The sequence below is a fragment of the Rutidosis leptorrhynchoides genome, chromosome 8, assembly GCF_046630445.1.
Source record: "Rutidosis leptorrhynchoides isolate AG116_Rl617_1_P2 chromosome 8, CSIRO_AGI_Rlap_v1, whole genome shotgun sequence".
Taxonomy (NCBI): Eukaryota; Viridiplantae; Streptophyta; class Magnoliopsida; order Asterales; family Asteraceae; genus Rutidosis; species Rutidosis leptorrhynchoides.
Genome location: NC_092340.1, coordinates 136,446,398 through 136,518,486, shown reverse-complemented (window position 1 = coordinate 136,518,486; position 72,089 = coordinate 136,446,398). Strand labels below are relative to the sequence as shown.

Here is a 72,089-nt window from a genome sequence, read left to right as displayed (position 1 = left end):
TGAGCATTTTGTTCATTCATTTGTTTCTGAGATGTGAAAAACTGTGTTTGAGATTCAACTAGCTTCGTCATCATATCTTCTAAATTTGGCTTTTTATCATCGGGTTGTGGTGGTTTGTTTTGAAAATTAGGTCTTTGCTGATTGTAAGTATTGTTGGATACTTGTTGATTACTAGGACCTTGTTGGTTGTTGTATGGAACATTTCGGTTATAATTCTGGTTTTGATTGTAAATTGGTCTTGACGGTTGATAATTATTCTGATAATTATTTCCAGGCCTTTGGTTTATGTATGAAATATTCTCTCTTTGTTCCATTGTTAGCTCAATACTGAGACAATCTTTTGTCAAATGTGGTCCTCCACACTGCTCACAACTAATTCGTATTGAGTGTATATCCTTAGTCATCTTTTCTATTCGTCTCTCGACAGCATCTATCTTTGCAGAAGTGGAATCTAAGTCATGGCTAGAATCGGCTCTAGCTGCTTTAGATGATCTAACGATATCTTTTTCTTGGTGCCACTCATGTGAGTGGGAAGCAGTGTTATCAATAATTTTATAAGCATCAGTTTCGGTTTTCTTCATAATAGAACCACCAGCTGCTATATCGATGTCTTTCCTTGTAGTGATGTCGCATCCTTGGTAGAATATTTGTACTATTTGACAAGTGTCTAAACCATGTTGCGGACATCCTCTCAATAACTTTCCAAATCTTGTCCATGCCTCATATAGAGTTTCATTTGGTTTCTGTGTGAATGTAACAATTTCTCCTTGAAGTCTTACGGCTTTAGATGCCGGAAAGAATTGTTTAAGAAATTTTTCAACTAAAACGTCCCATGTATCGATCGCCCCTTCAGGTAACGATTCCAACCAATCTTTGGCTTCTCCCTTTAAAGTCCAGGGAAATAACATGAGATATATCTGTTCATCCTCCACTTTTCTTATTTTAAATAGTGTGCAGATCCTATTAAAGGTACGAAGATGTTCATTTGGATCTTCCTTCGGCGCACCACTAAATTGGCATTGATTAGTCACCATGTGTAGAATTTGTCCTTTGATTTCATAATCTGGCGCATTAATGTCTGGATGAGTAATTGCGTGACCTTGGCCAGTACATTTAGCTCTCATTCGGTCTTCTATACTTAAAGGTTCTAGATTCTCCATAATTGAATTTGTTGAATCGGAAACACTAGAGGATTCTGATTTAATGGTTCGTTCCTCAACAATCTCTTTTTGAATGATTGGTGGTTCCGGAGGAAAAATTAATGGTTCAGGATCTATGAATCGTCCCTGAATATTCTCCGGATTCTCAATTGTTAGGTCGGGTTCAAAAAATGGATTATCGGAAATTTGAATTGGAGTACTTGGTCGACTGGATGACGATTCTAAAGGAAAATCAATGGCGACAATATTTGTTAGATGTCTTGATCGAGTTACAGGTGGTGAACGTACAAAAGGTGGTGAACGTCTTGCTCGGTGCATTCACTGAATATCCTATTAGTTTTTAAAAGGAAAGAAAAATTATATAAGTTATCCAATTAATAGACTTTTTTGATTTTGTCCACGTTTCGAATAGCCAAAAGATGCAGCAGAGGGGCAGGATTCGTTTGGTCTCAATATAATTGAGTACTGTTTGGCTCCAATAACCCGGTCCACGTACAAATCCAACTATTACTACGAACCAGAAAATTTTGATGTCTATCAATTTAACCACTTAAAATAAATTTTCGTAATTTAAAGAAATTTAGAGAAGAAGTAGAAAAATTCTAAGTCCTAAAAACTAGAATGGCGAGAAATAAGAAAGAAAAAGAGCGCGTAGGAAAAGGTCGAAAAAGAAAAGGGTTGAAAAATAAAAGGGGTCGAAAAATAAGAAAGAAAAAGAGTGACTTATAAAACTTTAAAACACTCGACTAACCCAACCATATTACTAACACTAACTTAAAATTAAAATTGCAAATTGAGATTACTAATTGGAGTGATAATTGATACATAGGTAAAAGGCGTCGAAAAATTCTAAAGCACCTAAATCTTAGTCTAAAGAAAAAGCACTTAAGGGATTTTACGGCAAAACCTAAAAATCTAGAAATAAAAATAACTATGGCAAAAACTATATTTAAAACTAAATATGAGCGAAAAATACAAAAAATTACGCTAAAACAATTAAAAAGGGATAAAATATAAAAATATACTAAAAGTTGTAAAAATTACAATTTTATAAAAATATTATTTTTATATTATTTATTTTATAAAACTATTAATTTTAAAATTTAATTAAACTAATTAAACTAAATATATAAAATCATTAAAACTAAACTAAATTAACTAATTAAAATTTAAAAACCTAATTAGGGTTTTAATTTAATTATAATAAATTATACCCCGTAATTAATGCTGATTATGGTTGTTGGACACGAGTGTCAGGGTGGCTCAGCGAGTCGTGGTGCCACGTACCAGAAAACTCCGCAAGTCGCGGTGATTGAATTTTCAAATGAGGTGCAGGCCAAAATCGTTCGGTTTTAATATTTTTTTTAATATTTTTTATTTTTCTGTTTTAATATTTATAAAAAATATTTATATTAATTAAATAAAAACTTATGTTTTAAAAACTAAAATAAAAATAGAAATACTTTATAATTTTATAAAAATCTTAAAAATAGATTTATATATATTTTTTTTTTGGTTTTTTTTATATTTTTGATATTTAAAAAAATGTATTTTTACAAAAACTAAATAAAACTTAATAAAAATCTTTTTTTTTGTGTGGCGTTTCGCTTCGGCGTTCCCCGGCAGCAGCGCCAAAAATATTTGATGTTATGCGAGGTGTATATGAAATAGCTTTATTTTTACAACTAAATACTATTAAATATGCTACAATTTTACACAAGATATTTATTTATTTATAGAATGGATATACTTAAACCTTGCTACAACACTTATAGGCAGTGTACCTAATCGTACAGTAGTGTAGTTTTTAGTATGTTCGATTCGTCCACAGGGAATCTTTTAAACAAAGCTTAACGCTATATTAGTTTTAATTTATAAAAATACAAATATATAAATAAGTAATATTATTATTATAAAGGGGGTTTTTACCGTTTAATGACCGGTTTGTCGATTTTTAAAACTTTAGTCACAGTTAAAACCTAATGTAAAATATTAAATAAATATAACTTAATTTAAAGCGTAAAGTAAATAACGATAATGAAATTGCGATAAATAAAAGTGCGATAAAATAAACTTGCGATAATTAAAAAGTAGGATAATTAAAAGTGCAATTAAATACAATGACAATAAATAAAAGTACGATAATTAGAAGTGCAATTAAATATAAAATAAAGGAAATTAAATATGAAATAAAAGAATTATGCTTATTTAAACTTCCGTAATCATGATGTTTGACGTGTTGATTTTAGTTTTATGCCCATGGGTTAATTGTCTTTTGTCCTGGATTATTTAATATGTCCGTCTGATTTTTGTCCATAACAGTCCATCAGTCATAAATATAAAGTGCGAGTATCCTCTTCAAATTATCCTTATACCCGAAGTCAAATATTCTAACTAATTGGGGACTTAAACTGTAACAAGATTTTAATACTTTGTTTAATAATTACACCAGGTTATCGACTGCGTGTAACCCAAGGTTTTAATACTTTGTTATCAATTATGCCAAGTGTCCTTGTACATAATTTCACCCCTGTTTTAATAATTCCATAGACTATTAATCCATTCCCTTGTCCGGTTAAATGAACGATTATTCGTACATATAAATACCCCGCCCATCGTGTCCGATCGAGTGTATATGGTTATTTATAGGGATGTCCAATTGTAAATCTTTATATTAAAATTAACAAACTATCATTTAGTTAAACAAATATAAAGCCTATTAATAGCCCATAGTCTAATTTCCACAAGTGTCGTTCTTTTGTCCAAACCCCAATTATGGTACAAAGCCCAATTACCCAATTTTAATATTTTTAGCCCAACATCATGATTACTTCGGATTAAATAAGCATAATAATAACTTAGCTACGAGACATTAAATTAAAAAGGTTGAACATAACTTACAATGATTAAAAATAGCGTAGCGTTATACGGACAGAATTTCGACTTACACCCTTACAACATTCGCTAACATACCCTTATTATTAGGATTTAAAATTAAAATTAAAATTAAAATATAAATATATATATACGTTGATGATAGAGAGATTGATATATGATCTTTAAAACGATCAAAATGCGTTGCCTTTTATAGGCATTTTCGAATTTGGCTGCTCCGCGAGTCGCGCCCTTTTTGCACTACAAACTCCGCGAGTCGCGGAGTTCGTAAATCCAGCTCACACAAGTTTGGATCCTAGTCTGCCGACGGTTTTAATATATAAATATAATTTATATATATAATTTATATAATTAATTATATATTATATTATATTTATATACATAGTTAACTTGTAATTTTTAGTCCGTTGCGTCGAGCGTTGAGAGTTGACTCTGGTCCCGGTTCCGGATTTTCGAACGTCCTTGCGTACAATTTAATATCTTGTACTTTGCGTTTTAAATCTTCTACTCTTGTAATTTCGAGACGTTTCTTATCAATAATTGGAACCTCTTTGATTGTATTTTGTACTTTTGAGCTTTTTGGTCATTTGCGTCTTCAATTCGTCGAATCTGTCTTTTGTCTTCACCTTTTATTATTTAAACGAATATCACTTGTAAATAGAACAATTGCAACTAAAAGCTTGTCTTTCTTGAGGGATAATGCTATGAAATATATATTCGTTTTTAGCATTATCAATATACCAATAGTACATACATCTAAAAGCTGTGTATTGTACGAGTACGAATACGGGTGCATACGAGTACAATTGTTGATGAAACTGAACGAGGATGTAATTGTAAGCATTTTTTTTAAGTAGAAGTATTTTGATAAGTGTCTTGAAGTCTTTCAAAAGTGTATGAATACATATTAAAACACTATATGTATATACATTTTAACTGAATCGTTAAGTCATCGTTAGTCGTTACATGTAAGTGTTGTTTTGAAACCTTTAGGTTAACGATCTTGTTAAATGTTGTTAACCCAATGTTTATAATATCAAATGAGATTTTAAATTATTATAGTATCATGATATTATGATGTACGAATATCTCTTAATATGATATGTATACATTAAATGTCGTTACAACGATAATCGTTACATATATGTCTCGTTTCAAAATCATTAAGTTAGTAGTCTTGTTTTTACATATGTAGTTCATTGTTAATATACTTAATGATATGTTTACTTATCATAATATCATGTTAACTATATATATAACCATATATATGTCATCATATAGTTTTTACAATTTTTAACGTTCGTGAATCACCGGTCAACTTGGGTGGTCAATTGTCTATATGAAACCTATTTCAATTAATCAAGTCTTAACAAGTTTGATTGCTTAACATGTTGGAAACACTTAATCATGTAAATAACAATTTCATTTAATATATATATATATATATATAAACATGGAAAATTTCGGGTCACTACACATGATGACGGTATATTTTGTGAATCATCATGTTCCATTAGAAACTCAGCATGAATTACTGTAATATAATCACGTTGATCAAGTGTCATTATATTATACTAACACATGCTTCAGTTCCCAACACTACTTCAAAACATTCATATTTGAATTTTTTTTTCTTCAGAATTTAGAAACTAACACAGTTTCTTTTATGGTGCAGATATTACGGAGAGATAAATGATCTCGGATAAGAATAGTTGTGAAAATATCTCCAGAAATATGAAGAATATGTATAATGAGAGATACGAAGATATCTTATAATATTTAAGATAAGATGATGATGAAGAATAAAGTCCGCAAAGGTTTAGAGTCAGGAGCAAGGTATTCGTTAATGACTTCGCCAGAAACAGAATCATCAAGATTCTTTAAATACAGACTTTGGTCCTTGTATTTGTCCTTGGTCTCCTTCACGGTCTGCTCAATCCATTGTTCAGTACCAACTCTTCTCTTTTTCTGGGCTTTACCAACACATTATTCTTTGTCATCAAACTTTTTACTGTTAAAGTCGTTTACAGTTTCTGCTGCTTCATTAGCATTTCGAGAACTAATTCACAGTTTGAGATGTTTTTCAGAAACTTCACATTCGAAGTGTGTAAGTTTAGGAGATAGACGTTATATGTATATATAACTGTTGAAGTAGAAACGCTGCGAGATTTTAAAATACTGATTGCTGATTTTCATTAATTGGTATGGCAATTCTTGTTGCAAGATGCGGATGAGTAAAAGATGGAGTTTCAATTAATAAGTATAGTGACTTTTCGGAGAGGTTTAAATCGAAGGTTAATGAAGTTGTTAATAAGTTTACTGCTAATGTGGTGAGATATGAAAGGTTCCCCAGTAACGATGGTGAAAGGGCAGCGTATCTATCAAAGTTATAATAAAATTAGTTTTACTGAAAAGTCGAAGTTAACTTGTTGGAGCTGTGACAAAACTGGCTACTTTGAAAAGAATCGTAAGGTTGTTTTTGCTAATAAATGCTAAAGAATTCAACGCGGGTACGTGTTAAACTATGACTTTGGGTTCGAGAGTTTTTCAGGTACAAGACTTCGGGTAATGTGTGATTGGATCATCATCTCGATTGTTCCTTATTTGAAGTGTATTCCTAAATTTCGAAGCGTTTTAAATGCAACTTGTCATTGTCAATATCCAAAGGATAAATTCGTCATGAATCTCGATTGATTCTCGTATCCTTTTGAGTGTTACAATTAAAAGTGATGTTCTATCACAGTTTTGAAGTCAAAGTATAGCTTTGAAAAAATGTAAGGATCTAAGAGTGATGGTTTTGCTTATATCTCGAGTTGCATTCTGAGATTTCAAAAATCAGAATAGGTGATTGAATTTGAATGAGTATGGTTGTTTTGATTTCTTATAAAAGAAGGCATACTGTTGTGAAAATAGGGAGTATAGTTGATGATTTACTGAATTAGAATCGAAGACTGTAATATATTAATTGTGCATTTATATATCTCTCGGGTATTACCTACCCGTTAAAAAAATGTCACAAATAATATTTTGAACAAGAATTTTTCATTACAGTCTTTATGAAAATATATGTATGTATATTTTCTTCAGATGTGATACAGATTTAATGAGTTAATATCATATTAAGCTCATTTGATTTTCGGCTTGGATTAGTAAAGAATAATCTCTAAAACATTAGAGATTACATAATCTTCGCGGAGTATTTCGCTAATGTAATCAATACTTCAATATTTATTCTTATAGATATTTTCTTAGTGAATTATGCTGATGCTCATAGAACTCTTGCTAACTTCACAAGATATGAATGTTATTTTCCAGTAAGTTTAGAGTACATTGAAGATGAAAGTGTAAAATCAAACACGTTATTGAATGATACACTTGGTTTATTATGAAACTGAATTCATTTAATTGAATCAAAGATTGTAGTTACGATGGTTATGTTGTTAACGAAGGATGTACATCATAGCATATTAGTAATATGAATTTAACTGAGTAGTATCTACCCTTTTTCAATTCATATTCAATAGCTTAGTACGAAAGATTTTTATAGTTTCAGCATTCATATATATAAAATATATATATATAATTTCTTCAGAAGAATGAGTTAATACTTCATAACTCGTTGATACAAAATACTCGTTGTTGATCAATGATGACATCCACGGTGATTCTTGAACTGACGAAACTTGTGATGTTATAGGTGCTGCTAGTGCTGATGATGCTGACAGTACTGACGGTGATGGTGGTGCTGACGATATTGTTGATGCTGATGATACTGCAGATAACTGCTGGTGATGCTTGTATAGCAAGTCTAGCTTGTAAATCGCTCACCATTCTTGTCAGGGTTTCGATTATTCTCCCTATCATCTCTATCTATTCTACTCATCTGATTCATGGATAAGGCTGAAATAGATAATCCCTAAGACTTTATAGATTACATTATCACCGCAGGATGTTTCTCCGATGAAGTTATGAATCAATACCTCATCGTTTGTTGTTGTTGGTATTCTTTGGTATCTACAGAGCGTATGACATTGGTGCTCGTGGGATAGATTGTAAAGTTGAGGTTTATGACGCGGTTGTGGTTGGGGGTGGTAATGGTACTATTGGCGTTGATGATGGTGGTACTGGTTATGCTGCGGGTGCAGCTGATGGTGTTTGTAATCCTTGCACCATGTGTTCCAAAGCCACTACTCGGGCGCGAAGTTCGTTAATTTCTGCTAGTACACCGGGATGATTGGCGGTTGGAACGAGCGGATGAATAAGATTCGCAATATGGGATAGTATATAATCATGACGAGATACTCTAGCAATGAGTGAGAAAATGGTGTCTCGAACAGGTTCGCCGGTAAGTGCTTCAAGTTCATCGCCAAGAGGGCAATGTGGTGGATGGAAGGGATCACCTTCTTCTTGTCTCCAATGGTTGAGTAGACTATGGACCCATCCCTAATTCATCCAAAATAGATGATGGGAAATTGGTTGATCCATTCCGGTGACGCTACTTTTGGAGCTCAGGTAGATATCCATATCGGAATAGCTGTCGGAATCTGAGGAATTCGAACTGGTTGAGGGATCCATCTCGTAGGATCAGGGAAAGAATTTTTGGTATGAAATAGATTGTAGAATTTAGATTTGGTATTCTTCAATTACATAATTTGCATATGTATATATAATACCAAAATCCCATAAATTACGGAGAATCTTTGAAAAGATGTCAGTCAAAGTTCACGGTAATAGATGTGCTAAGATAAGAATTCGTCTATACACTATTATGTAATAAATGCAGAAAAATGCGTCTAGACTTAAGATGATAAGCAGGTAATTTCCTAAGGATGATAAGTAGATGATTACAGACTAGAATTGATAAGCAAACTTTTTGACATGCAGACACGGTCGAAGTCCAGACTCACTAATGTATCTTAACAACTATCAGTTAGACACACTAATGTAAGACCTGGTTCGCTAAGACCACCGCTCTGATACCAACTGAAAGGACCCGTTCATATACATTATAAACGATTCACAATAGTTGATTACATCGCGAGGTATTTGACCTCTATATGATACATTTTACAAACATTGCATTCGTTTTTAAAAGACAAACTTTCTTTACATCAAAAACTGACGGCGTCCATACCATTTCATATTACATCCAACTATTATTAACTTAATATTAATCTTGATGAACTCAACGACTCGAATGCAACATCTTTGAAAGTATGTCATGAATGACTCCAAGTAATATCTTTAAAATGAGCTAATGCACAGCGGAAGATTTCTTTAATACCTGAGAATAAACATGCTTTAAAGTGTCAACCAAAAGGTTGGTAAGTTCATTAGTTTATCATAATCAATCATTTTCGTAATAGTAATAGACCACAAGATTTCATATACATAAACGTTTTAATAAAAATATTCTAAGTGGTTGAGCACTTGGTAACCATACTTAACATTTAATCAACGTCGCATTTATGAAATCTCACTACACTGTACCAAGTGTAGTCACTGAAACGAAGTACTGTGCAACCGTTGAATACTGGTCGTCCAGTCCGGTTGGGGTTGTCAGGCCCGATAGATCTATCAACAGGATTTGCATTTACAATACCGCATGTAAATGGTAGTTACCAAGCTATTAGGGAAAAATATGTAAAGTGGTACAACTCAACGTAGAATATGTTTTTAGTACTTGTGTCCATTTCGTAAAACAGTTATAAAACATTGCATGTATTCTCAGCCCAAAAATATATATAAAAAGGGAGTAATGAAACTCACAATACTGTATTTCGTAGCAATTATGTATATGACGGCACTGAACAAGTGCCATGACGGCACTGAACAAGTGCAGGGTTTGTCTCGGATTCACGAACCTATATTAAGTATATATATTTATATGTTGGTCAATATCTGTCTAACAATTTAGGTCAAGTCGTAGTGTATCACAATCCTAATGCTCGAGACCGACATGCAAAAGTCAACAAAAGTCAACTTGACCCAAAATGACTTCCAAAATCTATACATGTTTATTATATAACTTATATATAGTCGTTTTATATATTTAAATATATTTATCAGATCTTATTATACTAAATAATACAAGTCATTTATTAATAAATAAAAATTTATATTAAAATCCATATATGATAAAAATATACTTTTATATATCTCAAGTAATAAAATTTATAAAATTCACTTAATATCATAAAAATATAGTGGTATGTATTATTAATGTAATTATATTACGTGTGGTAAAAATATCTTTGTACGCATATTTATTTGATAAAATAATATTGATAACAATAATAATGATAAAAATAATAAAATGATAGTTTCAATAAAAATATTAATTTTTAGTAATAAAGATAATTTTAGTAATAACATCAACTGATAACAATTAAAATAATCATTTTAATAATAATATTAAAATTAATGATAATTCAGTTGACCATATCTTTTAATCCTTTCATCGAAACCACACGATTTCTAAATGAAAAGTTATTCATTTTTCTTTAGCTTTTCAACGACATGCATATCATATACCTTATCTCAGTAGCATATGTATCAAATTCGTGATTTATCATAAACTATTTAACGACGAAACTAAGCATACAAACATGCATAATCATATATACTCGAGCACTAGTCAGGGATACACTATTAATATATAAAAGATAAGATATGAATGCTCACGTATCAATATTGTGATTCAATATTGCAGGAAAGTACGTAGACGCAACGAAAATGATAAACGTTAGGTTGACCTCACGAGTAATACCCTCGAACAATACCCATAACCTCTATAGCTATAACCCATAATTTCCTTAGCTCTATCCCGTTTGAAAACTTATTTTGAAATCGTCTGAATATAACTCCATTGTAGTATTTTATGTATACTAATAATATCTTGAAATAATACTAAGTAAATATATATATATAATTCGATTGAGAGAGTTTAGAGAAATATATTTTCAAGTTTCTATGAAATAATGAAACCTATTGAATTCTATTTATAATAGATTTTTGAATTATTAAAGTGAATTATTAAAGTATGAATTATTAAAGTGAATTATTAAAGTATGAATTATTAAAGTAAATTATTAAAGTATGAATTATTAAAGTGAATTATTAAAGTGAATTATTAAAGTATGAATTATTAAAGTTAAAGTAAAGTAAAAGTAAAGTAAAGGTAAAGTTAAAGTATAGTAAAAGTATAAAACTATGTACGTATAATACGCGTATAAATATATTTAATTTAAATCGTTATATCATAAAATATTTTAGAAAAGTAGAATTATATATATTCATAATAGGTTTCAAGTTTTTAAATTACAGTCTATTGGTGAAGCATGGGATAAAGTCCAAAGGTTAAATAAATGTATGAAATCATCTTAATGAAAAATGTCGAGTTACTTAACTTGTCGATATCCAACATCTAAGTTATTTACACTCCACGTTCTTACTTTCATATTAAATAAAATGAAAGTTAACATAGTTATCTTATCAAGGTCATGAGGAAAATATTATAAAACATGCCTTGAAAATTAAACAGGAATTTTCACTAATCCTTGTCTAGTTCCCGTTAAGTGACACATTTGTTCTTACTTATAAATCACTTTACCATTTTCCGAATATTGTCAAAAAGAATAGATTTCTTAAATCACAGTGGACCTCATAACATAGGCCCGTAATCATATCATAATGTATCTGATAATTCAATCATTTGATATTATCTCTTAATTTTGTCGATAAATATATCGAAACAAATACATTCATGTAAAGTATCATATATCTAATACTTTGTTAATGTTTGCAGTTAATATTATATATTATATATACATATCTATATACACATAATTGTTCGTGAATCGTCGAACACGGTCAAAGGGTAATTGATTACATGAATGTAGTTCCAAACTTTTTGAGATTCAACATTACAAATTCTGCTTATCGCGTCGGAAATATATAAAGGTTAAGTTTAAGTTTGATCGGAAATTTCCGGGTTGTCACATTCTTTAACCTCAATTGAACTTGAATCTTCAAAATAAATTCAAATTTTTACGAAGAACAAACTGTTTAACTTTTGAAATAAAAGTTTGACTTCGAAATTTGAATTCAATTCAAGGAATTGAATTCTGAAACTTTACCAGTAGTTGAAGTAAATAATTTCTAATAGGACTGCGTTTATAGATTTTGAATTTTCATTCGATATTGGGCTATTGCTGGAAACGTTCAAGAACAGAGATATTATTTGGGTGTTCTTTCTTTTCTGTATATTTCAATCGATGAAAACAGTTTTTAGCTGGTAATTGGTAGTAGTGGTGAAATGAATTCAATAATATTTTTTTTGTCTAATAGCATGAATTATGTAATTGTTTTATAGCAATTAATCTCGACAGCATAAATCATCAGGTACAGCATAAAATATAAAAAAATAAAAAGTTGAAAGCAATTGTTAACAGATCTTGGATTCTTTCAGATGTTTGAACCCTTGATTGGTACGATTTTGATATCATAAAATCAATTCACAATAGTTTGATAATGCCATGAAACTGAATACACTTTTCTGTGTTTGTTATACGTTGTATATATATATATATATATATATATATATATATATATATATATATATATATATATATATATATATATATATATATATATATATATATATATATATATATATATATATATTTGTTAGTGTTTACGTATATATATATATATATGTATCTGTATAAATATTCGTATAATAATATATATAACTGTACTATGTACATATATTTATATCTAACTGTATATATTTTAGTTTTCATATATCTTTTTTTTGTATTTGTATTTCTCTTATATTTCTTTATCTTTTATTTATAGAATTAATCTTTTAATAAATATAATTATATTAATAATACTTTTAATATTATAACCAATAGTAATACTAGTATATTAATATTGATAATCATATTATTACTAATGATAATGATAGTAGTTACTATAAGATGCATAACAATAATATTATTAATAATAATGTTACAAGTTATAATAATACTATATCAATTTGTATATCAATTTTCATATCTATATACTATCTATTGACAAAAGAAATATTTCTAACACTGATTTTAATAAAGATCATAAAAAATATTAATATTATTAATAGTACTACTAATATTATTAGTTATAAATTTATTAATAGTATTAACAATATTGATAATATAACAACTTATGCTTATCGAATTTCATATATTCATGCTTTATATAATAATATTAATGATACAGTTATTATAATAAAATAATGTTAATAATATTAATATAGAAATTTTAATTTTTAACTTGTAATTACATATAATATATTAACTTTACACTATATTATATAATAACGTTTATGGTATTTTAATATTACAACATGTTAATAATTATAAATATAAATTCATAATAATATATGTGTGGTTATATCTCTATATATATATATTCATTTTCATATTAGCTTATTTATTCTAATTATTATTTTACATTATGAATCCAATTAACTATATTATATTTTTATTATTTCAAAATGTATATTTATATTTATAATTATATATATATATATATATATATATATATATATATATATATATATATATATATATATATATATATATATATATATATATATATATATATAAGTTATCTATACAAAAATGTTCGTGAATCGTTGTGAATAGTCAAAGGGTTAAATGTTTCTATATAAACAGTTCAAAAATCTTTAGACATAGTTTAATAGGCTTTGCTAATCATGTCGAAATCGTTTAAAGATCAAGTTTAAATTTGGTCAAAAATTTCCGGGTCATCACAGTTTAGGAGTTAAATCAGAAAGAAAGAAATAGAGAAACGGTTAAGGTGTGTTGTGGGTGAGCGGGAGGTCTTGGTTTCGAGCCCGGTCCAGGGCAATTCTTTTTAAACAAAGCTTTTAAGGGTATACACAATTTCTTTTATTTTTATTATTATTATTATGATTATTATTATGATTGTTATGATTATTATTATTAGTTATTAGGGTTATAGTTATGATTATAAATTGTTATTGTTACTAGTGTTATTATTATTAAAAGTATTACTAATAATACTAGTATTATTATTATAGTTATTAGTATCACCATTATAATTATTATTATAAGTATTATCATTATTATTATGATTATGATTATTATTATCATTATTAGGAAAACAATGCAACCTAATATTATTATTATTAATATTTGTATTATTACCATACTTATAATTATTACTATCATAAGAATTATTATTAAGGTTATCATTATTATTATTACTAGCATGATTATCATTATTAATATTGTTATTATTAAAAACTATTATCATTATAATCAATATTACTTTGTTAACATGAAAACTAATACTGATATTATTATTAATATTATCAATATCATTATTATTTTTTAATTTAGTAGGATTATGAAAAGAAAAGATTTTAAAAATAAAAATACTGTTTTTCAAGAAAATTATAAATGAAATATCATTATTATTATTATCACTGATCATTATCAATATTATTACAAATAGATATTCGTATATAAAATTTCATTATCATAATATTAGTAATACTGATAATGCTAAAAACGAACATATATTTCATAGCATTATCCTTCATGAAAGACAAGCTTTTAGTTGCAATTGTTCTATTTACAAGTGATATTCGTTTAAATAATAAAAGGTGAAGACAAAAGACAGATTCGACGATTTGAAGACGTAAAGGATCAAAACGCTAAAAAGTACAAGATACAATTCAAGTGGTTCAATTTATTGATGAAGAACGTCTAAAAATTACAAGAGTACAAGCCGCTAAACGCAAAGTACAAGATATCTCAGCGTACAAAAGGACGTTCGAAAATCCGGAACCGAGACATGAACCAACTATCAACGCGCGACGCAACTGACCTAAAATTACAAGTCAACTATGCACATAAATATAATATAATATATAATTAATTATGTAAATATTATATATATTATATTTATATATTATAAAAATAAACGTCGGCAGCCTAGGATCCAATTTGTGTGAGCTGGAATTCGAACCTCCGCACTCGCGGAGCTGTGAAGCACAAAAGCTCCGCACTCACGGAGCTGTACAGTTCAAAGTGGGCCTATAAAAGTTCGCGCATTCTGATCGATTTCCTTACACTTTTTTCTTTCTTTCAATCTATCGATATATATATATATATATATATATATATATATATATATATATATATATATATATATATATATATATATATATATATATATATATATATATATATATATATATATTTATAATTTTAAGTTTAATTTAATAATAATAATAATAATAATAAGGTTATTGTAAGGAATGTTTTACGGGTTTTAAAGTCGGAACTCTGTCCGTGTAACGCTACGCGATTAAATACCACTGTAAGCTATGTTCTTCCTTTTTAAATTAATGTCTCGTAACTAAGTTATTATTATGCTTATTTGAGCCGAAGTAATTGTGATGTTGGGCTAAATATTAAGATGTGGTTATTGGATTTTATACCATAATTCGGGTTTGGACAAAAGACCGACACTTGTGAACATTGGATTATTGACTATTAATAGGTAAGGGGTATTGTCTAATTGAATGACAACTCATTAGAACCTGTCGAACCTATCTTCAAATTAGTTAATCTAATAATTATTAAATTGATTACGAATGTCCTATTTAGTGACATTTACACGACATCGTTTACAATCATTTAATTAATCAACTGGATTGGGTAATTGATTATTCATTATGGCCAAAGTGAATAAATTAATGTATCATGGACTAATTAAAATATGGGTGGATTACATACAAGGATAATTGGTGTAATTGTTAACAAAGTATTAAAACCTTGGATTACACGCAGTCGATAATCTGGTGTAATTATTAAACAAAGTATTAAAACCTTGTTACAGTTCGAATCCCTAATTGGTTGGAATATTTGACTTCGGGAATAAGGTTAATTTGACGAGCATTTTATAATTATGACCGATGGACTATTATGGACAAAAACCAGATAGGTATCAAATAAACCAGGACAAAGGACAATTAACCCGGGTAACAATTAATTAAAATCAAAAAGTCAAACATTATGATTACGGAAGTTTAAATAAGCATAATACTTTTATTTCATATTTCATCGTACCTTTATTTACTGTCATTTTAATTACTGCAATTTACTTTATCGCAATTTAAATTCTGTCATTTATATTATCGTCATTTATCTTTACGCTTAAAATATAAAATCGACAAACCGGTCATTAAACGGTAAAAACCCCCTTTTATAATAATATTACTATATATAATTATATATATTTTATATAAATATAGTTGTAAAAAATATAGCGTTAAACTCAGCTAGCTCCCTGTGGAACAAACCGGACTTACTAAAAACTACACTACTCTACGATTAGGTACACTGCCTATAAGTGTTGTAGCAAGGTTTAAGTATATCCCATCTATATAAATATATAAAACTTGTGTAAATTGTAACGTATTTCGTAATAAAAATAATAATATTTCATACTACACCTCGCACACATCAAGTTTTTGGCGCCGCTGCCGGGGACTCGGTGAGAAACGCTATATTTTTATCTCTAATTTTGTAAAAATATTTTATATTATTAATAAGTGTTAAAAAAATAATAATAATAATATTAATATTTAATATATTTTTAAGATTTGTCTATAAAAAGTATTTTTAGTTTTAGTTTTTCTAAAAAAAATATAAGTTTATTTTTATATTATTATATTATTAAAAAAACGAACCTGCGTAATTTGAGCCTGCTACTCATTTGAACCTGCATACTCCGCAATCGCGGAGCTTTTTGGCCAGCTAGGATCCACACTCGCGGAGCCGTCTGACAGGCTGAACCTCAGACTGCATTAATTACAGATTAGGGTTAATTATTTAATTATTATTATTAATTAGGGTTTAATTAAATTAGTAATTAGTTTTAAGTTTTAATTAAATTAGTTTTATTAAGTTTTTATAATTATATAAATTAATACTTTTATAAAAATAATAATATAAAAATAATATTTTTATAAGAAAAAGTAATTTTATCAATTTTTTTTCCTTTTTATAAATCGTATCTTTTTAATCGTTTATTCGTAATATTTGTATATTTTTCGTTCGTAATTAGTTTTAAGACTAGTTTGTGCTGTAGTTATTTTTATATTTCTAGTTTTTTGGCTTTGCCGTAAAATCTCTTAAGTGCTTTTTCTTTAGATTAAGATTTAGGCGCTTTAGAATTTTACGACGTCTCTTATCGCTTTAATATTTAATAGATTTTAGTGCCTTTTAAGTAATTGCCGTTTTCCGTTTAGAATTCCTTTAAGCTTTAATACCTTTAGACGCAAGTTTTAATATTTAGTTTTTAGACTTTTAAGTTTCGACGCTCTACTTTCTTATTTTTATTTTTCGACGTTTTTCGACGCACTCTTTTTCTTTCTTATTTCTACGCTCTAGTTTTTAGGACATAGATTTTTATTTCAAAATTTCGACGAAAAATTATTTTAAGCGGTTAAATTGATAGACATCCAAATTTTCTGGTTCATAGTAATAGTTCGATTTGTTAGTGGCGAGTTGTGGGCTTCCGATTTAAAGGGTCCTGGCTACCTGCTGCATCTATTGACTATTCGAAACGTGGACAAAATCAGAAAAGTCTATTAATTTGATAACTTATATAATTTTTATTTTTATAACTAATAGGATATTCAGTGAATGCACCGAGCAAAACGTTCACCACCTGTAACTCGATCAAGACATCTAGCCAATATTGTCACCGTTGATTTTTCTTTAGAATCATCATCTAGTCGAACAATAACTCCAATTCAAATTTCCGATAATCCATTTTTTGAACCTAACTTCACAATTGAGAACCCGGAGGTTATACAAGGACAATTCCAAGATCTTGAACCACTAATCATTCCTCCTGAACTATAAACCGTTAAATCAGAATCCTCTAGTGATTTGTATTCAACAAATTCAATTATGGAAGTAACGGAACCTCTAAGTATGGAAGATCGAATGAGAGCCACGCGCACGGGCCAAGGACACGCCATTATTAAGCCAGACATTAATGCGCCAGATTATGAAATCAAAGGACAAATCCTACACATTGTAACTAATCAATGCCAATATAGTGGTACGCCAAAAGAAGATCCAAACGAACATCTTCGAACCTTTAATAGGATATGTACTCTATTCAAAATCAAAGAAGTTGAGGATGAACAAATCTATCTCATGTTGTTTCCCTGGACTTTAAAGGGAGAAGCCAAAGATTGGTTAGAATCGTTACCTGAAGGGGCGATTGACACATGGGATGTCTTAGTTGAAAAATTTCTTAATAGATTCTTTCCGGCATCTAAAGCCGTAAGACTTCAAGGAGAAATTGTTACGTTCGTGCAAAAGCCAAATGAAACATTATATGAGGCGTGGACAAGATTCGGAAAGTTGTTGAGAGCATGTCCTCAACACGGTTTAGACACTTATCAAATAGTACAAATATTCTACCAAGGTGTCGACGTTCCTACACGAAAAGACATCGACACAGTAGCTGGTGGTTCCATTATGATGAAAACTACAACCGAAGCTCACAAAATTATTGATAACACAGCATCCCACTCACATGAGTGGCATCAGGAAAAAGATATTTTTCGTTCATCTAAAGCGGCTAGAGCTGATTCTAGCCATGACTTTGATTCTGTTTCCGAAAAAATAGATGCTTTCGAAAGACGAATGGAAAAGATGACTAAAGATATTCACACAATACGAATCAGTTGTGAGCAAGGCGGTAGACCACACTTAACAAAATATTGTCACATTGAGCAAACGATGGAACAACGTGAGAATGTTTCCTACATGAACCAAAGGCCGGGAAATAATTATCAAAATAATTATCAACCGCCAAGGCCAAACTTTAATCGAAATCAAAACATTCTTTACAATCCAAATGGACCCAACAATAACTCGTATAACCAACAAGGTCCGAATAACCAACCAACTCAAAACAACACTTTCAATCAACAAAGACCTAGCTTTTATAAACCACCACAACAAACGAAAGAGAAAAAGTCAAATCTGGAAGAAATGATGGCAAAGCTAATTGAATCGCAAACACAATTTATTACATATCAAACCCAAACGAATGAGAGATTTGATCAGTCATTTAGAACTCAACAAGCTTCCATTTTGAATCTAGAAAAACACGTAGGTACTATTGCTAGCATGATTAGTGAGAGGGAATAAGGAAAGCTACCGAGTAATACTGAAGTAAATCCTCGAAATGAGAATGTTAATATGGTTTCAACAAATTCTGAAAAACCAGCACCAGAAGATGAGAAGGTTTTAGATGTGAGTAACAATGAAGAAGTTATAACACCACCACCACCCGAGTATGTAAAGCCAGTGGTGGCACCATACAGACCACCCATCCTGTTTCCAAGAAAAGGAGTTGAGTATGAGCAAGTAATAGGTAATAAATTTTGTGATACCTCTGGAAAGAAGAAGAAGAATAAGAAAGTGCAAGAAACAAAAACCGTAAAAGTAAACCCGGTGAAGACAGTTCCACCAAAACCTCCACCTAGGTTGGGTGATCCGGGTGAATTTATTGTTCCTTGTCTACTTAGTGATTGTGTCATGTATGATGCACTAGCAGATTTAGGTGCGAGTGTGAGTGTTATGCATCTTTCATTATATAAGAGATTAGGAGTAGGTGAGTTAAGTCCAACAGAGATGAGTGTTCGACTCTTTGATCAAATAATTAGGCACCCAGTTGGAATTTCTGACAACCTACCCGTTCAAGTGGGTAATTTAATCTTTTTAGTCGAATTTATTGTCATTGACATAGAAGAGGACTCAAACTTTCCTCTAATTTTAGGTCGACCATTTTTAGCATCCACCGAGGCGTTCATTAATGTAAGAGAGGGTAGAATGACACTTAGTGATGGTGACAAATCGATCACCTTTATGAGTCGAAAGTCTAAATCTCCACCAACCAAAATCGTTGAACCAATAAAAACGATCGATGAGAAGCATATTGTTTTACCAACTCCAACGGTAGTGCTTAACAATAATAAAAAGCCTAAGTGTGGGGAAGATGAAGTAACACCTAATGATGACTTGATAACAAAGAACCCCGTTGTTGATACGAAATTAAATGACCCCGTTATTAACAGTTCAATGAAGAAACTTATTAAACGGATTCGCGATGCTAGAACCAAGGGGAACTTTAAGTTATGTAACTGGTTAGTATCCAATCTATCGCCTAAAGAAAAGGCAAAACTAGTTGAATTTGTGGATATTACACGGGAATCCGACCAATGGCTTAAAGCAAAAGTCACAAATATGCAAGTTGATTATGGTCCAAGAGAAATTGACAATGAAGTTAATCACAATTTCGACACCACAGCTACCTAAGAGTGGGGAGATTCAAATGTTCTAAAAAGAAAATGATGTCTAGAGTTAGTTGTTCTGTTCTCGTGTAGTTCTGAGAATGGAATCCGGTTGGTCTTTTCCGCTAGCAGACACTAAAGAACTAGTTTTCTCCTCTCATTTTGAAATTTATTTTGTTTTGTAGGTTTTGTATGAAATTAATACGCTTTACAAATTTAAGTTTTGTGTGAATTTAAAAACAAAATTTACTTTATTTCATTAAGTTTAAAAAAATGATTTCTAAAATTCATCGTAAGTTAAAGACTAGGTCATGGAACCGAAATTGCTTTACCCAAGGACGGGGCGAAAATTTTTGTTATCATTATTTTTAATATTATTGATCTAAAGTATGCCAAAAAAAATTAAAAAAAAACCCAAAAATCTTTGATTTTAAAACAATCGCTTTAAAACGACAAATTTTAAATTTCATCGAGGGACGGACTAGGTAAACGTACCGAAACTACCTAAAGTAAAAGGAAACAAAATTTTAAAAAATTATTCATTTAAATTATTTTAATAAATAAAGGTTTTATAAAAAAAATAATAATAAAAATATTATGTATGTTTGTAATTTATCTTATGTACAAAACAGGGTAAAACATCGCACTTTCAAAGACTGACATTAAGTTCAGCAAAAGCTACTAATTTTAACGACAAGACGTAAAATATAAAATGTGATATAAAACAATATGTTTGCAAACTCGGTATTTTTAATCACTTTTCTACACTAATCACCCTCATGAATTTATAATTATAGTCTGATTTCATGCAAATGAGGGTATTGCATGATCTCAAGTGTGGGGAAGGGTTATAAATTCTCTCGGGTTTACACTTGGTTTATTTGTCAAATTTTGTGAAAATTTGAAAAATTTTGTGAAAATTTGAAAAATTTTCAACTAAATGAATTCAAAATCATGTTTATACATATTTATGAACGATGAAAACTAGGTGTTAATACCGAAATTATCGTTACCTCGAAAAGGACATAAATTGAGAAACAACCCAAAACGCTTGAATTCATTTAAAATGGAATAGAAGAGAATAAAAAGGCAAAGAAAGAAACAAAATAAAAGCTAAGTATGAGAAGAATGCACCAAGTTTTTTAAAACACATATCACATTTTTGGTACAGATTATTACAGGTACTTTTGCTTTGGACTAAACTAATCAGTTTTACCCAGTTTACTGTAATATATTTAAAAAAAAAGATGGATCTACATGAGGAATTAATTTCATCATTAAAAGGAAGTAAAGTCTTCCGAAAAAGACACTCGCTTCTTGATTTAGGTCAGGAAGTTGTCGTCCAGACCAGCTGTAGGTTGACGAAAAATCTAGAAAAGTCATCTCTAAAATCAGCAGGAAATCCACGGACCTCAGCTGTAGGTTCAAGTGATCAGACTTATCATATCCATGAGAGAATCTATCTCGTAAAATGGGGAGGGTGCCGTGCAAATTAGCTTGATAAGACTAATGAATCAGACCCCCCAGAAAGGATAATCTCCTTAAAAGATTAAAAATCAGCATTTAAGCCTGATATTACTCAATCCTTGAGATTGACCTAAAAGATTGAGAATTACAAACTCGTGGAATTAAATGATATCTAAACTCGAGCTTGAACGAGAAAATATTTTGATCAAATTACAAACCGATTTGTTTTCTGAAAACCCATTTTCAATGCGTTCATTACCATTGAACGTAAAATCCTAGGAATTCACCTGGAATTCATTAGGTCACCTGAACCAAATCGGGTGTCAACTGTAAGAACGGTGGTTGCATAGCATGGTCGAAGACAGGACCTTGTGCCAGACCGAAAAACTATAGGGTGATCTTTACTATTTCTCCTACAAAGGATAGTAATTGCATCCGACACGTTGTGGACCATGAACATCTGCATGTCATTAGACATTGCCTTAACAGTTGCTTGTTCATTGCTTTCCTTTACAACCAGATGGTCGTTTATCGAAAGATAATATACGGGACAAGTAAACTGGACGTGTGCTTTCCTAATACAAGGTTAGCAAGTGGGTGACACAAAACCGCAAGTTTTGAGCTAAAATTTTAAAATATGAAACCCACGCAACCCACAAAAATATTTTGTAAACACCGATGGTGGGTCAAATCAGAAAACTTATCTAGGGTAAAAGCTAGATTGAATTATTAAAAGATCAAATGTTTTCATAAAGATCCAATTTCCTTAAAGGATCTAAATTTTCATAGTCATGTGGGACTGTAAACCACATCGTTACTATCATTGTTTATACCGCTGTATCAAAATCACTGATGTATAAAGTGTGAGAATAAAAAAGTGATTCGAGTGAAGTGTGATTTATTTTCAAGTTCTATATTGCTTGAGGACAAGCAACGCTCAAGTGTGGGAATATTTGATAATTCTAAAAACGAACATATATTTCATAGCATTATCCTTCAAGAAAGACAAGCTTTTAGTTGCAATTGTTCTATTTACAAGTGATATTCGTTTAAATAATAAAAGGAGAAGACAAAAGACAGATTCGACGATTTGAAGATGCAAAGGATCAAAACGCTAAAAAGTACAAGATACAATTCAAGTGGTTCAATTTATTGATAAAGAACGTCTAAAAATTACAAGAGTACAAGCCGCTAAACGCAAAGTACAAGATATCTCAGCGTACAAAAGGACGTTTGAAAATCCGGAACCGAGACATGAACCAACTATCAACGCGCGACGCAACGGACCTAAAATTACAAATCAACTATGCACATAAATATAATATAATATATAATTAATTATGTGAATTATTTATATATTATATTTATATATTATAAAAATAAACGTCGGCAGCCTAGGATCCAATTTGTGTGAGCTGGAATTTGAACCTCCGCACTCGCGGAGCTGTGAAGCACAAAAGTTCCGCACTCACGGAGCTGTACAGTTCAAAGTGGGCCTATAAAAGTTCGCGCATTCTGATCGATTTCCTTACACCTTTTTCTTTCTTTCAATCTATCGATATATATATATATATATATATATATATATATATATATATATATATATATATATATATATATATATATATATATATATATATATTTATAATTTTAAGTTTAATTTAATAATAATAATAAAAAGGTTATTGTAAGAAATGTTTTACGGGTTTTAAAGTCGGAACTCTGTCCGTGTAACACTACGCGATTAAATACCACTGTAAGTTATGTTCTTCTTTTTTAATTAATGTCTCGTAACTAAGTTATTATTATGCTTATTTGAGCTGAAGTAATTGTGATGTTGGGCGAAATATTAAGATGTGGTTATTAGATTTTGTACCATAATTCGGGTTTGGACAAAAGACCGACACTTGTGAACATTGGACTATTGACTATTAATAGGTAGGGGGTATTGTCTAATTGAATGACAACTCATTAGAACCTGTCGAACCTATCTTCAAATTAGTTAATCTAATAATTATTAAATTGATTACGAATGTCCTATTTAGTGACATTTACACGACATCGTTTACAATCATTTAATTAATCAATTGGATTGGGTAATTGATTATTCATTATAGCCAAAGTGAATAAATTAATGTATCATGGACTAATTAAAATAGGGGTGGATTACATGCAAGGATAATTGGTGTAATTGTTAACAAAGTATTAAAACCTTAGATTACACGCAGTCGATAACCTGGTGTAATTATTAAACAAAGTATTAAAACCTTGTTACAGTTCGAATCCCTAATTGGTTGGAATATTTGACTTCGGAAATAAGGTTAATTTGACGAGCATTTTATAATTATGACCGATGGACTATTATGGACAAAAACCAGATAGGTATCAAATAAACCAGGACAAAGGACAATTAACCCGGGTAACAATTAACTAAAATCAAAACGTCAAACATCATGATTACGGAAGCTTAAATAAGCATAATACTTTTATTTCATATTTCATCGTACCTTTATTTACTGTCATTTTAATTACTGCAATTTACTTTATCGTAATTTAAATTCTGTCATTTATATTATTGTCATTTATCTTTACGCTTAAAATATAAAATCGACAAACCAGTCATTAAAAGGTAAAAACCCCCTTTAATAATAATATTACTATATATAATTATATATATTTTATATAAATATAGTTGTAAAAAATATAGCGTTAAACTCAGCTAGCTCCCTGTGGAACGAACCGGACTTACTAAAAACTACACTACTCTACGATTAGGTACACTGCCTATAAGTGTTGTAGCAAGGTTTAAGTATATCATATCTATATAAATAAATAAAACTTGTGTAAATTGTAACGTATTTCGTAATAAAAATAATAATATTTCGTACTACACCTCGCACACATCAAATACATATCACTATATTTTAAAAAAAAATGATACTAATTAAGTATAAAAGATATCAATTGATATATAAGTATATTTTCATCATATAAAAACCCTAGTATAAATTTTTATTAATAACCTGTTATAAAGAAAGATAAATATTAGTTATATAATACATATAAATTAAATATATTAAAGTTAACTAAATAACATATAACATAACAAGCATATTATTAATAATAATATATATATACTTGCTCGATTACAATTATATGTGTTAATCGATATACAATTGATATAGGTTCGTGAATTCGAGGCCAACCTTGCATTGTTCAGTTCCGTCGTATGCATATTTTTACTACAAAATATCGTATCGTGAGTTTCATTTGCTCCCTTTTTAAATGCTTTTGCAATATATATTTTTGGGACTGAGAATACATGCACTGCTTTTATAAATGTTTTACGGAATAGACACAAGTAATCGAAACTACATTCTATGTTTGGATTATCGAAATCGAATATCACCCTTTTAGCTTGGTAACCTAAGAATTAGGGAACAGACACCCTAATTGACGCGAATCCTAAAGGTAGATCTACGGGCACTAACTCCCCCCATACTGGAAAATGGTATGCTTTAGTACTTCGAGTTTATATTATACAGATGGATTTATGTTTTGGGGATATTCTATATGCATGATGTTAATGTCGGTTACCAGGTGTTCAATCCATATGAATGATTTTTAAACACTTGCGAATGTATGATTATTGATTAAAGGAAATCTTGTGGTCTATTATATTATTGGAAATGATTGTTTATGAAAAACTAATGAACTCATCTACCTTTTGGTTGACACTTTAAAGCATGTTTATTCTCAGGTACGAAAGAAATCTTCCGATGCGCATTTGCTCATATTAGAAATATTACTTGGAGTCATTCATGACATATTTCAAAAGACGTTGCATTCAAGTCGTCGAGTTCATCAAGATTATTACTAAGTCAATTATAGTTAGATATATTATGAAATGGTATGCATGCCGTCAACTTTTGATGTAATGAAAGTTTGTCTTTTAAAAATGAATGCAATGTTTGTAAAATGTATCATATAGAGGTCAAGTACCTCGCGATGTAACCAAATGTAATGTATTCGTCCAGATAGATTAGGACGGGTCATTTATAGGTGGTATCAGAGCGGTAGTCTTAGCAAACCAGGTCTGCATTAGTGTGTCTAACTAATAGTTGTTTAGATGCATTAGTGAGTTTGGACTTCGACCGTGTCTGCATGTCAAAAGTCTTGCTTATCATTTCGTGTCGAAAATTACCTGCTTATCATTCTTAGGGAATCACTTGCTTATTATTCTTAGTCTAGACACATCTTACTACATTGATTGCATGAATAGTGTATAGACAAAATTCATATCTTAGCGTATCTGCTAATTCATATCTTAGCGTATCTGTTACTGTAAAACTTTGCCTGACATATTCTGTAAATCCCTCTGTAATCTACGAAACCTTTTGTTCTATATATAGGGATATTCTATATGATTAGAATATCATCCGATAGCTGAAAATCTTTCTATATCGAAAAATCCTTTATTCAATCGTACGAAATGAAACTCGCCACCAGTTCAAGTCCCTCAGATTCCGACATGGATGTTCATCTAAGCTCCGAAAGCAGTATAACCGGAATGGATCAACAAATCAGTCATCACCAATTCTGGATGAATTGGGGATGGGTTCGTAGTCGACTTAATCGATGGAGACGCGAAGAAAGCGATCCTTTTCGCCAACCGAATTCGCCTCTTGGTGAAGAACCTGAAGCACTTACCGGAAAACCTGTCCGAACCACCATATTCACCCTCATTTCCAAGATATCAAGCAATGATTATATGATATCCAAAATTCTAAACCTTATTCATTCACTCATTCCTACTGATAATCATTCCGGAGTAATAAGTCAACGAGCTTCGCGCCCGAGTTGTAGCCTTGGAAAATAAGGTACAAAATGTACCAGCTTCAACAACATCACCGACACCAAAAGTACCACCAACATCAATACCAGTACCACCAACAACCCAAGTTTCAACATCACACGCCTCAACATCTCATATTGTACCTCGAGCATAATCATCGTTCTACATGACGTTGTACATCATTTATCTTCGTTCGACATGGCGATTATGTAATCTCTAATGATTTAGAGATTATATATTCTTATTCTAACGATAAATCAAATGAGTTTAATATCATATTGACTCATTAAATCCATGGTTACATCTGAAAAAAATATATATGTATATATGTTTTCATAAAGATTGTAATTAAAAATTCTTTTGTACAAACTGTTAATGGCGAAAATATTTTAATGGGTAGGTAATACCCGAGGAATATTTAGATTTCACAATAATAAGTTACAATGTACATTCTTCGAATCTGATTCAACAGTCATTTACTATCCTATTTACAACCACCGATATACGTATCCGTTCACCGCAGAATAACCATTTTCATTCAATTTCATATTTGGATTTTGACCTATCAGAATCCAACAAGTGGCATAATGAAGAAAACATTTGACAAAATAAAATTTGTTAGAAACAGACAAATTAACTATGAGAAATTTTGTTAAGAATCCACGCTAACAAAATCCTAGCTAACTGTTCCTAGCTAACTGCTAATTCCTTATTACATTTTAATTATCGCAATTTATTTTATTGCAATTTTATTTATTGTCATTTAATTTCTGTTATTTATTTTACGCACTTTATTTATCATCATTTAAATACTGTTATTTACTCATTTTAAATATCGGGACACGTATACAATGTTTTGACATATCATATCGACGCATCTATATATATTATTTGGAATAACCATAGATACTCTTATGCAGTAATGCTCGAGTTAGCTATACAGGGTTGAGGTTGATTCTCAAATAATATATATACTTTGAGTTGTGATCGAGTCTGAGACATGTATACAATGGGTCACGACACGTATTAATTAATTCGAATATTATATATTAAACTATATATGAATTGTTGAACTACTAATTGTGGACTGCTAACTGTGAACTAATAGCATTGGACAAATGAAATGAATTAAAATATTGATTATAACATATGAAACTAAACATTTCTTCAAGTTTGCCACTTGATTTCATCTTAAACCTTGTTTGTATCTTGACGATTACAATCCACGTTCAAACCTTTCATGATTCTTGAAAACACCTCAATCGAGAGGATGAACCAACCGCACTTCATCTACGAAAGAAAAGATTGATACATATAGTTATGCACCTGAAAACATTCAGAACCTGAGTAAACGTTTAAAACGTATATGTGCTAGCTCCTTTGGCGTTGTTATTACCGAAAATCACTTTGCAATCCCTTTCCAAAGTAGCCAATTTTGTCACAGCTTCAGCAAATCAATTTCGACTTTTCATTCGAATAAGCCTTATTATAACTTTGATATATAAGTTTACCTTTCGTTATAGTTACCAGAAAACCGTTTATATCCCACCACAATAGCAGTAAACTTACCAGCAACTTCATTACGCATTGACTTAAGTCTCTCCGAGGAACCATTATATTTGTTCATTAAAACCTTATCATATAATCATCCACATCTTGCAAAGAGAATTGGCATACCAATTTCCAAAAATCAGCAATCAGTATTTGAAATCTCGCAACGTTTCTACATCAACAGTTATATGTATACATATAACATTTATCTCTTAAAATTATGATCTTCCATTCTGAAATTCTGAAAAGCACCCAGTCTACGAATCAATACTTTGAATTTTGAAAATTTCTGATGAAGCAACAAAAACTGTAAACGACCTTAACAGTCGAAAGTTTGATAATAAAGAAGGATACGTTGGAAAAGCTCAAAAGAAAATTTGGTACTGAAAAATGAATTGAGCAAACCATGAAGGATGCTATGAACAAATCACAAAGACTAAATCTGCCTTCAAAGAATCCTGATAATTCCGTTTCTGATGAAATCTTTAGCGAATACCTTACTTCTTAATTGCTTTAAATCATTGTGAATGAATTTCTTCATCACACTATGATGCTAAAATTCTAAGATATCATCATATCTTTCATTATAAATATCCACGATATTTCTGAAGATATTTTCATAACTATTCCTATATGAAATTATTCATTTATTCACCATATCTGTGTTATATCATAGAAGAAACTGTTTTAATTTCTAAATTCTGAAAAATTCGAATTTAAAATATGAATGTTTTTGAAGTAATGGTGGGAGCTGAAGCACGGGTTAGTATAATATAATGACATTTGATCAACGTGATTATATTATAGTAAGTCATGCTGAGTTTCTAATGGGACGTGATGATTCACAGATCATAACGTCATCACGTGCCATGTTACATAACTCTTTCATTCTGCTTAACTTCTGAACATACCAAGAAAATATATTCTTGATAGTTCTATTCTCAGTGATTCTGGTAATTTGACAAATCAAATCGTGCTATTATGTTCTTTCTTGTTTAGAACATGAAGTTCATTCGAAACTCCATTCTTACGAATTCTGGACCATTACTCGCCTTACTAGAGGTCGAGAAGAGAATAAAAAGACAAAGAGCTCCAAAATATAAGAGAAAATATAAAGCTCAATAACAACACGGAGGTTACAAATCGTGGATATTAATACGAATAGCAATATAAAGATACGGTAGAATTAAGAATAGTATCACCACAAGGTAATAGTAGAAGTAAAAAGATTTTTCTGGTGGAGGATTGAAAAGAAGGATGACAGAAATGATAATTAGGAAAATATCAAGGATTAGAACTGGATTAAGCATTTTCACAATCTTTTGGACGTATGAACTAAGAAGGAAAGTATAGGAATGGTGAGAATAATGGAACGGAAGAGTTTAATTTATAATGAAAATATCAGACAGAGTAATCGAGGCAGATCACCGTATTTAATTATAGAGATCTTAATTTCCTTATTCGCCGAAGAATCAAATCTTTTAGATATTCGAAGATTTTCTTTGAATCTCTTGAATTCCGGAATTCAACCAAGACAACATCAAAAGTTAAGACGGAACTTTATTTATTCAATTCACTCTTTTGTGATAACTTCACTCATACGCTTCGAATAATCGATTTGTTTTATCTATATTACTCAATGATGATAACACTCTAATTTACAACTAGTATGCATCATGAAAACATACTTATTGTCATCCATGACCATTCCACTCAAATTTCGGAACGAAATTTCTTTAACGGGTAGGTACTGTGACAACCAGGAAATTTTTGATCAAATTTAAACATTTATCTTTATATGTTTCCGACACGATAAGCAAAGTCTGTAATGTTGAGTCTCAAAATTTTGAACTGTGTTCATGTATTCATTTAACCACGACCAAATTTAGACGATTCATGAACGATTATATATATGGATATGAATATAGATATATATACATATGTGTATAAATCTTATAACTTGAAAATGTTACCAAATTATTAAATGTATAATACTTTACATGGAACGTATTTATTACAATATATGTTTAATATATTTATCGACAGAATTAAAAGGTAATATCAAACGATTTAATTAATGGATATATTATTATAAAGGTAATATATTTAGTTAACTACATAGTACTTGATATATCCATATCCCTATCCCTATCCCTATCCCTATCCCTATCCCTACTATACATTATAATAAAGTCAAAAAAGAGATACATTTAAATTTTTCCCCTACTCTCAACCATTAGATTAAGGAAATTACCATCACCTACCCAGTCTCTACACATTTGGATATAATTATAACTCAATAAGTACACTTTCAAAACTTTCCTTTCGATATTGCCCCTACATTAAAAAAATAAACACGGGCAATTAAAAACATACAGAATACAATACAGATCCCTACCATCGCATTCACAAGATAAATTACACAATTCAATTGCAGAAATCAGCTGGCATTAATCGCGGGTGAGTGTTTATGATATATGTGTAAATCGAGACATCATGAAGATCAGGTCTGTTGTTGAATCATCGTTCAGCAAATCGAGAGCATTAGGGTTTGCATTTTATACTTTTTGATCTTCGATTTTTCCGATTATGATTTGTAGCTATCATGAATTCGATTTCTTCATCATAAGGATCAGGTTTGGCAACTATCGATTAATTGTTTTAATCTGAAATTACGGTTAATATTATCATTTCTCGGAGTTGACTACAGTTATGATTCAGGTTACAATCTTGATTTACAATATCTCTTTTTACGGTATTTGATGTTAGCCATAATTTAGGTATGAATCGGTTGAATCTATTTACAATTCGATATATCTATAGTCAATCGAATTTTTCAAAATTCTCTTGCTGTGATTTTCATGTTTTTTTGGGTTCATCTGGAGCTTAACTTAAAAGTGGTAATAGTTGAATCGATTGAAGATTTCGACAAAAATTAGGGTTCAAATTGATTCAACCCAAAAAACTTTAATCGATTCATCTCAGGCTACCTACCCACCGAATTCCACTTCAATCTATTCAAGTATTATTAGGGTAATGGGTTACCACTATAAGTTATTACGATTTTTTTGTTGTTTATTATTTGTGATGTTGAATTATGAAACATGTATATTGTAGCAAGATGATAGGAATTTACAAGATGGGTCATTATTGATCTATCTTATTTTTTTGTTATAACGGCTCAAACATTTACCCTTTATCATGTATGAAATGAGATGGCTATGAACAAAATACTCCACTATAAAATTAATAATTTATAATTTGTGTAATTCAATAGTTGGAATGGGAAGATTTCCAAAGGATAGCACATTGGAAATCTAAACAAGAGCAAGGGCGCAACGATGTACGAGAGGATATGTCAGAAGACGTGCAGAGTCCGAGAAAGCGGATATCGGGGATTTAGGTAAAATCCTAAAGAGAACTTACCAACATAATGCCTCTACTTTTGAAGTTTGGTCAGATGATTTAAAAGAAAGGAAACTTCTTAATCATGTACCGTTTCTGTTTACTTAGCTTGTGAATGTATTTGATAATCTATTTGGACAAAAGCAAACATAATTGCTCTTTGTTAACAGTTTACTTAAATGTACGACTTTATGTTCAACGAATAAGTTTGTGGAGAGGAATTGTAGGAAGCAAAGGATGCTTTCATGTCAGCTTTGGTTACATGTTTTCACATAGGTAACTTTGTTAATCAAGATTTCATTTATAGAATGTGCGTCTGATATTATGAAAAGAATGATTAATAGCGGGTACACGTTTTAACCTGGATCATTTATGGCAGTAGTTGATGGGTTGGAAGTGATGGAAATAAGCGTGTGATAATTATGCTGAGTGGTTACTTCATATAGGGTATGAACTTAAGGTTACAAATAAGTGGAATAGAAACGCTAAGGTGTTTAACTGCATAAAAGGGCCAAATAATGATGAAAGTTACTGAAGAGCATATTACAAAGTTACAAGTGAAAAATAAGTTTCTTTATTGCATTATTTAAACTACTACTTAAGGTTCCTTACTCTACATAATCATATTGACACAGATGGTGATATCACATTTGCTTGCGTGGCAGTTGGCAAAAGGTCTGTTAATGTCAAGCTTTATACTCTTATCATTTTTTTAGTTCCTTTTTATCAGATGTTATATGTGGTTACATTATACAGCCGAACACCTAATTTTGGACTACTGAATTTCTATAATAAGGATAAAGTCATTCAGTTTTTTTTTTTTTTTTAGAAACTGAAAGGAGATGATTTACAACTAATGGTCTGTGGACATAAGTAAACAATAACCACTTGTGATTTAGAATCCAATTCAGATAAATATTTTGTTTTTATGATAACTGAATCAAGTTTGTATGAACTGTGTAAGGTACTTCCAGATTTTAAAGTGAAAAAAGTTTGTAATGTTGTCAATATTAAAGATTACCGGTTTAAACTAAACTGTTATTATTGTGTGTAGTGTGTTAGAAAATATTCCTTAAAATTTTATATAGTTTGCTTGGTGAGGTAGAAGAGTTTTCTTTGTCTTTTTTAGATATTTGTTTACAACGTGTGGCAAGGTACTACACAAATACACAGTTCCTTTAATACATATAGAAGGTGAGTCTATTTAATATGTGGTAGTGTTATTTTTTATGTCTATTCTTTTTGAATTCAAGAGTTAATTTAGGTCACAAATACCACTTACATGGGTCATTGAGTATTAAAGATTTTATAACATGGTGGATCAAGAAAAAGTTTATACAAGAGGTTTTATAAAACATTTGGTGGATTTTTAGATGAAACAGTTGGTATAGTGTAGGTTTGAAATATAATAAAATATAGATTATCGTTTACCTTTCTTCATGTTGGAGGTTTTATTGAAATTTCGTGTAGGGTAAAATAATCGATAGCCGGATAAATCACTGAATCGTGGTATCACTTTCCGAAAGTAATTATTCGACCCTTATTGCCTGGGTTACACGAATATCACTTTGGGATAAGACAGAGATTAGTTCTTGTTATTGGCAGTAAACAAGAACTCTTTTGCATAAGAGTATTAAGGTGTTTTTCGTATATCTTATTCTCATAAATGATAGTCCTTATTTATAGGCACCCAAAAATAAGTATTATTCCACGATGGAGATGTTTCACTAACTAATTTCGTTTTCAAATCTAAAACAAATCCTTTACATAAAGTTGTTTGTTTTATTTCCAACAACCAAATCAAGGAAATCGTTTTCAAATCTAAACAAATCCTTTACATAAAGTTGTTTGTTTTATTTCCAACAACCAAATCAAGGAAATCGTTTTCAAATCTAAAACAAATCCTTTACATAAAGTTGTTTGTTTTATTTCCAACAACCAAATCTAGGAAATCGTTTTCAAATCAATCCTTTACATAAAGTTGTTTGTTTTATTTCCACGATGGAGATGTTTCACCTAGTGTAGGAATAATACTTCCGTAATCACTCAAATTTGTGATAATGGAAAACCACTTTCGGGTCCGGGCAATCTATCACTTAATGGGTGTACACTCCGTACCTCCTAACCCGTTTACAAGTGTAGATTAAATCCCTCAATTACACTAAATTTCCAACAATCCTCCCCAATTTAGTGCAATTCGTTTCATGAGAATTAAACAAATTAAAACAAAAACTTATGCATAAATGAAAATATCTTGAAGATTGAATTTTCACCTTAGTACATTACACATTCCAAATATTCGAGAATCGGGGTGTTCTAAGAATTGAACCCTTCAACCCATTTGAATAACTGAAAATAACATACACATAAGTTTTCAAATACTCTAAAGCTATCCTGACACTTTACAAGCCATGTGTCCATATCCATTCATGAATGTATCTAAAGCAAAAGTCCAAGCTTTGTTGAAGCGGCAAAACTTCACATTCACATAGGTAGTTCATTTCAGTCATGCACCTGCTATTGCACTTTTTCAAATAAACCATTAAGAAGCTAAACTTCATCCTCACCTTCAACAGGTCCGAGTACATACCTTACTTTGGGATGATACAAAATTTTGTACTCCAAATTTCTAAGTATAAGCCTTCCACATTGAATTCAACTTCTAATTTTCATCAGAAGGGAATTGGGTATCTTATAATTAGAAATTTATGTGGACTTTAAACCCATCCCCACAGCAGACTTGTTCACCAAGTCTCTTGCCAATCCCTTCGTCAAGTGATCAGCTAAATTCTGTTGTGACCTCACGAACACTATAGAAATCACCCCATTCATGATGAGTTCACGAATCATGCTATGTCTGACACCTAAGTGTCTAGACTTTCCATTGTACATCTGGCTATAAGCCTTTGCCAATGTCGCAGCACTATCACAATGGATAGACATGGGTGCTATAGGTTTAGGCCATAATGGTATCTCATGGATCAAGTTTCTAAGCCATTCTGCTTCTTTACCAGCAGCAGCTAAAGCAACAAACTCAGATTCCATCGTTGAGTTGGTAATACATGTCTGCTTCTTAGAAGCCCATGAAATAGCACCTCCCCCAAGCAAGAACACCCAACCACTCGTTGAAGAATGATCTTCAATATTGGTTATCCAACTCGCATCAGAATATCCTTCTATTACCGAAGGAAACCCATTATAAGATAAACTATAGTCCATAGTTTTCTTCAAGTACTTCAGTACCCGGCTAATTGCTTGCCAGTGATGAGTACTAGGATTACTAGTATATCTACTCAGTTTTCCCACAGCAAAAGCAATATCCGGCCTTGTACAAGTCATGGCGTACATCAAACAGCCAATAACCTGAGAATACTCAAGTTGTGATACAGCTTCACCTTGATTAGGCATAAGCTTCTCACTTGGATCAACAGGGGTACTCACAGGATTACATTCAAAGCAATTGAACTTTTTCAACACCTTCTCAATATAATGAGATTGACAAATCGAAATTCCTTTGCTTTCACGTTTGATCCTAATGCCAAGGATAACGTCAGCCTCCTCCATATCTTTCATGGAGAATTTTGATGACAAAAATTCTTTTGTTAAATCAACCTGACTTTGGTCAGTCCCAAAGATTAACATGTCATCAACATATAGACAAATTATAACTCCTTTACCAGAATCATCAAATTTACTATATACACATTTATCTGCTTGGTTTAATTTAAAACCACTAGATAAAATCACTTCATCAAACTTTTGATGCCATTGCTTAGGTGATTGTTTCAAACCATATAAGGATTTCACAAGTTTGCACACCTTGCCTTCATTTCCTGGCATGACAAAGCCCTGAGGTTGGTTCATATAAACCTCCTCATCCAATTCACCATTCAAGAATGATGTCTTCACATCCATCTGGTGAATAACTAGATTGTGAATCGTAGCCAAAGCAATCAGCAGTCTAATGGTAGTGATACGTGCCACGGGAGCATAAGTATCAAAATAGTCAATGCCAGACTTTTGTCTAAAGCCTTGAATGACTAACCTTGCCTTGAACTTTTCAATAGTTACATCCACCTTCATCTTCTTTTTGAAAATCTATTTGCAACCCAATGGTTTGCAACCAGGAGGTAGATCAGCTAACACCCAAGTGTTATTGCCCATGATAGAATCTATCTCATCATTAATTGCCTCTTTCCAGAATGCAACATCCTGAGACCTCATTGCTTCATCATATGTTTTAGGATCATCATCAACATTGAAACAATACGAATATTGGGTAGAAACATCATCCCTAGAACCTTCAACTAAGTATAGTTGAAAATCTGGTCCAAATGATTTAGGTTTTCTTTTTCTTTTGCTTTTTCGAAGCTCAAGTGACTGATCAACAGCCTTTTCAGAGACTTCATCATTACAATCCTTATTGATTCCATTGTTACTTGGAATCATATCCTTTGGTCTAGGTATAGATGAAAATCGATTTTCATCAAAGATTGCATCCCTTGAATCAATCACAGAATTGATTGAGACAAACTCATTAGGCTCTATTACATAGAACCTATATGCCTTGGAATGTTCAACATATCCAACAAATATGCAATCTATACCTCTTTCACCTAAACTTTTCTTCTTGGGATCAGGTAGTCTTACAACCGCCCTACAGCCCCATACCCGAAGATAATTCAAGTTAGGTTTCCTTTTATTCCAAAGTTCATAAGGTGTAATCTTGTTTCTTTTGTTAGGAACTCTATTAAGCAAATAACAAGCTGTTAACATAGCTTCCCCCCAAAATCCTTCACTTAAACCCGAATAGGATAACATGGAATTAACCATTTCCTTAAGGACCATATTCTTCCTTTCAGATATACCATTTTGTTGTGGAGTATAAGGTGCTGTGGTCTCATGGATAATACCAACGGATTGAAAATACGATTAGTCAATGTATTCACCTCCCCTATCTGTTCTAAGTCTTTTAATCAAAGCCTTTTGTTGTAATTCTACTTCAGTTTTAAATATTTTAAATTTATCTAATGCTTCATCCTTAGTATGTAACAAATAAACATAGCAAAATCTAGAAGCATCATCAATAAAAGTCACAAAATATTTCTTGTTCCCTAAAGTAGGAGTAGCATGCAAATCACATAAATCACTATGTATTAATTCCAAAATTTCAGTATCACGATGTACATTTTGAAATGGTTTCTTAGTGATCTTTGTTAACATACACGTTTTACACTTTTCATTGTTCATGTCAAAAACCGGTATTAATCCATCTTTAGACATATCTTGCATTCTTTTAAAGTGTATATGTCCTAGTCTAGCATGCCAAAGTGTAGAATTATTTATGCTAGAAGTAGATATAAAAGCAAAATTAACATTTAAGTGATTAATGTTAAGTCTAAACATTCTATTGCATAAATAACCAAAACCAACAAACATACCATGTTTTGACAAAACAAACTTATCAGATTCAATCACTTGTTTATAACCACAACAATTTAACACACTACTGGAAACCAAATTTTTTCTTATTTGTGGTACATGCAAAACATCAAACAAACAAATAGTTTTTCCAGAACTAAAACACAAATCCACACTTCCACGTCCATGAACAGAGGCTGTTGACTCATTTCCCATATGAAGAATTGATCCATCAGTCACGGACTCGTAAGTCTTGAACCAAAATCTATCCTTGCACACATGGGTGGTGGCTCCCGAGTCAACCCACCACGCGACATCATCATCCTGCACAAAATAAGCCTCAGATATATATGAAACATAATAATTCTCATTTGAATTATTAAATATATTCTGACCTTTCGAGTTGTGGTTGTTTAAACCATTTCCCGAACCGCTTGTGCTAGATCCTTTGGCATTATTATTACCAAAAATAACCTTGCAATCCTTTTTCATGTGTCCAGTTTTACCACACTTCCAACAAGTCAATTTAGACTTCTTGTTCGGATTAGCCTTGTTATAACCTTGATGTTTACGTTTGCCCTTTTTGTCATTATTACTAGTGAACTTTTTATGTTCCACCATATTGACAACAGACGTACCAGCAACTTCGTTGCTCTTTGGCTTGTCATTATCCTGCAACCTGAGGGATTCCTCAATACGCAGATGACTACCCAACTCAACAAGAGTTAACTCCTCCTTCTTATGTTTCAAAGAATGTTTAAATTTTTTCCAAGATGGAGGTAGTTTATCAATTATGCTTGAGACTTGAATAGACTCATCCATGTTCATCTTATGTTGTGTGAATTCACCAAGTATACGAATGAGCTCATTGTATTATTCCAAGACCGGTCTAGAATCGACCATCTTGTAATTATTAAAATTACTCACAAGGAACTTTTTACTAGAAGCATCCTCAGACATATACTTGGTTTCTAAACAGTCCCATAGTTCTTTAGAAGATTCAACATTTAGGTAAATATCAAAAAGGGAATCAGCCATACCATTGAGGATTAAACCTCTAGCGATGTAGTCATCGTTCTCCCACTTGCACCTTTTCCGAATTTGTTCAATAGTGGCATCATCACCATGATCTTCAGGAATTGGTGTGCTGAGTACGTACACCACACTCATGCTGCTCAGAAAGAAGTGCATCTTCTTTTGCCATATCCTAAAATCAATTCCCTCAAACTTATCAAGTTTGGAGAAATTCGCCGTCATGTGTTTCATCGTAGCCGCCATCGATTATAACGAATAATTACTTTCGATTGTTGGAGGTTTTATTGAAATTTCGTGTAGGGTAAAATAATCGATAGCCGGATAAATCACTGAATCGTGGTATCACTTTCCGAAAGTAATTATTCGACCCTTATTGTCTGGGTTACACGAATATCACTTTGGGATAAGACAGAGATTAGTTCTTGTTATTGGCAGTAAACAAGAACTCTTTTGCATAAGAGTATTAAGGTGTTTTTCGTATATCTTATTCTCATAAATGATAGTCCTTATTTATAGGCACCCAAAAATAAGTATTATTCCACGATGGAGATGTTTCACTAACTAATTTCGTTTTCAAATCTAAAACAAATCCTTTACATAAAGTTGTTTGTTTTATTTCCAACAACCAAATCAAGGAAATCATTTTCAAATCTAAACAAATCCTTTACATAAAGTTGTTTGTTTTATTTCCAACAACCAAATCTAGGAAATCGTTTTCAAATCTAAAACAAATCATTTACATAAAGTTGTTTGTTTTATTTCCACGATGGAGATGTTTCACCTAGTGTAGGAATAATACTTCCGTAATCACTCAAATTTGTGATAATGGAAAACCACTTTCGGGTCTGGGCAATCTATCACTTAATGGGTGTACACTCCGTACCTCCTAACCCGTTTACAAGTGTAGATTAAATCCCTCAATTACACTAAATTTCCAACACTTCATTGCTTATTTTCTTTTCTCCATAAGTGGTCATCAACGCAGAAATTCAAGAATCTTGGTTATAACTTATAAGCAAGTGGATTGACTTCGGCTACTTGTCTGTAAGTTTACCCCTACCTATGCGGTTGTTTCCAATTGTTGCTTTTTGGTTCAACGAACTTAATCTGCCTTTTTCGGTTAAATTGATATCCAGGCTAAATATCACATGTCATTGTAAGACTTTCTTTTATGTATTTGATAATCAATTAAATATGCCACATCTTTTCTTTGTTTCTATGCTTGACATCTTTTTTTATGTTATCTTTAAATTGTCTTGGTTTCTTTGTTTGTGGTTAGGTTTTGGGCATTATCTTGCCGTAAGACTCGGATATTTGTTTTAATTTATCAGGTTTTAATTATACCTTTTTACTTATGTTTCAGCAATGAAATAGTAGGATTAAAGGAACAATGAACTTATACATATAAGGAACAAATTTATTACAATGAACTTATCCTTATGCAAGGATCCATTGAAGGTAATTCATAGATGTTCAGCAAGCCTTCAGTAACACCTGTGGGAAAGATTGGTAATTCATAGATGTTCAATGGTGTACACCTTTTGATTTTGTTAATGACGTATATCGCGTAGTGAATTAGGCTGAAGTGCCACAGTGGAGACTTCCACCTACTGCAGTATTTACTTTTTGGTTAGTAACTAATATACGTGTACAAATTAAATTTGATTTATACGTACTACTTTATAATTGACTAATTTTACAATGTAATCATTTTATATAATGTACAAACTGTCTTACTAAATCCAATTCTTATTTCTTATGTCGTATATAAGTTAAATTATATGGCAATGAATATTCGATAAATATGCAGGAATATGATATTTGTTTACTAATGAAATGGTCCACTATATCTTCTGTTTGCAGTCTGATGATAGATTGATTTGCTCCAATGCAATGCAATATAATTCGCCTATTACCGTATTCTTCCGGCAGGTAGTTTTCACAACTTCACATTTTTATTTTACAGGCGATTAATGGATTATAATTTGCATGTATTTTTTACTTTTTAGTCATAACTAGCAAAAGCGTCTCGCGCGATGCCGCGGGGCCTTTGGGTTGTATATTCATAGTTGACAGAGCGTTATGTATTTACAGAAGTAAAAACGTTTTGCTACGGATGTTTTTATATGTATTGAATATACTCTGAGGTATATAGCGTTTTTTTTAGAAGTATCCGAACGAAGTTTGTTTCGTTTTGTTGATAAAATTATTTTGAGTCTAACGGTGCTGGCGATAAAATTTAACCCGCGGTGAGCAGGAAGATACGGGTTGTCGTTGTGTTTAGCGTTTTTTAAAAAGTGTCCATTTCGAATGTACTTTTTATCGTTTTGTTCATAAAATTATTTGGAGTAAGACGCTGCCATCGAAAAATTTTAACTCGCTGCGAGCGGGAAGATACGGGCTGTCATTGTGTTTAGCGTTTTTTAAAAAGTGTCCGTTTCCAAAGTAGTTAGTTTCGTTTTGTTTACAAAAATATTTCGAGTTTAACGGTGCTGGTGAAAAAATTTCACTCGCGGCGAGCAGGAAGATACGGGCTCTCGTTGTGTTTAGCATTTTTTAAAAAATGTCCGTTTCGAACGTACTTTTTATCGTTTCGTTCATAAAATTATTTCGAGTAAGACGCTGTCGTCGAAAAAATTTCACTCGCGGCAAGCGGGGAGATACGGGCTGTCGTTGTGTTTAGCGTTTTTTAAAAAGTGTCCGTTTTGAATGTAGTGAGTTTCGTTGTGTTCACAAAAATATTTCGAGCTTAACGGTATGGTCGGTGAAATTTAACTCGGAGCGAGGAGGAAGATACGGGCTGTCGAAGTGTTTGGGTGGAGTTTTTAATTTAATTTAAGAAATTCACGTTTTACCACAATTTGGGCGGTTTGCATTTTTTGTAAGTTGGGTATAGTTGTGTGGGGGTGGGGGGAGGTGTGTTTGCATTTTTTTGGGGAAAATTCGGGTCAATTTCGTTTTGACCACAATTTGGGCTGGGGAGGGTGCAAAACGACCAAAATTCGCGTGGCTAATAGTATGTAAAGATAATAATAATAATTCTTGTTGTTCATTCTCTCAGGCGAGGTCTATACATGAATTGGCAAAAAGGGATTTCGATACTCTGAGGCCAGAAGGTGATGTTGAATTACTGTCAAAGTGGTGAAAAGAGGCAGACCCACACTTGACACCTGGCAAACAACAAAAGAAGACACTTGGAAGACCCACACTTGACCATGTGGGTCCTAAGTCTAGCTCAGGGGCCACTCTTGCAACTCCTGAAGATAACACAATAGAATCCACCACTTACAATTTACGGAAAGCACCATCGGTGTTGTATAGATTTCAAGCTTATGGTTTATTCGGCACATAACTCACAGTTAATGACAGATTGGAAAGAAGAGTTTCCAGTTTTTTTCTGATAATTCTTAAGCACTAATAGTCTTTTTGTGTAATTAATTAAGTAAAAGATGATGTCAAATATTGCTAAAATTAGAGGTGGCAATGTGGACTCATATCATTACAGATATGATCGCTTACTTACTAATGAATGGGTCAATCCATTTACGTGTGAATGAATAATTCATAATAATAAACGGGTAAGTCAGATGGCTCAAATAAGAAAATGTAGCGAAAAATGGATTACTCTGAAAGTAGCAAGAGGGTATTATTTAGTTGTATACTTTCTCAGTTACTCTATGGGTACTAATTATTATACTTACATATAATGAGAAGTATTTTTGGGTCAACCTTCCTTGTGCCGTACAAAAAACTTTAGATTTTGCTTTGGACACGTTAGGGCTATATCACATATTACCTAAAGTATCATATATTATATCTGTCACTACTATCTAAAGTATCATATATTATCTGTCTCATATTTTGACCCTAAATTACAAGTTTCCTACTTATAGCCAAATCCTGAAAAAAAAAAATTTGTAAAAGTTGTTGGCATGAAAAGCATTGAAGGTTTTATTACATGTCTTGATTGTTTTCTTACATGTCTTGAGTGTTTTTTGTTGTTAGAATTCATTTGCTAACCACCAAGTAAGCCGATTTATTGCTCATGTTTTGGTCTTGCCTTCTGAATCTGAATCGGTCTTGCCTGCTGAATCGAATTTGGCCATAATCGAATTCATTCGCATAAGAAATTATCACCCTTTGCTTCACCGCAATACCTCTGCCGCCCAACGCAGCCGCCGACGCTTCCTGTTTACCGGAAATTAATCTTTCCGGCCTGTTAAAATTCTATCTCTCGTTTGTGTTAACTGATTTCTGATTCCTGTCTATATTTATATATATTTATTTATATATTTATTTATTAGGAGTAAACCATTATTTATACAACTGTTTTATATTCATATAATTATAACTATATTCATATCAGTGTTATATATTATAACTATATCCATATTATACTTGCTTGTCTGTTTGAAATCCATTGTATCTATAACATACATCTATTTTTATTTATTTCCTGTGTTTAATATTATAATTAACAATAAGTACTTATTTATCATAACCATATTTTTCTTATTTTTAGATTGTGCTTGGTCATCTTTTGGTGTATATGTTAATATAGATCTTACGCATACCTATAGACACTTGAGGTCATGTCCTCCTAGTTTAGGGGTGGGTAGGCCCAGACGGGTTAGAGGTGGTAGTGGGGTAGCCACCCTTGGTAGGATTAGAGTGGGTAGTTGGAATATAGGAACCTTGACGGGCAAGAGGATTGAGCTCGTGGATTCCTTCCTTAAGAGTAATGTGGACATAGGGTGTGTTCAAGAGACTAGATGGAAGGGTGAAGGGGTGGTAGATATTAAGGACTATAGGTTGTGGTACTCGAGTTCTAGGATAGCACGGAACGGGGTAGGTATCTTTTTGGGAAATCTACATAAGGATAACGTTGTTGACGTGGGTAGGTTTAGCGATAGGATTATGTCGGTTAGTCTAATTATTAAGGAGGAGATTTTCACGGTCATTAGCGCATACGCACCTCATGCGAGTTTAAGTGATGCGAAAAAGAAGAGTTTTTAGGAATTGTTAGATGAGGTAGTGAGGGGGTGCCCAGCGGATCATCGACTGATTATAGGGGGTGATCTGAATGGACACATAGGAGCGGAGGCAGAAGGTTACGAGGGAGCCCATGGGGCTTTGGGTTTGGTCCTAGAAACGAAGAAGGGCGCTCAATTCTTGAGTTTGCCATTGCCCACAAGTTGGTTGTGGCAAACTCTTTCTTCAGGAAGAGGGATGCTCAGTTAGCCACTTTTCATAGCGGGGGTCGTCGCACATAGATTGACTTTTTTCTCCTTCGTAAAGGGGAACTTAGGACATGTAGGGACTGTAAGGTCATTCCGGCCTTGATGTGCTCCTCCCAGCATAGATTGTTGGTCATGGACCTAGTCACCCGGGGAAGAGTTGGCAGAAGGGCCAGGGTTGTGCAACATAGAATCCTTTGGAAGAATCTACATGGAGCGAAGGCAGAGACTTTTAGAGCGACCGTGACTGATAGATTGAGTGTAGAAGGGGATAACGTAGCCCCTACTGACGTAGACCAGATATGGAACTGCATGGCGTTGAGGTGTCAAAACAAGCTTTAGGGGTGGCATTAGGGACGTCGAGAGCCCATAAGAGTAGTAGAGAGTCATGGTGGCTTAGTGATGATGTCCAAACGAAAGTCGCGTTAAAGCAGACGAGGTTTAGGGAGCTCATTACTTTTGGGGAAGGGACACCTGTAGAGAGAACTAGGGTAGAAGAAAGATATAAATAAGCTAAAAGAGAAGCAAAGAAGGCCGTAGCAATTGCAAAAGACAAAGCTTATGAAGATTTATATAGGAAACTAGACTCTAAAGAGGGAGCCAATAACATATATAGAATAGCTAAATCTAGGGAACGAAGAGGTAGGGACTTAGTTAACGTCAAATATATCAAGGATGAATCAGGTCAAAGTATAGTAAGAGAAGACCTTATTAGGAAAAGATGGGAAGAGTATTTTGCATCCCTCTTCGGTAGGAAAGAACGGAGCAGAACATGAAACTCCACGAGGTTCAGGAATATCAAAACAACTGTTTCTGCACGAGGATTAACCGGGAGGAAGTTAGATTGACCCTACGAAAGATGGGGAGAAACAAAGCAGTAGGACCAGATCAAATTCCGATTGAGGCTTGGAGGTGCCTAGGAGGAGATGGGGTTAGATGGTTGACAAACCTTTTTAACACGACGTTTAGAAGCGCAAAGATGCCTATGGAATGGAGACTCAGTGAGGTTATTCCCATTTACAAGAACAAGGAGATGCGCAAATATGTAGTAATTACAGAGGCATAAAGTTACTTAGTCATACTATGAAGCTTTGGGAGAGGGTGATTGAGACGAGGCTACGACGCGAGATAATGGTTTCAGAGAACCAATTCGGTTTCATGCCAGGACGCTCGTCGAGGGAGGCGATTCACATCGTTAGAAGCCTTATGGAGAAGTATAGGGAAAACAAAAGAACCTACACATGGCGTTCTTAGACTTGGAAAAGGCCTATGACTGTGTCCCGCGCGAGCTGATTTGGGAGACTCTTAATGTTAGGGGCGTCCCAAGTAGATATATAAGAACCATTAGAGATATGTATGAGGGGGCGAAGACTCGGGTATGTACGACGATAGGAAACATAGAGTTTTTCCCGGTAGAGGTAGGTTTACATCAAGGATCAGCCCTTAGCCCATATCTTTTCGCTTTGATCTTAGACGAACTAACTCACGGGATACAAGATAACATCACATAGTGCCTAATATTCGCCGACGATATTGTATTAGTTTCAGATTCCCAGGATGAGCTTAGCAGAAGACTAGAGCAATGGAGGATGGCCCTAGAATCAAAGGGCCTACGGATTAGCAGACTTAAATCGGAGTACCTTAGATGTGATTTTAAGACGAACGAAGAGGAACAAGAGGATATAGTGGATGTCCGAATTGGGGATTAGATTTTACATCCACAAGAGTCCTTTAGATATTTAGGCTCGATGCTTCACAAATCAGGAAGGATAGATGAGGATGTGACGCATCGTATACGAGTAGGATGGTTGAAGTGGTGGGCAGCGAAAGGGGTGTTGTGTGACAAGAAGCTACCCTTTAAATTGAAAGGGAAATTCTTCAAGGTGGCAATTAGACCAGCCATGTTGTACGGCTCAGAGTGCTGGCCAATGACGAAAGCCCAAGAGAGGAGGATGGAGGTGGCAGAAATGAGGATGCTTAGGTGGACGTGTGGTAAGACCATGCTAGATATGATACCAAATGGAGTTTTTAGGGAGAACTTGGAAGTTGGGAACATAACCAACAAGCTGAGGGAAGGTCGACTTAGATGGTTTGGGCATGTTATGAGGCGCCCACTTTTAGCCCCGGTTAGGAGAGTCGAGACTCTCGTTGTTGGGGGCGTAAGGAGAACGGGTAGACCCAAACGTAGATTGGAGGATAGATTGAAGCTATACATGAAAGAGCTTCTACTGACGGAGGACATGACTTCTGATAGGAGTTTGTGGAGGAGTAGAATTAGTATAATTGAGAATTTTTTTTTTTCAATGTGTAGTATATATTTTTTTTTACCACCACTTATATAATTATATCTATATATTATATAGCTTCAATATATATTATGTATAAGTGTATATGCCTCTGTATCTATATGTTTTTATTCAGGTTATATATAGGTTTTGTGTATATGTTTGTATTTGTATATGTATGAATGTATGTATCTAAGTGTATGTATCTAAGTTTATATATGTACGCTTATACCTGTACCTAGGTATATATACCTATGAATAGCTCTATATGTATACATGTTTAGGTATAGTTATTTATACATGCTTATGTGTGGGTAGGAATATGGGTTGGGTGGCTGTGTATTTTGATTGTTTGCATGTCTACTTGGATTTACATTTTTTTTTTTTTACGCATTATATTATCCATGCTTTTTGTCCTACTGTTGTGCATGACTGCTATATGTGTTTTCTTTTATGGATACTTTGTATGGTTGCTATTTCTGCACATAACTCTTACAGGTACGTATGCCCGCACTGTAACGACCCTGGAATTTCTAACGTTTATTTATTAATAATTATTATTATTAATACGTGTGATTAAACGAATGTATGTTATTACATTTACATGTTGCCATGATTGCCCGAACTTGACTTTAATTTTGTGACACACGAAACTTTCACGAATAATATTTTTAGATATTATTTGCATTCATGATTAAGTTTATTAATCATTTTAATTAACTAAGACTATTAGTTAGTTACTTGGGCTTTAATTGGATGAATTTGTTAATTTAGTGAACTTGGGCTTTAGTAGTGAAATGGACTTATGACTTTGGGCTTACAAGTCCACCCTACACTTTAAGTGGACTAACTAGCCACTCTTTCACTTGTAAGTATTAAATTGAACCTTAACTAGTTAGTTTGAAAGACTTGGAATATAGTTGGCACTTAATCCCCATGTACACCATTCTATTAACCAACTTTTGACATCTTTACATGCTTGTAACCATAAAACAACTCTTTCCCCCTCTTTTTTTCTGCTGAAGGCCGTAGGCCATATGGTTGGGTGGGGAGATCAAAACTTTTTTTTTTCTACTTGATACACTTGCATTCTCTCATTCACTACACACACTCTTTACTTCTCATTTTTCTCTCAAACATTCTCTCTTTTCTCTCTAGTTGTTGTAAGTAACTTGGACTCTTTTTCTCTTCCTCTTCTCTTTGTAAAACCGAACCTATACACCTTAATCATCATCATCATTTGTTGTTTGTTACTTGCTCTTGATTTTGTTTAACTACTTGTCTTGTTAATTGTTGTTACTTACTTTCATGTTACAAGAATAAACTTTCTAGTTTGATTCTTCATATTAATCTTGTATTTATCAAGAACACTCAAGAACATAACTTACTAGTTATGGTTCTACATATACTTTCTTAAAAGATTGCAAGTTCATGTGTTGATAAACTCATACTTGAAGTTCATGAAGTAAACTTTAAAGTTTACTTTCTAAAGATCAAACTTTGGTTTGAATCTTTAAAGTATGAACAACCATGAATAATTTACTTATTTATTTAGTTTTACTTGCACTTAAATTTTATGATCTTGGTTGTTGTTGGTCAAGTACTACAAGTTAGTCTTGATCTCATATCTCTTGGAACTTAAAGTTAACTTAAAAGTTCAAGAACATGTAAATAAGTTTTCTTTAAATATAACTTTGTATACTTATGCTTGATCTAGACTTTTGGGTCTTGGATCTTCAAGATCTAGCTAAGAACTATGTTCTACATCTTAAGATCTTGATTAGTTAGTTTACTTTCAAGTTTGTAACTTGTTATTAGCTTTAAAGTTCATGTATGTGTTAGATCTAAGACTTTGATGTAACTTTGGTTCATCAAAACACTTGCAACACTTAAGTGAGTTGTGCTTCATGTCTTAGACTTGCACTTGGGTTATGATGGTCAAGTCTTGGTCAATATGATGCAAACATATTGATAATGCTAAAAACGAACATATATTTCATAGCATTATTCCTCAAAAAAGATAAGCTTTTAGTTGTAATTGTTCTATTTACAAGTGATATTCGTTTAAATAATAAAAGGTGAAGACAAAGACAGATTCGACGAATTGAAGACGCAAACGACCAAAAAGCTCAAAAGTACAAAATACAATCAAAGAGGTTCCAATTATTGATAAGAAACGTCTCGAAATTACAAGAGTACAAGATTCAAAACGCAAAGTACAAGATATAAAATAGTACGCAAGGACGTTCGAAAATCCGGAACCGGGACATGAGTCAACTCTCAACGCTCGACGCAGCGGACTAAAAATTACAAGTCAACTATGCACATAAATATAATATAATATTTAAATAATTCTTATAATTATTTATATATTATATTTATATTTAAATCCGTCGGTAAGCTAGGAGCCAAGGCTTTGTGAGCTGGATTTGATATCTCCGCGACTCGCGGAGTTTGAGGAACGAGAGGGCCGCGACTCGCGGAGCCCCAAAAAAATGAAAATGCCTATAAAAGCAAACGCAGTTTGATCGTAAAAAGATCAATATATATCCATCCATCTATCTATACGTAATATTTATATTTATAATTTATATTTTAATTTTAATTTTAATTTTAATTCTAATAATAAGGGTATGTTAGCGAATGTTGTAAGGGTGTAAGTCGAAATTATGTCCGTGTAACGCTACGCTATTTTTAATCATTGTAAGTTATGTTCAACCTTTTTACATTAATGTCTCGTAGCTAAGTTATTATTATGCTTATTTAATCCGAAGTAATCATGATGTTGGGCTAATTACTAAAATTGAGTAATTGAGCTTTGTACCATAATTGGGGTTTGGACAAAAGAACGACACTTGTGGAAATTAGACTATGGGCTATTAATGAGCTTTATATTTGTTTAACTAAATGATAGTTTATTAATTTTAATATAAAGATTTACAATTGGACGTCCCTATAAATAACCATATACACTCGATCGGATACGATGGGCGGGATATTTATATGTACGAATAATCGTTCATTTAACCGGACACGGGAATGGATTAATAGTCACTAGAATTATTAAAACAGGGGTGAAATTATGTACAAGGACACTTGGCATAATTGTTAACAAAGTATTCAAACCTTGGGTTACACGCAGTCGATAATCTGGTGTAATTATTAAACAAAGTATTAAAATATTGTTACAGTTTAAGTCCCCAATTAGTTGGAATATTTAACTTCGGGTATAAGGATAATTTGATGAGGACACTCGCACTTTATATTTATGACTGATGGACTGTTATGGACAAAAACCAGACGGACATATTAAATAATCCAGGACAAAGGACAATTAACCTATGGGCATAAAATTAAAATCAACACGTCAAACATCATGATTACGGAAGTTTAAATAAGCATAATTCTTTTATTTCATATTTAATTTCCTTTATTTTATATTTAATTGCACTTCTAATTATCGCACTTTTATTTATTGTTATTGTATTTAATTGCACTTTTAATTATCGTACTTTTTAATTATCGCAATTTTATCGCACTTTTATTTATCGCAATTTCCTTATCGTTATTTACTTTACGCTTTAAATTAAGTCTTGTATTTATTTTTAATATTTTACATTAGGTTTTAACTGCGACTAAAGTTTTTAAAATCGACAAACCGGTCATTAAACGGTAAAAACCCCCCTTTATAATAATAATATTACTTATATATATATTTGTATTTTTATAAAATAAAACTAATATAGCGTTAAGCTTTGTTAAAAGATTCCCTGTGGAACGAACAGGACTTACTAAAAACTACACTACTGTACGATTAGGTACACTGCCTATAAGTGTTGTAGCAAGGTTTAAGTATATATCCATTCTATAAATAAATAAATATCTTATGTAAAATTGTATCGTATTTAATAGTATTTCCTTATAAAATATAAGCTATTTTATATACACCTCGCATAACATCAAGTATTTTTGGCGCCGCTGCCGGGGAACTCAATTTCTTGCTTAAACGCCGGAAGCGCAACGCTAAATATAAAAAAAAAGATTTTTTTTTATTTTTAGTTTACTTTTATAAAAATACGCTTTTGTAAAACTACGTTTTAAATATTCGAAAATATAAAAAGAAAATAAAAATATAAATATTTTTAAGAGTTTGTTAAATATTTAAGTTTTATAAAGTTTCTTTATTTTTATTTTATAAAAATATAAGTTTTATTTAAATATTTTATTTTTATTTAAAACATAAAATTAAAACCGAAAAAAAAACACATATATATAAATCTAGTTTTAAGATTTTTATTTATAAAATTATAAAGTATTTCTATTTTAGTTTTTAGATATAAGTTTTTATTATATAAATACTTTTATTAAAACAGAAAATATAAAACAATTAAATAAAAAAAACACAAAAACGCGTCGAATTTAAATCAGCCTGTCATCTGAAATTTTGAATCCCGCGACTCGCGGCGTTTATTACCACCTGGTACCGCGACTCGCGGAGTTGTCCCTGACGCGCCTGACAGAACCATAATCTGCATTTAATACGGGATAATTATTATTTTTATTAACTTTAAACCTAATTAGGTTATTTATATTATATTAATTAGTTTAGTTATTTTATTATTTGTATTATTTAGTTAAATTAGTTTAAATAAAATATAAAATTAATAGTTTTATAAAATAAATAATATAAAAATAATATTTTTATAAAAAATTGTACTTTTTACAACTTTTAGTATATTTTTATATTTTGTCCCTTTTTATTTGTTTTTAGCGTAACTTTTGTATTTTTCGTTCATATTTAGTTTTAAGACATAGTTTTTGCCATAGTTATTTTTACTTCAAGATTTTTAGGCTTTGCCGTAAAATTCCTTAAGTGCTTTTTCTTTAGACTAAGATTTAGGTGCTTTAGAATTTTGTGACATCTTTTTAAGTTTTAGTACCTTTTTAAGATTTTGTCATTTGGGATATAGTTTTACCTGTAAGCTTTAATATTTTTAGACGCCTTTTACCTATGTATCAATTATCATTCCAATTAGTAATCTCAATTTGCGATTATAATTTTAAGTTAGTGGTAGTAATAAGGCTGGGTTAGTCGAGTGTTTTTAAGTTTTATAGTCATTCTCTGTTTCTTTCATTTTTCGACGCCTTTTTCAATCTTTTTCTTTTTCGACCTTTTTCGACGCGCTCTTTTTCTTTCTTATTTATCGCTATTATAGTTTCTAGGACATAGATTTTTATTCTACTTCTTATCTAAATTTCTTAAAATTACGAAAATTTATTTTAAGTGGTTAAATTGATAGACATCAAAATTTTCTGGTTCGTAGTAATAGTTGGATTTGTACGTGGACCAGGTTATTGGAGCCAAACAGTCCTCAATTATATTGAGACCAAACGAATCCTGCCCCTCTGCTGCATCTTTTGGCTATTCGAAACGTGGGCAAAATCAGAAAAGTCTATTAATTGGATAACTTATATAATTTTTCTTTCCTTTTAAAAACTAATAGGATATTCAGTGAATGCACCGAGCAAGACGTTCACCACCTTTTGTACGTTCACCACCTGTAACTAGATCAAGACATTTAGCAAATATTACCGCCGTTAATTTTTCTTTAGAATCGTCATCCAGTCGACCAAGTACTCCAGTTCAAATTTCCGATAATCCATTTTTTGAACCCGACCTCACAATTGAGAATGCGGAGAATATTCAGGGACAATTCATAGATCCTGAACCATTAATTTTTCCTCTGGAACCACCAATCATTCAAACAGAGATTGTTGAGGAACGAACCATTAAATCAGAATCCTCTAGTGATTCCGATTCAACAAATTCAATTATGGAGAATCTGGAACCTTTAAGTATGGAAGACCGAATGAGAGCTAAACGCACTGGCCAAGGTCACGCAATTACTCATCCAGACATTAATGCGCCGGATTATGAAATCAAAGGACAAATTCTACATATGGTGACTAATCAATGCCAATTTAGTGGTGCGCCGAAGGAAGATTCAAATGAACATCTTCGTACCTTTAATAGGATCTGCACTCTATTTAAAATCCGAGAAGTGGAGGATGAACAGATATATCTCATGTTATTTCCCTAGACTTTAAAGGGAGAAGCCAAAGATTCGTTGGAATCATTACCTGAAGGGGCAATTGATACATGGGATGTTTTAGTTGAAAAATTTCTTAAACAATTCTTTCCGGCATCTAAAGCCGTAAGACTTCAAGGAGAAATTGTTACGTTCACACCGAAGCCAAATGAAACTCTATATGAGGCGTGGACAAGATTTGGAAAATTATTAAGAGGATGTCCGCAACATGGTTTAGACACCTGTCAAATAGTACAAATATTCTACCAAGGATGCGACATCACTATAAGGAAAGACATCGATATAGCAGCTGGTGGTTCTATTATGAAGAAAACCGAAACTGATGCTTACAAAATTATTGATAACACTGCTTCCCACTCACATGAGTTGCACCAAGAAAAAGATATCGTTAGATCATCTAAAGCAGCTAGAGCCGATTCTAGCCATGACTTAGATTCCATTTCTGCGAAGATAGATGCTGTCGAGAGATGAATGGAAAAGATGACTAAGGATATACACTCAATACGAATTAGTTGTGAGCAGTGTGGAGGACCACATTTGACAAAAGATTGTCTCAGTATTGAATTAACAATGGAACAAAGAGAGAATGTTTCATATCTAAACCAAAGGCCTGGAAATAATTATCAGAATAATTATCAACCGCCAAGACTGATTTACAATCAAAACCAGAATTATAACCGAAATATTCCATACAACAACCAACAAGGTCCTAGCAATCAACAAGTATCCAATAATACTTACAATCAGCAAAGACCTAATTTTCAAAACAAACCACCACAACCCGATGATAAAAAGCCGAATTTAGAAGATATGATGACAAAGCTAGTTGAAACTCAAACGCAGTTTTTCACATCTCAAAAACAAACCAATGAACAAAATGCTCAAGCATTTAGAAATCAACAAGCTTCTATTCAAAATTTGGAACAAGAAGTAAGTAACCTAGCAAGGTTAATAGGTGAAAGAAAACCGGGAAGTTTACCTAGTGATACAAATGCTAACCCCCGGAATGAAACAGCTAAAGCCATTACCACAAGAAGTGGTACAACACTTAAACCACCTGAAATACCTGTAACTTCTGATGAAGCTATTCCTACTCCACAAGAACCACAACCTAATCAAGATAAGGAAAAAGAACCGGTAGTTGGAAAGGTTAATGAAGATAACACAGTTAAGGCTAAACCTTATGTTAAACCATACCAACCACCACTTCCTTACCCGAGTAAAATGAAAAAAGAGAAACTTGAAGCTGAGCAATCCAAATTCTTGGATATGTTTAAACAAATAAATGTAAATCTTCCTTTCATTGATGTAATTTCAGGAATGCCTAGATATGCTAAATTTCTGAAAGATCTAATCACGAATAGAAAGAAAATGGAAGAACTCTCGGCTGTTACTATGAATGCTAATTGTTCAGCAGTGCTGTTGAATAAGATACCAGAAAAATTATCTGATCCAGGAAGTTTCACAATTCCATGTTTTCTGGGTAGTCTTAGTTCAATAGAAGCATTGGCAGACTTAGGTGCTAGTATAAATTTAATGCCTTATTCACTATACGCTAAACTAGACCTTGGAGAATTGAAACCAACAAGAATAAGCATACAGCTAGCCGATAGATCAATAAAATATCCTAGAGGGATAATGGAGAACATGCTAGTTAAAGTTGGTACTTTAGTATTTCCAGTAGATTTTGTTGTTCTGGACATGGAAGAAGATTCTCAAGTTCCTCTCATATTAGGAAGACCATTCTTAAACACGGCTAAAGCAATGATAGACGTGTTTGGTAAGAAATTGACCCTAAGTATAGAGGACGAGAGTGTTACCTTTTCAGTTGATAGAGCAATGCAACAACCGCAATCTGCAGATGATACATGTTATTATATTCAAACTATAGATTCACATACAGAATTGTTGGAAGAATTTACAGAATTACAAGGAACAGGAGAATGTTCTTTAGGAGAAGGTAATGAACCAATTGATGAAGCTGAAATGTTAGCTACACTTATAGCTAATGGATATGAACCAACAACAGAAGAAATTCAAATGCTAAAAGAAGAAGACAGATATCGATACAAATCATCAATAGAAGAACCTCCAACATTAGAGTTAAAGCCACTTCCAAACCATTTGGAATACGCTTATTTACATGGTGAATCTGAATTACCTGTAATAATATCGTCTTCTCTTACTGAAAATGAGAAATCACAACTCATTTCTGTGTTGAAAGCTCATAAACCAGCCATTGCATTGAAGATTCATGATATTAAAGGAATAAGTCCTTCGTATTGCACATATAAAATCCTTATGGAAGAAGGTCATAAAACGTATGTGCAACGCCAACAAAGACTAAATCCGAATATGCAAGATGTAGTTAAAAAAGAAATTATTAAACTGCTAGATGCAGGTTTAATTTATCCAATTTCTGATAGTCCATGGGTAAGCCCAGTTCAATGCGTGCCTAAGAAGGGTGGCATGACTGTCATTACAAATGAGAAAAATGAGCTTATTCCTACTAGGACTGTAACAGGATGGCGTGTGTGTATTGATTATAGAAAATTAAATGACGCCACCAGAAAAGATCACTTTCCCTTACCTTTCATTGATCAAATGTTGGAAAGGCTAGCCGGAAACAGTTACTATTATTTTCTAGATGGTTTTTCCGGATATTTTCAAATTCTAATAGCACCCGAGGACCAAGAGAAAACCACGTTCACGTGCCCTTATGGTACTTTTGCTTACAAACGCATGCCATTTGGACTTTGCAACGCCCCTGCAACCGTTCAAAGGTGCATGATGGCGATTTTTCACGACATGATAGAAGAATGCATGGAAGTTTTCATGGATGACTTTTTAGTCTTCGGTGATACATTTGAATCATGTCTAGCTAATCTTGAACGAATGCTGATTAGATGCGAACAATCAAATCTAGTACTTAATTGGGAGAAATGCCATTTCATGGTTAAAGAAGGCATCGTTCTTGGTCATAAAATTTCAAAGGAAGGAATTGAAGTGGATAGAGCTAAAGTAGATGTAATTGCTAAACTTCCACATCCCACCAATGTTAGAGGAGTTAGGAGTTTTCTAGGGCATGCCGGTTTTTACCGACGTTTCATAAAAGATTTTTCTAAAATTGCCACTCCTATGAATAAACTCCTAGAAAAGGATGCTCCATTCATCTTTTCAGATGAATGTATCAAATCTTTTAATATTCTTAAAGAGAAACTCACTAATGCGCCGATCATGATAACACCAAATTGGAATCTACCGTTTGAATTAATGTGCGATGCAAGTGATTTTGCAATGGGAGCCGTTTTAGGACAAAGGATTGAAAAATGATTTCAACCTATATATTATGCTAGTAAGACGTTACAAGGAGCACAAACGAATTACACAACTACTGAAAAAGAACTCCTTGCTATTGTCTTTGCTTTTGACAAATTTCGATCATATCTCGTTCTAGCAAAAACGGTGGTCTATACCGGCCATTCTGCTCTCAGATACTTATTTTCGAAACAAGATGCCAAACCAAGATTAATCCGTTGGATCTTACTCTTACAAGAGTTCGATATTGAAATCCGAGATAAAAGAGGAGCAGAAAATCTCGTCGCTGATCATCTTTCTCGCCTTGAAAATCCCGAATTAGAAGTTCTAAATGAATCGGCCATACAAGACAACTTTCCTGATGAATATCTATTGAAGATAGATTATAATGAAATACCATGGTTTGCAGACTATGCAAACTACTTAGTATGTGGATTCCTTGAAAAAGGATTATCGTACCAAAAATGAAAGAAATTCTTCAGTGATATAAAACACTATTTTTGGGAAGATCCACATCTGTTTAAAAGTTGTCCCGATGGAATAATACGCCGATGTGTATTCGGAGATGAAGCTAGTAAAATTTTAAAGCATTGTCACACAGGACCAACAGGAGGGCATTATGGGCCTCAACTAACAGCAAGAAAAGTTTATGATGCTAGATTCTATTGGCCTACAATTTACAAAGACGCACACCTTCTTTGCAAATCCTATGATGCTTGTCAAAGGGCCGAAAAAATAAGTTAACGTGATGAAATGCCACAAAATATCATTCAAGTATGTGAAGTATTTGACATTTGGGGTATTGACTTTATGGGGCCATTTTCGAAATCTCATAATAATCTCTACATTCTCGTAGCCATTGATTATGTATCTAAATGGGCGGAAGCACAAGCTCTCCCAACTAACGATGCGCGAGTTGTAATCAACTTTTTAAAACGTCTTTTTGCAAGGTTTGGAACACCGAAAGCTTTAATAAGTGATCGGGGAACTCATTTCTGTAATAATCAACTTGAGAAAGTTCTTAAAAGATATGGAGTAACTCATAAAATCTCCACTGCATATCATCCACAAACAAGTGGACAAGTTGAAAATACCAACCGAGCTTTAAAACGTATTCTAGAAAAAACCGTAGGATCAAATCTGAAGGAATGGTCCATTAAGTTGGAGGATGCACTCTGGGCTTTTAGAACAGCCTACAAAACTCCAATTGGAACCACACCTTTTAGACTCGTTTATGAAAAAGCATGTCATCTTCCAGTAGAAATTGAACACAAAACATTTTGGGCTTTGAAGACATGTAATCTTGATTTACATGAAGCTAGACGTCTACGGTTAAGTCAACTAAACGAATTAGAAGAATTAAGACATGAAGCAAACGAAAATTCATTAATCTATAAAGAAAGAACGAAGAAATGGTATGATAAAAGAATCAGAAGTTTAAAAGAATTTAAAGAAGGAGACAGAGTTCTTCTTTTCAATTCACGATTCAAGCTATTTCCTTGAAAATTGAAATCAAGATGGTCTGGACCATTCATAGTCAAAAGAGTTTTTCCATACGGAACGATAGAATTAATAAATTCAAATGGAATTGAATTTAAAGTTAATGGTCACAGAGTTAAACATTACATAGATAGTCCAATGGAAGTTGACAACGAAGTTAATCACAATTTCGATACCACAGCTAACTAAGTGTGGGGAGAATCAAGTCTTTAAAGGATAATATGTATTTCTGTTAGAGTTAGATTTTCTGTTTTCATGTAGTTCTCGAAAATGGAACCCGAATGGTCTTTCCCTAGCAGACCCTGAAGAACTAGTCTTCTCCCCCCATTCTGAATTTTTATTTTTTTTAGGTTTTTACGAAATGAAGACTTCCTGTGAACTAAACCATGGTCTAATGCTACACGCTTTGATCACTAAACGTAATAATGACACACTTCCGAGTGAAATAGTATCAGTAATCAGAGAAAGATTGGACGGAGTAAGAAAAGAATCCAGATGCGAAGATAATAAGTTACAATTTGGTAAAGGAAAATCAAAATCCGCAGCGAAAAGAAGAGCACGACACCTAGAAAGATGTCACAAATGCGGAAAATGGTCACATGGAGGTAAATGTTCAAATAATCAAACTTATTCAAACACCGAATTTGTTACTTTATGCAGAGACGGACAGTTCATATGTTTAGAAGAAAAAACACTGAATGCTCGAGGTTACGCCTATGTTGCCATGGAAAATCAATTAAACCGACTATCTTATGAATGGAATAGATCATATCACTAAGAATACTATCTCACAGGTAAGTCTGTACAGTTTTTATTTTTATTTTTATTTTTAACCTTTTGATAATAAACGCTAATTTGTTCGCTATAAAGTATTAAATTGGTATTGAATAAAATTAGGTTTGGCGACCGAAATTATTGATATCATACAAAAATTTATTACATCACTGCGAAATTTAACGTTTATTCTTAAGGTATAAATATCTTTAATCAATCAACCCAAAATATTTCAAAAATTCGTCATGAGTTAAATTAGGTCATGGAACCGAAATTACTTTACCGAAAAGAGGGGCGTATATTTTTGATAATATTTGATTGATTAAAGTGGGATAAAAGACCAAAAAAAATTTTAATTTTATTTTTACCATGTTTTTAAAATTAATAAATTAGTATTAAAAAAAATTATTGTAAACTTTTTAAATCAATATATTTAAAATTGTAAATATTTGAAAAATTAATCTTTTTAATATAAGTTTGTATGTATAAAAACAAAAATATAATATAAGTTTGGTGTGAATTTTTAATTTTATGCATTTTAAATTTAAGTTTGGTGTGAATTTAAAAACAAATATTTACTTTATTTTGCTAAGTTAAAAATATGATTTTTAAAATTCGTTTTAAGTTGAAGACTAGGTCTTTGAACCGAAATTGCTTTACCCGAGGGAGGGACGAGAACTTTTATTATCATTATTTTTAATCTTATTGAATTAAAGTATGCCAAAAAACATAAAAAAAAAAAAAAACCCAAAAATCTTAGCTTTTAAAACAATCGCTACAAAAAGACAAATTTTAAAATTTTGTCAAGGGACGGACTAGGACATCGTTTCGAAACGACCTCGTCCTAAATAACAAGGAAAATAAAATTTTAAATTTATTTTATATTTGTTTTATAAGTTAAGGTTTATTTTTAAAAAAAAAAAATACCGCGACTCGCGGTATTTGGAAGGGCCAAACGCCGCGACTCGCGGAGGGTCCAAAACACAGAAAAAAAATAAAAACGAAAAACAGATCAGTATCCTTCCCCATCCACAAAAACTGCGAACAAAACACCCGAAAAACACACACTAAAACCTCCAAAATTCACAATTTTTCACCGTTTTTCATCAAATCTTTTACTAAAATCATGTTGAGAAGGATGCTATCAAGGAATTACTCAAGAAAAAAGGTAAATTTCTACACCTAAATACCATTTAATCCGAAAATTAGTGTTCTTGAGCAATTTTATACCCAATTTGATTTTGATGCTTTTTAGTGTAATTATGCTTAAATTGCTTATGTATTATGCTTGTATAACCTAGATTGATGCTATTTAACATGATTAGAAGCCTTAAACTTCAAATTTTGAGTAATCTAGGGTTTGTGTTCTTGAGCAGTTTGGGGCTTTTTGATATAAACAGGTTATGGCCAATTTTTGTCATGAATTATTGCTAAATTGAGTAGTGTAACATGTTTAGGTAGTTAAATGATCCAAACTTTGAGCCTAAACATGATTTTTGAGAATTAAAGTGGACTTTTTCAAGTCTAAAATTCATGAACTTAATTTTTGAGAGATAATGCCATTTGAAACTTGTTTAATTGCTAATAATGATTATTTTGACATATTATTTGAGTTGAATGCTTATGAACTTGGTGAACATTTTTGTATATGCTTATTTGAAAAAGTGTAGATTTGATAAAAATATGAAAATGAGCATAAGTTTGATATAAATTGGACATGTCATTGTAATTATTTTGATTGATGATTTTGCTGACACTAATGCATATTTGGATGCCCAAAAATTGTGTTTGATGTGTTTTGCAGACTGAAAGGGGTGAATCTTCATCTCAAGCTCGCAATGCTCCTCCTGAGAATGTGGAACAACAGGATGTTGATAGCTATTATAAACAAGATATACCTCATCCAGTTATGACATTTTCAGATATGCACTTGGAAGATTTGCACCCGAACTTGAGATTTGACAGACGTTGGATAGATTATCCAAAATACCAAAGGGGCTTGCATACTCTTCATTCTAAAGCTGTTGAAGTACCTAGGGTAATAGAATGGGCACCATTAGAAGCTGTAGAATTGGCCGGGCCAATTAGAGAATTACTTACACAGAGGTATGGTAATTCTACTTTTAACAATTGAGTACGATTATTCAGCGTGCGTAGACCTGTATATAAAGTATGGTGTGAAGAATTATTGTGTAGTATAGAAATAAATGATCGGGTAGTTAGTTTAACCGATCGATCTTTTATTAGATTTTTGTTAGGAGGTTCGATGTGCCACATGTCTCTACTAGACATGGCTCAGGCCTTACGTATATATACGCCTGAGGAGTTAGCATCTGCCGATTGTAGAGGGTTGATATTGAACGGTAGGAAAATTGATGAAAATTTTGATACGCATGGTGTATGGAGTCAAATGACTAGCCATCACCGATTTAAAGGGGGAAATTACTCTTATTTGGATATAGATAGAACAGAGTTAAGAGTAATTCATAGGTTTTTAGCTAATTCGATTACACAAAGAGGTAAAAATAAGGAAAAGGTAAATGAACAGGATTTGTTTTACCACATGTGTATTCGAGACCCACAAAGCGCTGTAAGTATACCTTATTGTGTGGGTTATTATTTATCAGCTATGGTTAGGGGGATGAGACCGCACAGTATAATAGGAGGTGGTATATTTATTACTTTGATTGCTGAGTATCTCAATGTGGATATAAGTCGGGGGGGATTATTAGTCGAAGAACCAGAACCCCGCGATACAATTGGTTTAAATGTATACCATGGTTCGAAGGTTTTGAAGAGGCGAAATAACGCCGCAGTAGCATACCATGGAAGACATCCACAGGTTGAGAGAAACCAACAGCCAGGTAATGTGGGAGGGGGAAATGAAATGACAGAAATGCAAAGGTTTATAGCTTCACAAGAGTATGAAAATGCTAGACATCGAGCATTTGAAGATTGGAAAGTTCATCAAAACCAAATCATAGCTCATTGCCAACATGTAGGTAGAAACTATATTCCTACTCCATCGCCCGTATTTCCTCCCTGGTCTATAGAGATCCAACCACCGTATCCTACGTATAACCCAGCTGAAGCATTCTATAACACATACGGTTATGCATGGAATCCCTACTAGTATCAGTATCATCCCTAGTCTACTTAGTTTTATTTATTTTATTATTTGTAATGTTGATACATTTAATACTTATGTTGGAATTGTATTAGTTTTTATAATTTACTAACTTTTATTTTTAGATTTTAATAATTTTTGAATGTGGGGTAATATACCAAACTTCAAAAATATGTATATATGTTTGCAGTTTATCTTATGTACACAACAGGGTAAAACAACGCATTTTCAAAGACTGGCATTAAGTTCAGCAAAAGCAACTAATTTTGACGACAAGATGCAAAATATATGTGAAATAACAACAAGACGGAATGAACAAATGATGTGCACCATTTATCATTCAACACAAACAACAATATGTTTGGAAACTTTGGTAAAATTTAATCATTTCTACGCTAATCACCCTCAATAATTTAAATTGTTACTGATTTCTTGCAAATGAGGGCATTGCAAGATCTTAAGTGTGGGAAGGAGTTAAATTCTTTCGGATTTTTAAAATATTTATCTTAAGCACTTGGTTACCATTAAAAATACTAGTAAAGCAGTAGTTGTATTAGAATCTAGTGCTCTCTGATAATAAAGAACAGCCCTAGTCTTATATACTGACTACCCAATTCTAGTAAAAATTTTCAAAATTTTTAATTAAATGAACTCAAAATCATGTTTATACATATTTATGAACGATAAAACTAGGTTTTAACACCGAAATTATTGTTACCTCGTAAAGGACATAAATTGAGAAACAAACCAAAATGTTAGAATTCATTTAAAAATGGAATAGAGGAGAACAAAAAGGAAAAATAAAAGCCAAGTGTGGGAAAATTTACCAAGTTATTTTAAACATATGTCACATATTTCTGTAACAAATAATTGAAAATACTTTTGTTTTGAACGATAATTAACTGTTTTACCCAATTAACTGTAAGAAAGATGGATCTACACGATGAATCAATTCCATCATTAAAAGGAAGTAAAGTCTTCCGAAAAAGAAACGCGCTTCCTGATTTAGGTCATGAAGTTGTCGTCCAGACCAGCTGTAGGTTGACGAAAAATCTAGAAAAGTCATCACTAAAATCAGCAGGAAATCTACGGACCTCAGCATCAAACAGGGTCGCCAAGTGGTCAGATTTATCCTAACCATGAGAAGGATTTATCTCGTAAAATGGGGGGGGGCACCGTGCAAATTAGCTTGATAAGACTAATGAATCAGATCCCCAGAAAGGATAATCTCCTTAAAAGATCAAAAATCAGCTTTTAAGCCTGATATTACTCAATCCTTGAGATTGACCTTAAAGATTGAGAATTCAAACTCATGGAATTCAATGATATCTAAACTCGAGCTTGAACGAGAAAAATATTTTGATCAAATTACAAACCGATTTGTTTTCTGAAAACCTATTTTCAATGCGTCCATTACCATTGAACGTAAAATCCTAGGAATTCACCTAGAATTCATTAGGTCACCTAAACCAAATCGGGTGTCAACCGTAAGAACGGTGGTTGCATAGCATGGTCAAAGACAGGACCTTGTGCCAGACCGACAAATTATAAGGGTGAGCTTTACTATTGCTCCTACAAAGGATAGTAATTGCGTCCGACACGTTATAGACCATAATCAAAAGCATGTCAGGGGACATTGCCTTAACAGTTGCTTGTTCAACGCTTTCCTTTACAACCGGACAGTAGTTTACCAAAAGGTAATATACGGAACAAGTAAACTGGATGTGTTGCTTTCCCAATACAAGGTTAGCAAGTGGGTGACACAAAACCACAAGTTTTGAGCTAAATTTTCAAATATGAAACCCACCAAACCCACAAAAAGAATTTGCAAACACCGGTGAAGGGTTATTCCGGAAAACTTATCTAGGGTAAAAGCTAGATTGAATTTTCAAAAAGATCAAATGTTTTCATAAAGATCCAATTTCCTTAAAGGATCTAAATTTTATAGTCATGTGGGACTGTAAACCATATCGTTACTACAATTGTTTATACCGCCGTAAAGAAATCACTGATGTACAAAGTGTGAAGAATAAAGAAGTGATTCTAATATTTCAAGACGATATTGCTTGAGGACAAGCAACGCTCAAGTGTGGGAATATTTGATAATGCTAAAAACGAACAAATATTTCATAGCATTATTCCTCAAGAAAGACAAGCTTTTAGTTGCAATTGTTCTATTTACAAGTGATATTCGTTTAAATAATAAAAGGTGAAGACAAAAGACAGATTCGACGAATTGAAGACGCAAACGACCAAAAAGCTCAAAAGTACAAAATACAATCAAAGAGGTTCCAATTATTGATAAGAAACGTCTCGAAATTACAAGAGTACAAGATTCAAAACTCAAAGTACAAGATATAAAATAGTACGCAAGGACGTTCGAAAATCCAGAACCTGGACATGAGTCAACTCTCAACGCTCGACGCAACGGACTAAAAATTACAAGTCAACTATGCACATAAATATAATATAATATTTAAATAATTCTTATAATTATTTATATATTAAATTTATATTTAAATCCGTCGGCAAGCTAGGAGCCAAGGCTTTGTGAGCTGGATTTGATATCTCCGCGACTCGCGGATTTTGAGCAACGAGAGGGCCGCGACTCGCGGAGCCCCAAAAAAATGAAAATGCCTATAAAAGCAAACGCAGTTTGATCGTAAAAAGATCAATATATATCCATCCATCTATCTATATGTAATATTTATATTTATAATTTATATTTTAATTTTAATTTTAATTATAATTCTAATAATAAGGGTATGTTAGCGAATGTTGTAAGGGTGTAAGTCAAAATTCTGTCCGTGTAACGCTACGCTATTTTTAATCATTGTAAGTTATGTTCAACCTTTTTACATTAATGTCTCGTAGCTAAGTTATTATTATGCTTATTTAATCCGAAGTAATCATGATGTTGGGCTAATTACTAAAATTGGGTAATTGGGCTTTGTACCATAATTGGGGTTTGGACAAAAGAACGACACTTGTGGAAATTAGACTATGGGCTATTAATGAGCTTTATATTTGTTTAACTAAATGATAGTTTGTTAATTTTAATATAAAGATTTACAATTGGACGTCCCTATAAATAACCATATACACTCGATCGGATACGATGGGCGGAATATTTATATGTACGAATAATCGTTCATTTAACCAGACACGGGAATGGATTAATAGTCACTAGAATTATTAAAACAGGGGTGAAATTATGTACAAGGACACTTGGCATAATTGTTAACAAAGTATTAAAACCTTGGGTTATACGCAGTCGATAATCTGGTGTAATTATTAAACAAAGTATTAAAATCTTGTTACAGTTTAAGTCCCCAATTAGTTGGAATATTTAACTTCGGGTATAAGGATAATTTGACGAGGACACTCGCACTTTATATTTATGACTGATGGACTGTTATGGACAAAAACCAGACGGACATATTAAATAATCCAGGACAAAGGACAATTAACCCATGGGCATAAAATTAAAATCAACACGTCAAACATCATGATTACGAAAGTTTAAATAAGCATAATTCTTTTATTTCATATTTAATTTCCTTTATTTTATATTTAATTGCACTTCTAATTATCGCACTTTTATTTATTGTTATTGTATTTAATTGCACTTTTAATTATCGTACTTTTTAATTATCGCAATTTTATCGCACTTTTATTTATTGCAATTTCCTTATCGTTATTTACTTTACGCTTTAAATTAAGTCTTGATGTGCGAAAAGTGGTATATGAATTATCGTATGGAAAATACCGGTTTTAGAGATTGCTACACACTAACGGGCAGTGTACCCGATCGTGTAGTAGTATAGTAATTGGTTTAGTTCCGTGTATCGTTCCAAGGACAGTTATATCAGTCAAACTAAAATTAGAAACTATATTATGATTAACTAAGTGAATGAAAGTTAAAAGTACAAGTTTTATGTTTTGGTGGCTATTTAACGATTTAGCCAAATCAAAGAAGGTTAAATGTAAAAACAATATTTTTGTCTTTTAAGTTTATGAAATGATAATAAATGCAAATAAAGCAAGTAAGATAGTTTTGAATTAAATCAAAGAGATGAAATGTTTATCTAGATATTTTACCCTCGGTATTGGATGTATTTTTAGATATTAAGTCCTGATTTAATAATTATGTGTGTAGTTATCTAATAGGTTCACTAAGAGTTCTCTCGGATAAACACGCAAATACAATAACAAGATCAAGGGTTCCCTTTTCACTATGGTTCTTGTATTTGTAATCAAATAACTATAAGCATGCTAATCACCTAAATCGACTCGCCAAGAGTTCTCTTTAGCAAGTACTCAAACTAGAATTACTAAGCGAGGGTTCCCTATAACTTAGACCTTTTAGTTTGTGACTAGTTGATCAACAAAATCAAAGACTTGAATAACAATTGTCTTTGCGTTCGCTCTACACAATTCATTCCTATTTTGTTTAACCGTTTTAATCTAGTTTACCCCCTTGGTCCGGTTTAGCAAACAATCAATCTAAGACAAGTTGATTGTAAATCAATATGATACATCAACAAGAGTTCTCTTTATCAACAACATATCAATTAACTAGATACAAATGATTTTAACAACAATAAGCATGGTTCTTAATTCAAGCTTCAATCTATCACGCATAATACATTCAATCAATAAGATTACATCCAATACCTTGGTTATTAATCTAGACAAACATTATAGAAACTAGCCAACAATCATGGTAACAGACAACAATACAATCAAATTATTAACTGAAATCATTGCTGAGAACAAGTAAATAACCTACAAGAACAAGAGTTCTTGGATGAAAAAGGTTTTGATGGATGATGCCTTGATGTTGAGCCTCTTCAAAGAGGTTGGAGTTCTCCAATTTGCTCCTGAAAATCGCCTCTAAACTCTCTGGTTCGTATTCTGATGCAACAGTCCCTCAAAAACTGAAGTTTTAAAGTGGAGAGAGTAGGTAAAAAGCTAAAAAGTCGGCTACACCTACTACTGGACGTCGTCCCAAAGGGAAGGACGGTGTCCCGGTATAAAGGGCTAGATGGCGTCCCAATTGCCGAGATGGCGTCCCGAATTGAAAGACAGGACGTCGTCCCACCTTCCAGGACGGCGTCCTGTTGTGCTAATTTTGACTGTTTCGTTTTCTTTTCAATATTACTTCATTTGGACGAAGCCTAACACCTTGGAAGCTTTGTTTTATCATTTTAGAGTGCTATCTTGACCCTAACTCGTATCGGGATCAACCAATGTCATAAATCATCAAAATTCTTTGTAAATCATTCTTCCGATATAAACTTGCGCATCTTGGTTTATTATTTGTAGAACACCTTCATCATCCTTGATTCTAGAGCATTTTTAATGATATTGCGATAGATATATATGATGTTATTGAGCAATATCAAAACACCCCACACTTAAACCTTGCTTGTCCTCAAGCAATTCTTTCGTTACAAAGTCGAACAATATCAAACATAATCACACAATATAGATTACAAACATTACATGAATCACTCGCAACACACAAAACACACACGCTTTAAGTATAGCACACTTGAAATCACACGCACGCTATATTCACAATGGAAACACACACACACATTTTTGAGAGATTAGAGCCAAGTATCCGAAAAATTTGATCCTAGGGAAATCAGGACCTTGATGAAAACGTTTTATGGTTTTTGAAAATATCATGCTAGTTTTTTAATACTAGACACGTTTTCCGATTTTGTCGGATTTTCTGAATTTTGAAAAATGAGTGCGGGTTTCCCGCTATTGGTTAAGCCAATCCCTCCCACGGTACCTAACATCGCGAGATGTCGGTAGAAAATAATGTGCTTAGGAGGATACACATTACGTCCGGATATCATCGATAATCATGAGGTAATCATCTAATCCGTTAAGTCAATCATAAAGATTGAAGTTCATCAGGCTTAAAAGCTGACATATTACCTTTCCGGAGGTTATCCACTGGGAATCTGATCAATCACTGACAATTTGTGTATCATGGTGCGCTTCCCATTTGGCTAGCAAATCTCCCTCATTGAGATAAGCTTTGACTACCAGTTTCCCTGTTTGATGTTGAGGCCTGGTAGATTTCCAGTCGATTTTAGCAATGACTTTTCAAGATTTTTCGTCACCCTACAACTGGTCTGGACTACAACTTCTGAAATAAATCAGCAAGTGTGTCGTTCGGGAGACTTGACTCCCTTTAGGATGGAATGGATACATCCTGTATGGTCATATAAGTGGTCGGACGCAACATTGTCCTTGTTAGGAGAAACAATGAGGATCGTCCTTAGGGTTTTCGATCTGGCGCGAGATCCGGTTTCCGACCACGCTATACAATCACCGCTCTCTCACGGTTTACACTCGTTTTGGTACAAGTGACCTACAAGTTAGCTTACTAAACTAGTAGGATTTTCATTCAAATAATTGAATGATAGTGCAACTTCAAAGACTATTAATAATTTAAAATGTAAACCAATCATTTATTTTCTAGATTTTAAGACCATAATGTGTATAACGTGGTTTTTGGGCTTTTAATCGTTTTTAAGGCTACTTGAAAATTTTAAATTTTTTTTTTTTTTAAATAATCTTATAATCAATTAAGTTTATAAAATATCTTTTAAAAATTTATATTTATAACGGAAATTCGGTTGTTATACCTGATCTTAATCCGTCGATAAATTTTAAAATCAATTTATAAAATTTAACCTTTTACAAGTTATGTTGCCTTGAACGCCTTAATTTTAGTAAAACGAGTTCCCGATAAATTTCTACTCCCCACCCCACACTTGAGATCATGCAAGGCCCTCATTGCATGAAATCAGAAAAAGGATTAAATTTAGAGGGCAAAGTGATAGGGTGATTGTAGAAATTTTCAATTTTTAACCTGTAAATCGTGGAACATGTAGACGGATGCTGCTGAACTTACTGCCAGCATAAGAGCATCGTCCAGTCCGCGATTATCATCATACACACATCATAATATCAAATGTCGCTGAACTTAATGCCAGTCTTTGAAGTTCAATCATGCTGCACAAATTAACAAACCACACAAATCACAATAAAAATAACGGTGTTTTTACAACTACAACCGTTTATCAAACCACACCATTAGTACATTATTACAAACCGAAATATTGTCTAAAATCACACCACACAAATTAAATTGTCGCAAAACAAAGTAAAAAATGATCAAAGGCACGCAGGCCTAGTTATCAAACGGCCAAAAATAATTACCCGAACCATCTCTGTACGGGCGTCCCTGTGGATATTGCTGCTCAAATCTGTTCCGAGCATCCTGCAACACATCGGTATTATCATAAATCGGGTGAGGCGGAGGTGGGTTTTGAGGATCCGTGTAATATTGGGGTGTCAGACGTGTCGTCCCATAGTACTGCTCGGGGTTGGAATAAAACAACTCTGAGTTATGGTTATTCCAATCAATACCATAACTCATCCATCCCTGATCGTGCACTTGAGCAATCTGTCGTTGCTCCATTCACTGCTGACTATCCCACATTCGATCGTTGTGCATCCTTTGTTCGTTCGGGCTCAACCTCATGTTATTAACACTACCAACCAAACTGTCCCAACTTGATTGGGACGGATGCCACGGAACCTGTTCACCAACATTAGTCTGTGCCTCCATTTCCGCCTCCTCTTCCTGCCACTGCTCTTGCTGAACACCACTGCCACTTGCGTCACCTGCACCAACTGCCACAAAAGGCACCAAATGCCCATTTCTATCTTTCATAATGATTTCAGCATTAATATAAAAAACCTTTTTTAATGGTTTCATTACGCTCGTGTACTCCTGTAATCTACTGAAATCAATGTTAAAATGTCGGGCAATTCGGGTGATGTAGTGGCCTCCCAGAAGTGGCTTCCGTAGCCGTGTCTCAGTCGCAATGGCAAGGAAATAATTACCGATTAGCCCAGGAATGTCGGTATAGGAACCCCGCTTGATTTGATCCATAATCCACAAATCTAATGTTTTCACCTTCTCATGACCCTCAATCCTCGCATTAAACGTGCATGCGATGAGTCGATGAAGCAGCTTATCATCCCGGGCTTCGATTTCGTTATACCTGTGCTTGCTTGATCTAAAATGTGCAGGCGCAATATCTGGCTTACAAATTCTGCGCCAATAAGAGGTGTCATCAAAAACATGCCGGCCAACGTAATCAGAAGCCCGCAAATATTCACCTAACTGATTATCGGTGAATTCCCCAAAAATTCCCAGAACTCTACAAAGCTGTAAACTGCTTATACCCCTATCTTGGCCCCCGAGACGAAACCGTAGAAACTCATTCGATAAATAATCGCTGACATTGTTAAACCGCATGGTAGAGTAAAATTCTTTAAGCAGCACCGGATAGATTGGTTCATTGATGCTAAAAACCTGTTCCCAAGCGTGGGTGACTACTCTACCGTAAGGAATGGCGAGTAAATTAGAAACATGTCGGCGCATGCCCGCCTCTTCCAATGGCCCCCAGATAAAATACCAAGTTGCATTAATCGGCCTACGGTTTATTCTCTCAAATGTTTCCGTATAGTCTTCATCGTTCTGAACCTGTGTTAACCAAACTCGAGGATCGTTTAGATCCTCCTCCTCTTCTTCTCCGGAAGACGATGATGAATGATGTTGTTGTTGTGGTGGTGGTGGTTGTCGTGGAGGAGCCAAACCTGCTGTCCTTCCTCTTTTTGCCGGTCCTCCTCTGCTTGGTTGTCCCTGCAAAACATTATACACCAAACCAAAAGAACATAGAAACCGTTGTGTTAATGTTAGCTAAAAACATAACCGAGTAGCAGGAGAACTTAATCATTCAATTCCTAGTTCAAAAGCATTATGATTCATTTAAACGAAAGTGCATGTTCACAATTTTAAACCAAAGTCAACCAAAGTCAACATGAATTCGTTAATACACCTTCAAAAAAAATGAAAATCATAACTTCACAATGTAGCACAAACTTAGGACTCAAAGATTCAAGTATGTTGTGTTCATAGGTCATATGGTTTAACTTTGCATTCTAATCATATTCATCATAAATCATAACGCATTTTCACAATTTTTAGCTCAAATGACCATTATAACATCATACATTAGGGCATTTCATTCCATCAATTTGCTTCAACAGGCCCATACAAATGAACATCAAACATACATATTTCATAAATTCATTACAATTCAACAATATGCTTAGAAATTCACTAACATTCAAAAATGACCCGGCCAAGTTGACATCAACATCACCAACACAATCAAATACTTCACAAGAATCATAAACATCATACATAAACTCAACATCATAAGTTAAACACCCTAAATTCGGATTTAATTTCTACAAACCCTAGAATCATGAACAAAACCCTTAAAAGCATGTAATCTTTGCAAAATAAACACATAAAGGCAATTTAAACATCTAAGGCATGTTAATCTTAACAATAATCATGCAAATCAAACACCCCACACTTATCCTTCACCAATTTATAGATATAAACATACAATTCAAGTAATTGATAAAGAAAAGTGTAAAAATGGAGTATCCATACCAAAAAGTTCATGATTTGAAGCTTGAATTTGAAGAAGAAATCGCGAATTTGAGGTAGAGATTAGGGTTTTTGGAGAGTGGTTCGTGTTAGGGCAGAGAAAAATAGAGAAGAGTGTGTTTTGTGGATAAGAAATGGGTTGGATATGGTTTAAAAACGTATTTTTTTCTGACTCAGGGGGTCTAGACGTCGTCCTGATTTTTGGGACGGCGTCTCGATTCTTTAAGTGGGACGGCGTCTAGGGTTTTGGGACGGCGTCCCGGTATGTTAAGTGGGACGGCGTCTAGGGTTTTGGGACGGCGTCCCGGTATGTTAAGTGGGATGGCGTCAAGGGTTTTGGGATGGCGTCCTGTTTCACTAAAACTCACTGACCTGTTTTTCTGAGTCGTTCGCGTTTAGAGGTCATACGTTAATCATTTTGTACCAAACTAAAATTTATCGCGCACACAATACAAACCTAATTACAATTGTGAACCAGTTTTTTTTTTACGAGTCGTTCACCAAACTCGTCCCCATTTAGATTTAGGCGTTTTTCTTGAAGTTGAGGCTAACCTCATCCTCAATTTCTAGGGGACCATCAACATAGTGTTTGACCCGGTGGCCATTCACTTTAAAAATATCACCCTTCCCGTTCTCCATTTCGACTGTACCATAAGGGTACACCTTTCTAACAACAAACGGTCCCGTCCATCGGGACTTAAGCTTTCCGGGTGATAACTTGAAACGGGAATTATAAACAAGGACACGATCGCCTTCCATGAATTCCTTTGGACGTTTCAATCTTTTGTCGTGCCATTGTTTGGTTTTTTTCTTGTAAATTAGAGAGTTGTCATAGGCTTCAAGCCTCAACTCGTCTAATTCATTTAGTTGGGTCAAACGTAACCGACCCGCTTCTTGGTAATCCAAATTGCATGCCCTTAGCGCCCAATGTGCTTTATGTTCAATCTCCAACGGGAGATGGCATGCTTTTCCGTATACCATACGGAAAGGAGTTGTTCCAATCGGTGTTTTGTAGGCCGTGCAAAAGGTCCACAATGCATCGTTTAACTTGGTTGACCACTCTTTTGGATTGGCACCAACGGTCTTTTCAAGTATGCTTTTTAATGACCGGTTGGTGTTTTCTACTTGCCCACTCGTTTGGGGATGATAAGATGTCGAAATTTTATGAATTACTCCATATCTTTTCAATACCTTTTCCAATTGCTTATTGCAAAAGTGGGTGCCCCGGTCACTTATAAGAGCTTTTGGTGTGCCGAACCTAGAGAAAAGTTCCATCAAAAAGTTTACCACTACTCGGCCATCATTTGTTGGTAGAGGTTTTGCCTCCGCCCATTTAAAAACATAATCTATGGCGACAAGTATGTAGAGGTAAGAATGAGATTTTGGAAAGGGGCCCATAAAGTCAATTCCCCAAACATCGAACACCTCGCATACTTGGATGCTTTGTTGAGGCATTTCATCCCGTTTAGTTATTTGACTGGCCCGTTGGCACGCGTCACAAGCCTTACAAACAGCGTAGGCATCTTTGAATATTGTAGGCCAATAGAAACCGGCCTCATAAACTTTCTTCCCCGTGATTTGGGGACCAAAGTGCCCACCTGTTGGACCAAGGTGACAGTCAAGCAGAATTTCGGTGCATTCCTTCCCCGAAACACACCGACGGATTATCCCATCGGGACACTGTTTAAAGAGATATGGGTGTTCCCAAAAATAGTATTTTAAGTCACTAAAGAATTTCTTTCTTTTCTGGTGTGACATACCGGTTTCTAGGAATCCACCCGCAAGATAGTTGGCAATGTCTATAAACCATGGATCATCAATTTTCTCAACTCTCATGAGATTTTCATCAGGAAAATTATCTTGGATAACTGTCTCATGTAGAATCCCAAGATTCGGGTTCTCAAGTCGAGAAAGGTGATCGGCAGCTAGGTTTTCGGAACCCTTTTTATCCTTTATATCGATGT

The 72,089-nt window shown here is 32.9% G+C and overlaps 1 protein-coding gene, 1 long non-coding RNA gene and 1 other non-coding gene across 3 annotated transcripts; all 3 read left to right on the top strand.

Moving 5' to 3' along the window:
- The first annotated feature begins 669 nt into the window (after positions 1-669).
- On the top strand, positions 670-776 carry LOC139865191 (small nucleolar RNA R71). The gene has a single exon (XR_011764710.1). It is a non-coding gene; the product is annotated as a small nucleolar RNA R71 (small nucleolar RNA).
- A 38,509-nt stretch (positions 777-39,285) lies between these two features.
- On the top strand, positions 39,286-42,087 carry LOC139861175 (uncharacterized). Its single transcript, XR_011763667.1, has 3 exons — positions 39,286-39,841; positions 40,076-40,144; positions 41,274-42,087. It is a non-coding gene; the product is annotated as an uncharacterized lncRNA (long non-coding RNA).
- A 57-nt stretch (positions 42,088-42,144) lies between these two features.
- LOC139863833 (uncharacterized) lies at positions 42,145-43,791 on the top strand. The gene is made up of 4 exons (XM_071852433.1): positions 42,145-42,160; positions 42,735-43,220; positions 43,308-43,406; positions 43,511-43,791. The coding sequence occupies exons 1-4, from the start codon at positions 42,145-42,147 to the stop codon at positions 43,789-43,791; spliced, it is 882 nt and encodes a 293-aa protein (XP_071708534.1).
- Positions 43,792-72,089: the final 28,298 nt, after the last annotated feature.

Bases quoted from the DNA above. Each gene is read 5' to 3' on its own strand.
- LOC139863833 (XM_071852433.1), top strand. The intron at 43,221-43,307 runs GTTTTTAGGAAT...ATGGACACATAG, and splicing joins AAGTGATGCGAAAAAGAAGA to GAGCGGAGGCAGAAGGTTAC. The intron at 43,407-43,510 runs GTTGGTTGTGGC...TCCTTCGTAAAG, and splicing joins GAGTTTGCCATTGCCCACAA to GGGAACTTAGGACATGTAGG.